General features: G+C 44.9%; 2 protein-coding genes across 2 annotated transcripts in view; one reads left to right on the top strand and one right to left on the bottom strand.

Annotated features, from left to right (window-relative positions):
* Positions 1-11,735, top strand: part of LOC139420348 (collagen alpha-6(VI) chain-like) — a 20,056-nt gene extending 8,321 nt beyond the window's left edge. Inside the window, exons 16-38 of the mRNA XM_071170350.1 lie at positions 475-501; positions 708-806; positions 1,779-1,841; positions 2,143-2,208; positions 2,433-2,486; positions 2,598-2,633; positions 2,782-2,844; positions 2,977-3,039; positions 3,162-3,224; positions 3,876-3,938; positions 4,070-4,120; positions 4,517-4,552; positions 4,683-4,745; positions 6,206-6,268; positions 6,449-6,484; positions 6,587-6,623; positions 6,776-6,787; positions 7,104-7,597; positions 7,707-7,806; positions 8,319-8,984; positions 9,146-9,403; positions 9,875-9,922; positions 10,781-11,735. Coding sequence (XP_071026451.1) covers positions 475-501; positions 708-806; positions 1,779-1,841; positions 2,143-2,208; positions 2,433-2,486; positions 2,598-2,633; positions 2,782-2,844; positions 2,977-3,039; positions 3,162-3,224; positions 3,876-3,938; positions 4,070-4,120; positions 4,517-4,552; positions 4,683-4,745; positions 6,206-6,268; positions 6,449-6,484; positions 6,587-6,623; positions 6,776-6,787; positions 7,104-7,597; positions 7,707-7,806; positions 8,319-8,984; positions 9,146-9,403; positions 9,875-9,922; positions 10,781-10,971 — 2,652 coding nt within the window. The 3' untranslated portion in view covers positions 10,972-11,735. The remainder of the gene's footprint in view (positions 1-474; positions 502-707; positions 807-1,778; positions 1,842-2,142; positions 2,209-2,432; positions 2,487-2,597; positions 2,634-2,781; positions 2,845-2,976; positions 3,040-3,161; positions 3,225-3,875; positions 3,939-4,069; positions 4,121-4,516; positions 4,553-4,682; positions 4,746-6,205; positions 6,269-6,448; positions 6,485-6,586; positions 6,624-6,775; positions 6,788-7,103; positions 7,598-7,706; positions 7,807-8,318; positions 8,985-9,145; positions 9,404-9,874; positions 9,923-10,780) is intronic.
* A 10,179-nt stretch (positions 11,736-21,914) lies between these two features.
* On the bottom strand, positions 21,915-60,872 carry LOC139420353 (collagen alpha-1(VI) chain-like). Its single transcript, XM_071170364.1, has 35 exons — positions 60,807-60,872; positions 60,070-60,213; positions 51,073-51,202; positions 48,316-48,522; positions 47,243-47,399; positions 45,481-45,594; positions 45,305-45,325; positions 45,118-45,138; positions 44,919-44,963; positions 41,499-41,552; positions 41,297-41,341; positions 40,954-40,980; positions 40,764-40,790; positions 40,575-40,619; positions 39,474-39,527; positions 38,364-38,426; positions 38,209-38,271; positions 38,019-38,072; positions 37,849-37,884; positions 36,790-36,915; positions 36,550-36,612; positions 36,383-36,445; positions 36,251-36,301; positions 36,065-36,100; positions 32,342-32,404; positions 32,141-32,206; positions 31,924-31,959; positions 31,237-31,273; positions 24,409-24,417; positions 23,740-23,873; positions 23,548-23,654; positions 23,259-23,445; positions 22,894-23,065; positions 22,707-22,736; positions 21,915-22,538 (listed from the first exon to the last, which is right to left on the bottom strand). Exons 2-35 carry the CDS (start codon positions 60,164-60,166, stop codon positions 21,931-21,933), a joined length of 3,048 nt encoding a protein of 1,015 aa, XP_071026465.1. The 5' UTR covers positions 60,167-60,213; positions 60,807-60,872; the 3' UTR covers positions 21,915-21,930.
* Positions 60,873-72,089: the final 11,217 nt, after the last annotated feature.

Below are 72,089 nucleotides of genomic sequence, written 5' to 3'. Positions count from 1 at the left end.
ATCTATGTTTATAGACCGTCTGGTCTGGAATGTTTCCCATTAGATGTCTTCCCGACATCTGCTTTTAGATCACCTTTTACCATGACCCTGGGGCAGTTACCTGTCCAAAAGAATCCCATCTAATCTGATCTCTGAACCATGACCCTGGGGCAGTTGCCTGTCCAAAATAATCCCATCTAATCTGACCTCTGAACCATGACCCTGGGGCAGTTACCTGTCCAAAATAATCCCATCTAATCTGACCTCTGAATCATGACCCTGTGGCAGTTACCTGTCCAAAATAATCCCATCTAATCTGACCTCTGAATCATGATGCGCTGGAGTTACCAGTCTAAAATAATCCCATCTGATCTCTGAACCATGATGCGCTGGAGTTACCGGTCTAAAATAATCCCATCTGATCTCTGAACCATGATGCGCTGGAGTTACCAGTCTAAAATAATCCCATCTAATCTGATCTCTGTTTTTTTACAGGGCTCAAGAGCCTACAGAGGGGACAGGGTAAGTGAATGAAGCTGTTGATACCACGTTCACACAGCTAAATGTAGTGTACAGTAGAAACCTTTCTATGTGCAGTATACTAGGTATTTTGTCTTAACCGATGGAAAACCAGATTTACCATGGTGCTTTCTTTTTTTCATTGTGTGGATGTAAACGTCTGCTGTTGTTGAGTGTGTTGTGAATCAGTGTGCACATTACCATGGCAGGGTAATGATGGAGACCATGGCCTTGATGGGGTTGACGGTGAACAGGGTCTGATTGGAACAGCTGGAGCTGCAGGAGAGAGAGGAAACCCAGGAAGACCAGTAAACACAATTTCTCATATTCTACATATATTTCGCCAATATACTACTCCTAGGTCACTGATATACTACTTCTATGTCATTAATATACTACTGCTATGTCATTAATACGCTACTCCTATGTCACCAATATCCTACTCCTGTCACCAATATCCTACTCCTGTCACCAATATCCTACTCCTGTCACCAATATACTACTTCCTTGTCACCAGTATAGTACTCCTATGTCACCAATATACTACTTCCTTGTCACCAGTATAGTACTCCTATGTCACCAATATACTACTTCCATGTCACCAGTATAGTACTCCTATGTCATTAATATCGTTCTCCTATGTCACCAATATACTACTCCTATGTCACCAATATACTACTCCTATGTCACCAATATGCTACTTCCATGTCACCAGTATACTACACCTATGTCATTAATGTCGTTCTCCTATGTCACCAATATACTACTCCTATGTCACCAATATGCTACTTCCATGTCACCAATGTACTACTCCTATGTCATTAATATCGTTCTCCTATGTCACCAATATACTACTCCTATGTCACCAATATGCTACTCCCATGTCACCAATATGCTACTTCCATGTCACCAATATGCTACTTCCATGTCACCAATATGCTACCTCCATGTCACCAGTATGCTACTTCCATGTCACCAGTATACTACTCCTATGTCACCAGTTTACTTCTCCTATATCACTAATATTGTTCTCATATGTCACCAGTATAGTACTCCTATGTCACCAGTATAGTACTCCTATGTCACCAGTTTACTTCTCCTATATCACTAATATTGTTCTCATATGTCACCAATATACTACTCCTACATCACCAGTATACTACTCCTATGTCACTAATGTCATTCTCTTGTCATCAATATACTTCTATGTCCCCAATATCCTACTCTTACTCGATTATCTTCTCTAATGTCTAACCTATTGATGGTGGGTTCTCTTGCAGGGCAACAGCGGCCTCATAGGAGAGCCAGGAGTGAAGGGGCAGCGTGGACTTAGAGGTGACCCTGTAAGTCACATAAACTATGGACGCCATTTAACAGTGCAAATGATTTACGATGGTTCAAGGACCAGTATCTGCTGGTTTTAGGTTTTCCTTTCAATCAAGATCTAGATAACCAGAGGAGGGCAGTTCCTCACTAATTAGTGACCTTAATTCATCAATCAGGTACATGGGAGGAACAAAAACCCACAGAGACTCGGAACGAGTTTGGAATGTGTTTGACAGTTGTGGTTTAGACTGTAACAAATGCTGTGTTTCTATATCTTATTTTCTAACTGCTACTAAAAGTTAGTTTCTGGTCTTTTAGGGAGACTCTGGAGTGGACAGCATTGTCGCGGGTCCCAAAGGAGGAAGGGGAAACCCAGGACTACCGGTATGTAGCTTGTAGTTGGCCACTGTCAATGTACTGATCTAAGAATCAGAATCGCTTATTCACCAAGTTCATTTGCAAGCACCAGATCATTTTGACTGGCTCTTTCTAGTGAGTAAAGCAGGATTCCCTTACCGTCCTGGAGGGTGACAACACTGCTGTTATTCTCATCCTCTCTCTCCCTCAAAAACACCTTTTATCTCTTGTCTCCCTTTCCACACCGACAGGGAGACCCAGGAGAAGAGGGCAGTCGAGCAGAAAGTGGAATCGTTGGAAACCCAGTGAGCGAAGTTTCATTTCTGCTAAGCTGTCCTTGTCCTGTTATACTGATGTTGTCTCACCTTTTTGGTCAATTGTCAAGTGATGATTATGTCCTGTGTCCTGCTTTGTAGGGTCCTCAAGGAAGAAGAGGTCTCCCTGGTCCAAATGTACAGTAGGCAGCATTATCAACAAAGCTACTTCATGAATAACAGTCCCTAGGATTACTATCTATATTTACTGTATGTACCCATTACTGTGTTCTTTGTGTGTGTATGTGTGTTTTGTGTGTATGTTTGCCTGCGTGTGTGTGTCTAGGGAACACCAGGGGATCCAGGAGTTGTAGGCCTACAAGGAATTCCTGGCCCTTCTGGACCACAGGTAAGTAATATATACCCATTCCCCTCATCCACAACTCCACAGTAATGCTACTACTGATGCACTTCTGTTGCATTTGGAACAGTCCCCCCAATACCTACTGTTGCTGAACATGTTTCTCTCCTGTGTGCACAGGGTATAAGAGGAGACTTGGGCCAGCCTGGACCCAGGGGCCTGCAGGGTTTACCTGGACCTCAGGTCACTTTTCTTACCTTTCTACTTCCATCCCATCTCACCACATTGAGGATGCCTGATACATAAATCCTACTGTTATGTGATGTTGACATGTAATGATGGCGTATGAATGGCTTTTCCCTCAGGGCACACCTGGAACTATGGGTGGCAAAGGTTCAACAGGAAGACGAGGGATGAATGGACAGAAGGTGCATTGCCTTTGTTAGCAATTTATGTTATTCTTCAATAACACAAACTACAAAGCAAATCAGGGGGAGAAAAATAGGTTTATTTGAGAAGGATAAATCAAGATGTTATGCTGGGAGGTAGATGTTCAGATGTTCAGTCTCCCCTGTCCTCAGCTTTTCCCCACTGAACAAAGGAACAAGATGCCATTTAATAACCCCCATCCTAGTTTAGGGTTGACCAATCAGAAGTCCTTGCAGTACAACTTGGCCAATGGCCAAATAAATAGTATCCTGCCCCAGACTCCATGTACAGAACGTAGCACACGTCACTCTGAGTTCAGGAATGACATTCGACAGATCCTAAACAGATGTTGAACTGAAACCCAACTCCTATTTATAATTCCCTATTGACCATTAGGACTTGTAGTACGCTCGTCCTCTCAAACCCTCAAACTCTGTATCTTCTAAATATTCCATTACCTTTGACCTACAGTTATGTAATACATTACAATACAAAACATTGGCCATCTTGGTAGGACAATTTGTTACCAGGCCTGCAGAGCAACTGAAACATATTACATATAGACACATAGAAAGTATACATAAAAAATGCCTGTAAAATAATGTTTTATAGCCCTTCTTCCAACCCAATACTGTGTGGTTTCCTCACAGGGCCAACCTGGGGACCTCGGAGTCAACGGAGCCCTTGGAACACTTGGGCCAAGAGGGATGCCGGTAAGGTGTTGCCTTGTCATTACACACTTTACCTGCATGCACACACACATGCTGTACACACACTGCAAGACTGTATGTGTTTGTAAGGTCATGTAAGAATGGGACGTGATGGTGTGTTTTCTTTAATACAGGGTCTTGATGGCAGTGACGGCCATGGGCCTCCCGGACCCCAGGGAATGAAGGTAAGGTACACTTACTCAGTACTCAGATCAACAGCTGCTGTCCATAGACATCCTAGTAGTTGATGAGGTTTTCTACTTTGGAAAATATTGTTCATGTACTTAGTAGATTATAAAATAAAATGTCTCTTTTCATCTAAATGATGGTTGACTGACCGAAAGCTCAGCTAAATGAAATAAATGTGCATCTGACTGGAAGTGTTCAGAGACTTTTTCCTTCTTCTCTAGTGTCGTTTTATTCCTCCAGCACCTTCACTAATCAGATCTGGTTGTGTGCTAGATTCTGCCTATTATCTTTTCATTCAAATGAAAGGATTTTAATATACAGTAGATTTGTATTCCAGACATGTTTGATGGACACTAATAAATGATTCCTTGTGTTTTGTGATTACTTTAAAGGGAGAGCCTGGTTTCCATGGTTACCCTGGATTACAGGTCAGTTATTGATATAAAATCTCCCCTTTCAGAATGGATAAGAGAACAAGGCTGGAATCCAATCATGGCACATTGCATTCTGAATCTCACGAAAAGTAAACAATCCCCTTTTCCTGTTTGTCATCTTCAGGGTGAAAGTGGTGATTTTGGAGTCAAAGGAGGTCCAGGCCCCAAAGGAAACCGAGGCAGAGGGGTGAGACTCACACACACTATCGTTAGAAGACCCCAGAGTGTCCTGTTGCACATGCATTGCTGTAATTGTTAAGTCAATACCGCTACATTTTTAGTGCCCAGAACGGTCACACTTTATTTGGATAATCCCAGTGTACAAAACATTGACGCTTGCTTTTTCCGTGACATAGACTGACCAGGTGAATCCAGGTGAAAGCTATGATCCCATATTGATGTCACTTGTTAAATCCACTTAAATCAGTGAAAATGAAGGGGAGGAGACAGGTTGAAGAAGGATTTTTAAGCCTTGAGACATGGATTGTGCATGTGTGCCATTCAGAGGGTGAATGGGCAAGACAAAATATGTAATTGCCTTTGGACAGGGTATGGTAGTATGTGCTAGGCGCACCGGTTTGTGTCAAGAACTGCAATGCTGCTGGGTTTTTCAAGCTCAACAGTTTTCTGGGTGTATCAAGAATGGTTCACTTCCCAAAGGACATCCAGCCTACTTGACACAACTGAGGGAAGCATTGGAGTCAGTATGGGCCAGCATCCCTGTGGAACGCTTTGGAGACCTTGTAGTGTCCATGCCCCAACGAATGGAGGCTGTTCTGAGGGAGAAAGGGGGTGCAACTAGTAGCAAGCTGTCCTTAATGTTTTGTACACTCAGTGTAGATGCTCTACAGACGGTCATACTATTTAACAAACTATCTGTTGATAAGCAACTGCTTGTTAAGGTTACAGTTAGGGATAGGGTTAGGTTTTGATTTAGGGTTAGTTTTAGAATAAGGGTTAGGGTTAGTTTTAGAATAAGGGTAAGGGTTAGTTTTAGAATAAGGGTAAGGGTTAGTTTTAGAATAAGGGTAAGGGTTAGTTTTAGAATAAGGGTAAGGGTTAGTTTTAGAATAAGGGTAAGGGTTAGTTTTAGAATAAGGGTAAGGGTTAGTTTTAGAATAAGGGTTAGGGTTAGTTTTAGAATAAGGGTTAGGGTTAGGGTTAGTTTTAGAATAAGGGTTAGGGTAAGGGTTAGTTTTAGAATAAGGGTAAGGGTTAGTTTTAGAATAAGGGTTAGGGTTAGTTTTAGAATAAGGGTAAGGGCTAGGGTTAGTTTTAGAATAAGGGTAAGGGCTAGGGTTAGTTTTAGAATAAGGGCTAGGGTTAGTTTTAGAATAAGGGTTAGGGTTAGTTTTAGAATAAGGGTAAGGGCTAGGGTTAGTGGATAGTTAGTTGATATGTTGTTGACAGTTATTGAACATCTACAAACTATCTTCGTGGGACTAAAGTGTCACCCTCCAGAACTGTATATACTCACACATAGAGTCTCTATGCTTGAGTCAAAGAGTGTCTAACACCACTGCTTATATTCTCAGGTGTTGTACTTCAAACCTTGTGATATTCGCTTGTGCCACAGGTACTAATATGTGTTGACATGTATAAAATCTTCTGTTAAAATGGCCATATGTTACGATGTGATTGAACCAGGGGAACTCGGGCAGATCGGGTGAGTCAGGAGATCCCGGATCCATTGGACCACCGGGACATACTGTTAGTATTTCATTTGCGTTTTTGGAACTTTTAAAGGAACTGTACAAATCTCATGTATTGGTTGTTTTATTATTGTTATTTGTTTCAAGTGAAAATAATAGTAGTTGTAGTTTTGGTTGTATTGGTAAGATATTCACTGTTTCCATGTGGATTTCTGACTAATTCTCTATTTCTATCTAGGGCTCTAGAGGCAGACCAGGAGAGAGAGCCATGTCTGTATGTGTATTTTGTCTGATTTTTGTTCCAATTTAACTCTAAAACATTTTATGTAGAGAATCTTGAGAGCTATTTAACATGTTATTTTATTTGTCTCCCTAGGAATGCCAGCTGACCACCTATATCCGTGATAACTGTGGTAAGCTCTTGGTATTCCTACTCTATATTTTTTGTAAGAAAAGATCTGCTGTGTCAATTGCTTTATTGCTGGTAAGGTCATGTTTTCATAAGCAAAGATGAATTCATTCCTAATTTTGTCTCTAAACTATGATATTTTTCTCCCCCAAACAGCATGCTCTCAAGGTATGTCTCCATTAACCCTTCATCGTCCAAATAAATGTATGTACTTGACTGAAGATTCTGGTGTAATCAAACCAGAACTCTTGGCAAAGTGATGTTATGAATGGGTGTCATTTAAAAATACCATTGCCCCCCTCACCCCCTCTCTCCCTCTCCCCTTCTCTCTCTCTCTGTACCTCTCTCCCTCTCTCTCCCTCTCTCTGTACCTCTCTCCCTCTCTCTGTACCTCTCTCCCTTCCTCTATCCTTCTCTCTCTCTGTCCCTCTCTCCCTTCCTCTCCCATTCTCTCTCTCTGTCCCTCTCTCACTCTATCCCCCAGGCCAGGCAGCGTGCCCAGCCTACCCCACAGAGCTGGTATTTGCTCTGGATATGTCACAGGATGTGGAGCCTGCCACATTTGAGAGGATGCGCTCCGCTCTCCTCTCCATATTGGATGACGTTGCCATCACCGAGAGCAACTGTCCGACGGGTGCACGTGTTGCCGTGGTATCCTATAGTGCCAACACCAAGTACCTGATCCGATTCCAGGACTACCAACGCAAGCCGGAGTTGTTGGAGGCCATCCAAAACATTGCACTGGAACGAACGTCCAACCAGCGCCATCTTGGGGAGGCCATGCGCTTTGTGGGGCGCCATGTCTTCAAGCGAACCCGTAAAGCATTGACGATGAGGAAGGTGGCAGTGTTCTTCACCAACGGGCCCTCTGTGGACAGCGCTGCCATCGTCACGGCCGCCATGGAGTTCAAGGCCCTGAACATCGTTCCTGCTGTCATCGCCATGAGGAACTCCCCCGATGTTCAACGGGCTTTTGAGGTAAAATTGCAAACAGATGCTTTCTGGTTATGGGATAGTGAACAGGGCAGCGGAAAGGCTGGTGAATTGAAATGCAGCCCATGTATGTTTTTGTTTTGTTGTGGCGCAGGCTGATGACACGGGCAGCTTCATCCTTGTTCGGCTGGTGGATAGGTCACAGGACCAAAATGCTGTGCTGACAAGAATCAAAAATTGCGTCATCTGCTACGGTAAGCACACAGAGACAAAATAAAATATAGTCTTATTTGGTATCAATGTATGTCTTCGTTTTTATGGTTAATTCTGCTGTAGAACCAATATTCCCCTTGGGCATAAATCATTTTCTACTACTACTACACTATTACTGAAGCTACTGTACTACTAATACTACTACACTACTAATGATGCTACTGTACTACACTACTACACTACTAATGATGCTACTGTACTACTACTACTACTATATTACTACTACTACTACTACTGATGTTACTGTACTACACTACTACTACTACTACTAATACACTATTACTGATGCTACTGTACTACTGCTACTGTACTACTACTGTACTACTACTACTGGTACTACTGCACTACTACTATACTACTACTACTGATGCTACTACACTACTACTGTACAACTATTGCTGAGGCTACTGTGCTACTGTACTACTACTGTACTACTACTACTGATGCTACTGCACTACTACTGTACTACTGCTACACTCTTTGTGTCCATCAGACCACTGTAAACCAGCCCAGGGGTGTGATTTTACTGACGCTCAGCGGCCCCTGGTGGTGGATATGGACCTGACCCTGGTTGTGGACGGTTCAAGGGAGATCCGGGCCGATCAGTACGCTGGCGTCCAGGAGCTTCTGGGCTCAGTGGTGAAGCAGGTAGCCTGGAGCCCCAAACCCAGCGTGGCTGACGGTCGGGCCAGAGTGGCCCTTCTCCAGACCAGTAGTTCTCTGCTCCCCCAGACTTCCCAGTCCGTCAAGGTAGAGTTTGACCTGCAGAAGTACCACAACCACATTGGTCTACAGACACACCTGAGGAGCATGCAGCAGCAGGGAGGAGTGTCGTCTCTGGGGCAGACCCTGGAGTACGCTCTGAGCAAGGTGTTCCTCAAGGCCACCAGGCCCAGGAAGAGTAGAGTGGTGCTGGCTGTGGTGGGGGCCGAGACAGCCCACTGGGACCAGGCCAAGCTGGCCTACATTTCCCAGAAGGCCAAGTGTCAGGGCGTTTCCCTGTTTGTGATCGCGGTGGGCGACCATTACAACAGCACCCAGGTGGAGGAGTTGGCGAGCACGCCGTCAGAGCAGCACCTGCTCCATCTGTGGCATGTGAAGGAGTGGGAGAGAGGCTACGCACAGCGCTTCTTCAGAGCTTTCCTCAGGGTCCTCAGTAGTAAGGAACACTAGCATGCTTCTTCATCTGGTTGTCTCTTGAGGGAGAGATAATTATGCCAGAACAAATCATACATTTTAACATTTGCATTTGTATTTATTTACTGCCAAGGCAGTGCTACTGTGTGTCCTAACTCTCTCACTTCTCCCTCACTATTTCAGAGGGAAGGAACAGCTACCCTCCTGCCCATCTCAAACTCAAGTGTGAGCTGATGCTGGGACAGGAACACGGACAGGGACAAGGACAGGCAGAGTGGGATGTGTGGAAAGAGGAAGAGGAGTACACTGATGAGGAGGAGTTCCTGGAGCACACTGGTGTATTTCTGACTCAGATTGCTCTTGATCAGGTTGACACTATACATGCCTTCTCCAGGGGAGATGGAGCCACTTCACCCCCCCGGCCACAGCCAAACTCTAATGGTAATCAGTAACCCATCATTTATAACAGAACTTCTATTTCCCTCTCTCCCTCACGTTCCCTCGTATCCCACTGCATGAGTAGTCTCAGTTTGCAACCTCATACTGCATGTCTTCCTCCCCGTTTACAAACCTGCTTGTTCTGCTTTTAGCCCACTGTAAGTTGGATGTGGACAGTGACACTAACTGCGGGGACTATGGCCACGCTCTGTGCATGCTTGCCTTTTGCATTCTCAAATCAGGAGGCTTTCAGTTGAGAGAATTCTAATGAGCTGAACCCCTAACATTAGTGACTGTAATATACCTTGTTTAAACAGTATGGCAATTACAGGATTGAAATGACAAAAGTTGTGATGCCATTTTTGTCAGTTGTCATGTTTCATGTTGTCGTGTTGTCATGTTGTCATGTCAGCTGCGAGATCATAATTCACAGCACTACGCCAGAGATTTTCTTCTAATGTTATGTGTTCACAGATCACACAACCCTCCTGAGGACAGAGGAAAGTACAGTTCTTAACCAGGGTAAGGACCACATCTCTCTCTAATTTTGTATGCAATAATACATGTGAAAAGACAGCAGGCTCGGGTCTGTACAATAGTGTAAAAGGCATGAGTCTCAACCTTTGGCTTTGTCCTCTCCCCTCTCTCTTTCCTCTCCCCTCTCTCTTTCCCCTCTCCTCTCTCTTTCCCCTCTCCTCTCTCTTTCCCCTCTCCTCTCTCTTTCCCCTCTCCTCTCTCTTTCCCCTCTCCTCTCTCTTTCCCCTCTCCTCTCTCTTTCCACTGTCATCTCTCTTTCCCCTCTCCTCTCTCTTTCCTCTCTCCTCTCTCTTTCCCCTCTCCTCTCTCTTTCCCCTCTCCTCTCTCTTTCCCCTCTCCTCTCTCTTTCCCCTCTCCTCTCTCTTTCCCCTCTCCTCTCTGTTTCCTCTCTCCTCTCTCTTTCCCCTCTCCTCTCTCTTTCCACTGTCCTCTCTCTTTCCCCTGTCCTCTCTCTTTCCCCTCTCCTCTCTTTCCCCTCTCCTCTCTCTTTCCTCTCTCCTCTCTCTTTCCCCTCTCCTCTCTCTTTCCCCTCTCCTCTCTCTTTCCCCTCTCCTCTCTCTTTCCCCTCTCCTCTCTCTTTCCCCTCTCCTCTCTGTTTCCTCTCTCCTCTCTCTCTTTCCTCTCCTCTCTCTTTCCCCTCTCCTCTCTCTGTCCCCTCTCCTCTCTCTTTCCCCTCTCCTCTCTGTCCCCTCTCCCTCTCTTTCCCCTCTCCTCTCTCTTTCCCCTCTCCTCTCTCTCTTTCTCTTTCCTCTCCACCTTTCTTTTGTTATCTCCTGAATCCTATCCCCTTTTTTCTATCTCCCATTTCTCCCCTTTGCCCCGTTTCCTCTCCCTCTTCCCCAGATGCATGTTTCTTCAAACAGGACAAGGGAGGTTGTGAGAACTACACTCTGAAGTGGTACTTTGACACGACACAGAGCGAGTGCTCCCGTTTCTGGTATGGCGGCTGTGGCGGCAACGCTAACCGTTTCGAGACGCAGGAGGCTTGTGAAGGCCTCTGTCTGAGGAGGAACTCCACACATGTAAAACCCTGATTAGAGTGAATTGAAGAAGATCACGCCAGAAACCAGCCAAACAAATGTCTCATTCAAGGTGTGAACATCAAAAACAACACTGTCTGTGTAAATAACTCTGGCCCTTATCTTTAGCATTTAGTTGTTCTTCTTTTGGGTAAAAATGGAAATTACTGAAACAGAAGTATGCATATTTCTCTATTTTATTCAAGTCTGTTCAAGCAGACCTAAGTAACGGATCTGACTCTCATGCAGTCGTGCAACAAACATGCATAAGGGCACTGATGCTTTTGTGAGAATGACTCTAAAGCAATGAAATAACCTGTTGTCTCTTGTGGCTATTTCCCATCATCACAGATCAACAGCTACCAAACCAAGTCAAGCACCAGGCAATGCACTGTTCACTTGGATGTTAACCGTACATGTAAATTCAGGCTGTATGTCATCCGCTCAGTGTTTGTAAATAGGATGTGTTGCACTGTGTGTCTGTTTCCTCTAACTTGACCATTTTGTTTACATACCCTACATCTCATATGTATATACTGTACTCAATACCATCTACTCCATCTTGCCTATGCCGTTCTGTACCATCACTCATTCATATATCTTTATCTACATATTCTTTATCTCTTTACACTTGTGTGTGTGTATAAGGTAGTAGTTTTGGAATTGTTAGGTTAGATTACTCGTTGGTTATTTCTGCATTGTCAGAACTAGAAGCAAAAGCATTTCGCTACACTCTCATTAACATCTGCTAACCATGTGTATGTGACAAATACATTTGATTTGATGCTAAGTGTTGAAAATAAAACTCCACAAATTCCTTAGCGGTCAGTGTATTTTTGATGTTTTATGACCTTATTCTACTGATATTGATTCTGAATGGATACTGGGCCGGATTAAGAAATCATAACAATAGCCCAGGCCAATGAAGAGACACAGATATGTCCAATAGTAGAAGGAAATACATGCGTATGTATACATACAGTAAGTTACTAAATACAATTTTCAGTGGAACACTGACTCACCTAATGATGATGAAGCCATGGGCTACTCACGGTGATGGCCGATGCACGCGTCGTCGTGGCGATAGCCTATCTCAAGATGAGCTACTTTTTAAAACCGTGCTGCTGTTCACAAAAAAAAATGGGAGTTTATTATTTATTTATATTGATTTTACAGGCTGATTAGTCTTCTTTCAGGTGTATGCATTTGCTTACACCTGTAAAAAAAAATACTAAATATATACAGTGGGGCAAAAAAGTATTTAGTCAGCCACCAATTGTGCAAGTTCTCCCACTTAAAAAGATGAGAGTAATTTTCATCATAGGTACACTTCAACTATGACAGACAAAATGAGAAAAAAAATCCAGAAAATCACATTGTAGGACTTTTTAATGATTTTCTTTGTAAATTATGGTGGAAAATAAGTATTTTCATACACACAACATGCACCACACATGACCCACATGCTCACACCAACACCCACGCACCCAGGCAGAGCCAGCACTGGTGCATGTCCACGGTGAAAGAGGTGATGAGGCCCAGGCGGAGGTCGTGGCGGAGGGTCCAGGCGTTGGAGCGCAGGTCCCAGCCCACCAGTGAGCCGTTCATCGTGGCGTAGGCCAGCACAGACTGGGCTCCAGAATTAAAATGGTGGACGTCCAACACGCAGCCGTCATCCTTCTGGTCCAGGAACCTGAGAGGACAGTCGATATAACAGTAAAATGTGGAGTAAGTCATTATTACATTGTGGCATCAAAATGATACTGCAGTATCTACTGCATGATAATGATAACTACATGACAGAAAAAAAACAGTTATGAGCTTAACATAATAGTATGCCAGTGGAAGGGAGGACAGTTGGCAGGTGACCCACAGTTGGTTTGTGACTACTATGAATTTCCATTGTAGCCAATTCAATTGCAGTCATTCCGTTAGGGCCCGATTCCGACCTGAAGTGTGCTTAAAAGGAATGCAATTCCTTATTTAATGCACTTTTTTCTATGAAAAAAATGACGTGAATGAAGGGCTACAGTAGCCTGAACAGCACTCTGGGGTAGTACCATGGTGTAGCCAGAGGACAGCTAGCTTCAATACAACACCTAGGAGGCTCATGGTTCTTGCACAGTAATTATGACAACTTCCGGAAGACGTCCTCCAACCCATCAGAGCGCTAGCAGCATGAACTGACAAGTTGTTCACCCAATCTAAGGATCAGAGAAAGAATTTAGAACTGAAAGCATAGCCTACAGCTAGCTAGCATAGCAGTGCATAAAATGGAGGTGAGCAGTTAACTCAAGTAGAGATTAAGACAGTAGTTTGACAGATTTGAACAAATGAATGTCTTCAAAAATGAAGGAGAAGCAAGAGAGAGTGTAATATTTTGTTGTATTTTCATTTTGTTAGCTAGCGAATGAGGCTAGCTAGTTTAGCCTACTCAAACAGCCGGCTCAAACAAACAAAGAAGGGAGCTATGTTAGCTAGCTGGCTATCCAACAATGGAACTCTTTCAAGGTCAGCTTTTGGTTTTATTAATCTAATGCCACTGGGGCCTGCCAGTTTAACTGCTGAATTGCACTGCATGATTGTAGTGGGTTTAATAACACGTTAGTTCTAGTAGTCATGTTTACTATGACGTTAGCTAATATGGTGATAACGATGTAGGCTGTGTGTAGCGGTTGTCGGTTATGGTATGAAGGTTTGGCTTGGAAAGGTTTTCGTCTGGTCACAGACAGCTGTTGTGTGACCAGTCCACAAGCAAAGGAAAAAGGTGAGAGGAGGAGAACGTGTAGATGCGAGAAGGAATTATACAACGAGAAAAGTGATAATGCTGTTTCTATGTGGCTGCTATGAAAGTGAACTGTTTGAAGGTGCTCATGTCGATTCTGTTGAGAATAATTTCTTAAAACAGAAGCAAACTGAACAGGAATGAACATTACTGAATTTGTCCAATAGAAACTCTTGTTTGTAACTAATGATTACACCGTAGATCTGGCAGATGTAGGCAAGAGTGTGCAAGGCATTTATTTTATTTAACTAGGCAAGTCCTTTAAGAACAAATTCTTATTTATAATGACGGCCTACCCCGGCCAAACCCAGACGTCGAGCAGAAGTAACGTTAGCTAGATGACTAAATACCGCAGAGGCTAACGTTCAGACCCCTTCCCTTTTCCCAATTTTGTTATGTCACAGCCTAATTCTAAAATGGATTACATTTATTTTTGTTCCATCCATCTACACACAATACCCCATAATGACAAAGTAAAAAACAGGTTTAGAATTTTTTGCAAATGTATATATATTTTTTAAAACTGAACAAAAACCTAAGTATTCAGACCTTTTACTCGGTACTTTGTTGAAGCACCTTTGGCAGTGATTACAGCTTAGTCTTCTTGGGTATGACGCTACAAGCTTGGCACACCTGTATTTGGGGAGTTTCTCCCATTGTTCTCTACAGATCCTCTCAAGCTCTATCAGGTTGGATGGGGAGTGTCGCTGCACAGCTATTTTCAGGTCTGTCCAGAGATGTTCGATCGGGTTCAAGTCCGGGCTCTGGCTGGGCCACTCAGGGACATTCAGAGACTTGTCCCGAAGCCACTCCTGTGTTGTCTTGGCTGTGTGCTTGGGGTCATTGTCCTGTTGGAAGGTGAACCTTCACCCCAGTCCGAGGTCATCATCAAGGAGCTCTCTGTTTCCCTCGATCCTAACTAGTTTCCCAGTCCCTGCCGCAGAAGTCCCTGTCGTTACCCGGACTATTTGCATTGTGTGCCTCCCCCCAGCCCCTCTTTTACGCTGCTGCTACTCTCTGTTTATCTTATATGCAGTCACTTTAACTATACATTCATGTACATACTACCTAATTGGCCCAACCAACCAGTGCTCCCGCACATTGGCTAACCGGGCTATCTGCATTGTGTCCCACCACCCGCCAACCCCTCTTTTTACGCTTCTGCTACTCTGTTCATCATATATGCATAGTAACTTTAACAATACCTACATGTACATACTACCTCAATAAGCCTGACTAGTAGGTGTCTGTTTGATTTGAAAAACAGCCCCACAGCATGATGCTGCCACTACACTTCACCGCAGGTGATGAAGGGTGCCTGGTTTCCTCCAGATTGAACTCTTTGGCCTGAATGCCAAGCGTCACATCTTGATTTCATCAGACCAGAGAATCTTGTTTCGCATGGTCAGAGTCCTTTAAGTGACTTTTGGCAAATTCTAGGCAGGCTTTTATGTGCCTTTTACTGAAGAGTGGCTTCCGTCTGGCCACTCTACCATAAAGTCCTGATTGGTGGAGTGCTGCAGAGATGGTTGTCCTTCTGGAACGTTCTCTTATCCCCACAGAGTAACTCTAGAGCTCCTTCAGAGTGACCATCGGGTTCGTGGTCACCTCCCCAACCAAGGCCCTTCTCCCCAGATTGCTCAATTTGGCTGAACGGCCAGCTCTAGGAAGAGTCTTGGTGGTTCCAAACTTCTTCCATTTAAGAATGATGGAGGCCACTGTGTTCTTGGGGACCTTCAATGCTGCAGAAATGTTTTGGTACCCTTCCTCAGATCTATGCCTCGATACAATTCTGACTCGGAGGTCTGCAGACAATTCCGTCAACCTCATTGCTTAGTTTATGCTTTGACATGCGCTGTCATCTGTGGGACGTGTGTGCGCGCCGTTCCAAATCATGTCCAAACAATTGAATTTACCACAGGTGGACTCCAATGAAGTTGTAGAAACATCTCAAGGATGATCAATGGAAACAGGATGCACCCGAGCTCAATTTTGAGTCACATAGCAAAGGGTCTAAATACTTATGTAAATAAGGTATCCTATTTTTAATACATTTGCAAACATTTCTAAAAACCTGTTTTCACTTTGTTATTATAGGGCATTGTGTATAGACTGAGGAATTAAAAAAAATATTTAAACCAGCTTCTACCCCCAAGCCATAAGACTCCTGAACAGCTAATCAAATGGCTACCCAGACTATTTGCATTGACCCCCCTATTTTTACACTGCTGCTACCCTCTATTTATTATCACTTTACCTCTACCTACATGTACATATTACCTCAATTACCTCCACTAACCTGTGGCCCCGCACATTGACTCTGTACCTGTACATAGCCTCCACATTGACTCTGTACCGGTACCCCCTGTATATAGCCTCCACATTGACTCTGTACCAGTACCCCCTGTATATAGCCTCCACATTGACTCTGTACCAGTACCCCCTGTATATAGCCTCCACATTGACTCTGTACCGGTACCCCCTGTATATAGCCTCCACATTGACTCTGTACCAGTACCCCCTGTATATAGCCTCCACATTGACTCTGTACCAGTACCCCCTGTATATAGCCTCGTTACTGTTTTGTTGTTGCTCTTTAATTATTTGATATCTTTCTATTCAATTTTGTTTTACTATTTAGTAAATACTTACTTAAGACTTATTTTTGTTAGAACTGCATTTTTGGTTAAGGGCTTATAAGTAAGCATTTCACTGTTGTGTTCGGTGTGTGTGACAAATATCATTTGATTTGATTTAGGTTGAGCCAAATCAATGTTTTAGCGTCTATCCTATGGCTCTCCGTCCTGTCTGAATAGATTCAGTAATAATTTGAAACAAAACGTGAAACATTTAAAAACATATTTTTACCCAAATAGCATTTAAGCTTTTATTAGATTCGTTTCTGTATATTATTTCTAAACAAGCGAGTATATTATACTGCTGTACATGTTTATAACATTGCATTAAACATTTGACAACAATAATACAGTCATTAAGCTCACACTTGATCCAATACAATTTACTGTTAAACAGGATATGCAATGGCTTGGCCTGAGCTGGAGGCAACAATATCATATGACTCTACAGACTTTCAATTATATTTCAAAAACCTAATCACATTAAAAGTTGATACTGATACAAGTGCTGTACCATGTGACTAAATTAAATAGTATGTCTGATTTTGCACATCATACCTCAGAACAATAAATATGTAGAAAGCTCAAAAGTGTTGCAAAAATATTGCCTTGCATTCCACCCAGAACCATCTCACCCACATGGCTACTGGTCGCCATAGAGACTCCTGCCAAAGGTATAGGCCTGCAGTCACCATTCTTCAATCTCTCAGGTGAGGGAGGTCTGAGTACCTGCATGTCTTAGCCTTGACAAGTGAGCATCTTCCTGCTGACTCCTCTATCACTGATTCTTCCTACTGAATTACTGGAGCGCCACCTTGTGGATCATCAAGCCCATTGATGTTTACCATCAAATGATATTTGCAATACTTCAGGAGAAATGTTTCAGGCCACTCTTTCTGCGCCTCTGGGTGTCACCCAATGAAAAGAGCTTCCTTAGGTGGACAAATACAAAATGTTTCACACCGGCCAGCTTGGAGGAAGATATGGCAATGAACTCTGGAGGATTGGGCCTGTGAAGAGAGAGTTTAAAGGTTTGATGTCATTTTAATGGCGGACAAAAAAATGGTGATATTAAAGATACACTGTAAATGAGTTCTATTACATTCAACAATTCAAAATATGCGCCATTAACTCCAAACATCTGTATATTACTAGGTAATAGAGTAAGATGTTTACCTTGGAGCTCTAGGCCGATTCTTGGCCTCTCCGACAGGCCTTTGGGTGATGAGTCTTCCCCTAGCTCGCAGTGGCAGGGTTCTAGCCTGTGAACTATGCCTCCTGGTGTAACTGGGAGCCATGACGTTCCTGGATAGAGCTGCCATGGACTCCCTGTAGACAAGGCCATGTCTGGAAGATATGCTGCAGTGGTGACACGTGGCCAACTGAGAAAGAGGTAAAATAAGGGCAGAGGTCAATGTAAAAGACACTGCCATAGGGGTTAGCTATTCAACGTTACAGACATGCTGAGACAATTCCCAAAGAGATTCAAAGAAGGACGTTGAGGAAAGTAAGTGAGTAAGGATGATAAACAAATCATTCAAACCAGGCCACGCTACTCCCTGTAATAATGAAAGTCATGTAGACCTGGTTAAAAGAAAACCAAGAGGCCTCTCTCCATAAAGAACACAAGGCTAAATTCAGATGTGATAACACACATGTTGGCCCTAGCCCACTGTCAATTACTTCCCTCCAATAGGATATCAGGACAGCTCTCTAGAGTCTGGAGAGCATCAAGCGCATCATAGCCCCACTTCTAAACCAGAACTATTTATTTATTTTACAAGTTAATAATTTAGCAGACTGTCATCCAGAGTGACTTACAGATAGTACATTCATCTTAAGATAGCTAGGTGGGACAACATAGTAAGTACATTGAATCTATTGTATGGTGCACACTGGATTAAAGGCTATCATCACATTATGTTGCCCACAAATTTTCTTATGACATTTCTATGGAGAACAGTGTTTCACTCTTTCTCTGCTTAGTTTATAAAAAATAGTAGCGACAATAACTTATGTTTTTATAATAACTATGTTTTGGTTCTATGCATAGTATTTGTGTCACACATAAATTAAGCAAGGATAAGCATGATACATTCAGAAACTGTTACAGTAGCCTACAGTAATATGTTGTCTCTGGAAAGAGAAAGACATCGCTAAATTATAAGACTAGCCCTAAATGATTCCCCTCTCTATCAGACATTCCTTAAATTTACCATGGAAACGATAAAACAAAGTATACATTCTTTACCTAGCACAATTCAACAATCTGCTACCACACTCCCAAATGATCAACTCACAAACAATGTTGTATCAAAGCATTGAGTCAACAAAGTTGTGTAAATGCCTGGAAGAGAGGAACTCACCGAGACAAAGGCTGCCATGCTGTGCTGTTTCTGTTCTTCTTCACAAGAGTCACAATGTGTGACAGTCCCTCTAACACAAAACGCTCTGTCATCCTACATATGGGTGGAGCCAGGGGGGCGATTAAATAAATGACATCTCAGCCCACTGCTTCTTAAGGATGTCACCAGTACATGATTCCTGCCTACAGCCATAATCTATACTCTAGACTGTGGATTAGGGTCTGAAACAACCCCCACACCAAACCAATAGGGTTGTGAACAGGCTGTCCTATTTTAACCTGAATAATCTTGGAAAGTAAACCAAGCTGTCAGTGTTACATCAACAACAATTGATTTGATGTTCTGTTCTGTGTTTCTGGGTTAGATAACGGAATATATCCTTTTGTGTGACTCCATCAGGTTCTCTTCCAGAATGGTCCTGTATTTGGCTCCATCCATCTTCCCATCAATTTTAACCATCTTCCCTGTCCCTGCTGAAGAAAATTTGTGCAATATACGACTGATTGTTGTCCTATGGACAGAGTCTCCTACCTCAGCTGTAGATCTCTGCAGTTCATCCAGAATGATCATGGGCCTCTTGGCTGCATCTCTGATCAGTCTTCTCCTTGTATGAGCTGAAAGTTCAGGGACGGCCAGGTCTTGGTAGATTTGCAGTGGTCTGATACTCCTTCCATTTCAATATTATCGCTTGCACAGTGCTCATTGGGATGTTTAAAGCTTGGGAAATCTTTTTGTATCCAAATCCGGCTTTAAACTTCTTCACAACAGTATCTCGGACCTGCCTGGTGTGTTCCTTGTTCTTCATGATGCTCTCTGCGCTTTTAACGGACCTCTGAGACTATCACAGTGCAGGTGCATTTATACGGAGACTTGATTACACACAGGTGGATTGTATTTATCATCATTAGTCATTTAGGTCAACATTGGATCATTCAGAGATCCTCACTGAACTTCTGGAGAGAGTTTGCTGCACTGAAAGTAAAGGGGCTGAATAATTTTGCACACCCAATTTTTTCAGTTTTTGATTTGTTAAAAAAGTTTGAAATATCCAATAAATGTCGTTCCACTTCATGATTGTGTCCCACTTGTTGTTGATTCTTCACAAAAAAATACAGTTTTATATCTTTATGTTTGAAGCCTGAAATGTGGCAAAAGGTCGCAAAGTTCAAGGGGGCCGAATACTTTCGCAAGGCACTGTACATCCCATTTGATTTACAGTAAATATGAATGAGGATTGCCATAGCGTGACAGCAGGACCCTATTCTTTCTCTAACACCAGGTACCCAGTGGAGTCCTTTTCATGCTCAGGCATTAAGAGCAGCAGAACCCCCTAGTATACTTGGCTCCAAAACACCTTACACTCTCTGCCCTCCCCTGAAGCCAGCAGACATCTCCTACAGACACACGGCGAGGAAGGGAGGCAGTAGGTCAGTGGAGCCCAAGGAGCCGTCGTACACAGACCGCCTGGACTTCTGCTTCCTCAGAGCCTCCTCTGCCCTGGAGAAGTTCAATGGGGAACTGCTGTATAAGTGTGCCAGCTGCTTGTGGTACTACCCCAGCCTGTCCTCTCTGCAGACACACATCACCCTGGGCTTTATGGAGGGCTTCAGCTGCAGGGTCTACTACAGGAAGCTGAAGGAGCTGCGCTGCAGGAACGACATGAAGAGGATACAGGTGATCTCTCTGGAGACCACAGCCAAGAGAGTCAATCGCTTCTCAGCAGGAAATAGGGTGGCAGAGGAGCTGAGGAACAAGAGCAGTGAGGAGACAGAGAAGAAGAGCAGTGAGGAGCTGAGGAACAAGAGCAGTGAGGAGACAGAGAAGAAGAGCAGTGAGATTCAGAAGTGGCTTTCTGAGATAGAGGAACCCACTGATCATTACAGTCACTGAGATCATTATCCCTTTTTTCATTACAGATTCATTTTCACAGTAACAAAACATAGCTATATAAAATAAAACGTTTTCATGATCCCTGCTTCTTATTATTCTCAGAGTACAGTTGGAGCCAGATATACTAAATACATGCTATTTCATAAGGGAATGAATGAGTACACTGATTGGCATCTGGGATTTCAAACAGCTGAATTTCTAACTCTGTCCATGGTGCTGAAGTTGGGTACATCCAGAGGCCAGTAGCCCAACACCCTCAGATAAGTACGGAGTACAAGGGGAAGCCTAGTGTCTTTTTGGACCGATCTGTAAAAGGTCCTTCTACAACAACTATGTCCTGCCCTGACCTGAGATATCTCTGTTTTGTTTATATTTTGGTTAGGTCAGGGTGTGACTAGGGAGGGTACGCTAGTTTTTGTATGTCTAGGGTTTTTGTAGGTCTAGGTGATTTGTATGTCTATGGTGGCCTGATATGGTTCCCAATCAGCGGCAGCTGTTTATCATTGTCTCTGATTGAGGATCATATTTAGGTAGCCATTTCCCTTTGGTGTTTGTGGGATCTTGTCTACAATTAGGTGCCTGTGTGCACACTAGTAGCGGTTCGGTTGGTTATTTGTTGTTTTGTTTCGGTGAGTTTCAGTTGATTACATATATGTGGAACTCTATTCACGCTGCGCCTTGGTCCGATCCTTATAACGAACGTTGCAAACTATCACTAATCACTATGTAGAACAGAATAGCAGTATTTTCTAAGTGTGTGTTAGAGCTCCTCTACTCAGCCCTCTTTTCTCAACACTCCAACACTGCCCTCTAGTGCATTTTATTGGCATGTCTGGGTAATTCTTTAACTAAATGGCCCTGCATATATTTGAAAATAATAGATTGTATTGTATTCAGAATTAGCTAGTTAGTTTGTCCAATATTTTATTTGTCAAGACCTCCAGAAAATTTGAGCAAAAGAAAACTGTTCATCTTATCATCAAACTTACAGCGTAACGTTTATTCATCTACCCAAGTGCTTCTTATGACAAACATATTCATTTTATTTCACATGAAAAGCAGGAGGCCCTCAAAGGCATAAGGAAAACACAAAAGTATAAAATGTGCACCATATCTATCTAATTTCTTAATGGCCTAATACATGGCACAACATGACAATTCATAGACAGTTCAGTAGTAGGGAGGTCTTTAAGAGCTTTTTAGCAGGGCTTAGAGAACAGAGAGAGCTTTACAGAGCTTCAGAAGAGCTGGAGAGCTTCAGAGAGCTTTAGAGAACTTCTGAGAGCTTTGGAGAGCTTCAGAGAGCTTTAGAGAGCTTTCTAGCCAGGCTCTGCATGACCACCCGTCTGGCCAGGTCACTGTACAGCGCCACTCGGTGGACACGACTATCCACGACGCGGTAATCAAACCCGTTCGCCTGTCCCGTCACCAGCTGGCACACGCCCGCCTCGTCAAAGCCCTCGCCCACAGTGACGGCCAGCAGCTGTGTGTTCTCTGCCAGAGCGGCGGCGGCGGCTCTGGGGATAGCAGCCCGGGCAGAGGCCACAGACCTGCCGTCCGTGAATACCACCACTTTCCTGGGGACAGCAGAGCGGCCCTCCCTCTGGAGGGTGGAGGTCAGGAAGGCCAGGGCAGCCGGTAAGTCGGTGGCCCCGTCCATGTAGAGCGTAGCTGCTAGCCCCGTTAGCACATCCTCAACCCTAGCAGTGAAGGGCACCTCCACTCTCTGCTGCTGCCCATCGCTGTACTGCATGACGGACAGGCGGAGCAGCCCTCCCCGGTCCTGTGACAGCAGTCTGGCGGCCATGTTCTCAACAAACTCTCTGGCTCTGTAGAAGTTGGCCTGGCCCACACTGGAGGAGCCGTCCAACATGAAGACTATGTCTGTAGCTTCCTGGAAGTTGGCTGGAGGAAGAGTAGACTATTTTAGAACAGCAGTTGGGGTTCAGATACATTTACATACATTCCACTAAATCTTTAAATTGCAGTACTAGGCTGAATGCTAAAAAAATTAATGTATTGTAATGTATAGGAAACTGTGACCATAAAAACAAGGGAGAGGAGCAGTCTTACCTGGACAGGTGTAATCAGGACATTTCTTATCTGTAAACACAACCCAGACCTTAGTTGAGAGCATAGGAACATAGCATGTAGCTAGCTCCTGATATTGTAAATTAGGGCTAGCCTGTACATAGACTACCTTAGCAGATGTAGCTAGCTCCAGATATTGTAAATTAGAGCTAGCCTGTACACAGTCTACCTTGGCAGATATAGCCAGTAACGTTGTTGAAGAAGGAGTCCTCCAGCAGTTGCACGTGGTCTGTAATCTTCAGGTAGAGTCCAGGTGAGGCTGTGCCCAGACAGGTGATCTCCTCCAGCATGGTGGCGTAGGACGCCCGTCTGAAGATGTCACCTATGCCAATGCCCACCACCTGAGGAGCCAAGATGGAGGACATACTGAGGCTTTGCCACAAAATGGCAGACTTGGAGGAGAGAGAGATGGTTCTCTTTATGTCTAATGAAATGAACCCTTGGTCCTGACATCATCTCTTCACCCCCAACCTATACATGTCCTTCAGCCCACTCTCCCCCATCCCATTGCCCAGTCCCATTGACATCCCTCACCCTTATATTGGGCACAGAGCAGAGGGAGGACAGCGGTTTGGCGTCCCGGCGGGTGTCCGACCGTCCGTCTGTCAAGACTATGGCCACCTTTCGGTCCAGCTGGGAGCTGCCGAATGCCTGCCGGGCGAAATCCAGCGCCTCTCCCGTGTACGTACCACCGGCAATCCAGCGCATGTTTCTCACCGAGCTGCAAGTATGGGACATCAAACACAACAGTTAGTCAGTCAGTCAGTCAACTGATATCAGGTAACTGCTGTACTTTGGACTTTTGACTCTTATCTGGTCGGACCTTTTGAGCTGTGCTACTGTGGTGATCTTGGGGTCCTCCATAGATACCAGCTCCTGGGTGCCGTCATGGCTGTACTGAACTACACCCACTCGTGATCCTAGCTCCTTCTGCAAACAGAAACACACACAGAGAAACAACATTTAGTTAAGGCCCCTCTCTCACCCAGGGAAGTCAGGACAAATGTTCACCCACCTTGTCTTTGCTGAACTTGGTAATCTTGTTGATGATTCGAATTATAAACTCTTTTTCCAGGGTGAAGTTCTGCAGCCCAACACTCTCTGAACTGTCCAGTACAAAGAGTAGCTTCACCGGACCACACTCACACACTGTGAATGCCAGTTACATTGTCATTATAATAATATCATGATATATTCTGAGCATCATACACCATATGAATAGTACAGATGAAGGATCTTTATTTGATCACTCTTTTGTTGCTGAAAAATGTCCTGCACAGCAGGAAATGCAAACTTGTAGTGTGTCCGAGGTTTAAAAAAGCTTCTAAAGTTTGTAATTTACACTTTAGAATGTCAGACTTGATTTGCCCTAATGAAAAATGTATCAACTCCTACAAAAAAATCCCAGTTAACTATAATCCACATATTAATTCACATTCCCTGTTGCTGCAGGATTATTTCCTTGCTGTAGCAAACTGTCTCAAATTAAAATCGTACATCTGTATATCTATGTGACTATTTACAATACATGCTGTGGATGTAATTTGGTGCCTCTCAGAGTCTCTCACTGGCATACAGAGTGAAATTGAATCTTGAAAATTGAAACTGAAGGTCATGCAAGGATGTAAAATAATGCCATGTGTAACTGTTAAGCGCTAAAACTTTGTATGGTCCAGGAACTTACCACAGCATGCTACAAGAGAAAAACAAAGACATTACATCAAGATCCACCCTGATTCATATCTTAATCACAGCCCCATCATTTATAGTTTTTTTTTTTTTACTATCACTAAAATCCTTTTGTCCAATCTGTAGTCACATTTTCAAAACTCTAAACACGATTAGCACAACATCTGTCTGTTGTGGACCATACCAATAACACAATTCATGTTGTTTTCACAGAATATTCAGTCAATTAACACATTTCTAAAATGCTTACACTTTCTTTACATACAAGCTTACCCAATACCATAATGAGGGATCTTTCTTGTCTTATTTATAAATGCTTGCACACTATATGCCAGAAATGAACGTAATTTATGTAGACGAGGCAGGGTTTAACCTGGGAAAAACACGTCTGTGGGGAAGAAAGGTCATCGGGAAAAGGGCCACCGTTGATGTCCCGGGTCAGAGAGGAGCAAATATCACAATGTGTCCTGCAATCTCTCTGGTTCGGTCCTGCAGAAATGCCATATTGGTCCCTACAACACTGAGCTCCTTCTTCTGTTTTTAGATGACCTCCACAAACAACTGGTGCCAGAAGCAGAAAGGGAACAGGAGGGAGGAAACACTGAGAAATTATTTTCTGCCTGGAGGTGGAAAGTGTATGATCAATGGCCACATGACCGTGATCTTGCAGAGTTACTCCACCTCAAGAATTGCATTTGGTGAAAGGCTCGGAACACACATACTCATTCAAGCAAATGAGAAATAAGTGCACTCAGGCTATCCGGAAGGCCAACGTTAGTTACTTTAAGGAGCAGTTCTCTCTCTGTGGGTCTAGCCCCAAAAAGTTCTGGAAAACGGTTAAAGACCTGGAGAATAAACCCTCCTCCTCACAACTGCCCATGTTCCTTAAAGTTTATGATATGGTTGTTACTGACAAGAAGCACATGGCTGAGCTCTTTAATCACCACTTCGTTAGGTCGGGATTCCTATTTGACTCAGCCACGCCTCCTTGCCCGTCCAACATTTCCTCATCTCCCACCCCTTCTAATGTGGCTATCCCCGATGCTTCGCCCTCTTTTTCCTCTGCCCTGCAACAAAGTTTCTCCCTGCAGGCAGTCACTGAGTCAAAGGTGCTAAAGAAGCTCCTGAAACTTGACCTAAAAAAAACACCTAGGTCAGATGGTTTAGACCCTTTCTTATTTTAAGTTGCTACCTCTATCATCGCCAAGCCTATCTCCAACCTTTTTAACCTTTCTGGGGAGGATCCCCTTGCTTGGAAGGCAGCTATGGTTTGTTCTTTATTTAAAGGGGAGATCAAGCTGATCCTAACTGTTATAGGCATATTTCTATTTTGCCCTGTTTATCAAAAGTGTTGGAAAAACTTGTCAATAATCAACTGACTGACTTTCTTGATGTCTATATTATTCTCTCAGGTATGCAATCTGGTTTCTGCTCAGGTTATGGATGTATCACTGTAACATTAAAGGTCCTCAATGATGCCACCATTGCCCTTGATTCTAAGCAATGTTGTAATGCTATTTTTATTGACTAGGCCAAAGCTTTGATATGGTAGACCATTCCATTCTTGGGAGTATTGGTGTCTCTGAGGGGTCTTTGGCCTGGTTTACTAACTATCTCTCTCAAAGAGTGCAGTGTATAAAGTCAGAAAATCTGCTGTCTCAGCCACTGTCTGTCACCAAGGAAGTACCCCAAGGCTCAATCCTAGGCCCCACGCTCTTCTCAATTTACATCAACAACATAGCTCAGGCAGTAGGAAGCTCTCTCATCCATTTCTATGCAGATGATACAGTCTTATACTCAGCTGGCCCCTCCCCAGATTTTGTGTTAAATGCTCTACAACAAAGCTTTCTTAGTGTCCAACAAGATTTCTCCAACATTAACCTGGTTCTGAACACCTCCAAACAAAGGGCATGTGGTTTGGTAAGAAGAATGCCCGTCTCCCCACAGGTGTGATTACTACCTCTGAGGGTTTAGAGCTTGAGGTAGTTACCTCATACAAGTACTTGGGAGTATGGCTAGACGGTACATTGTCCTTCTCTCAGCACATATCAAAGCTGCAGACTAAAGTTCAATCTAGACTTGGTTTCCTCTATCGTAATCACTCATCTTTCACCCAAACTAACCCTGACTCAGATGACCATCCAACCCATGCTAGATTACGGAGACATCATTTATAGATCGGCAGGTAAGGGTGCTCTCGAGTGGCTAGATGTGCTTTACCATTCGGCCATCAGATTTGCCACCAATGCTCCTTATAGGACACATCACTGCACTCTATACTCCTCTGTAAACTGGTCATCTCTGTATACCCGTCGCAAGACCCACTGGTTGATGCTTGTTCATAAAACCCTCTTGGACCTCACTCCCTCCTATCTGAAATATCTACTGCAGCCCTCATCCTCCACATACAACCCCCGTTCTGACAGTCACATTATGTTAAAGGTCCCCAAAGCACACACATCCCTGGGTCCCTCGTCTTTTCAGTTCGCTGCAACTAGCGACTGGAACGAGCTGCAACAAACACTCAAACGGGACAGTATCTTCATTCAAAGACTCAGTCATGGACACTCTTACTGACAGTTGTGGCTGCTTTGCGTGATGTATTGTTGTCTCTACCTCCTTGCCCTTTGTGCTGTTGTCTGTGCCCAATAGCATTTTTGTTGCTGCCTTGCTATGTTGTTGTCTTAGGGCTCTCTTTATGTAGTGTTGTCTCGTCGTGATGTGTTTGTTAATCCCAGCCCCCGTCCCCGCAGGAGGCCTTTTGCCTTTTGGTTGGCCGTCATTGTAAATAAGAATTTGTTCTTAACTGACTTGCCTAGTTAAATAAAGGTTAAATAAAAAAATTACAAATTGAAGTGACCAAATGTCCCTCCTGGATGCAATGGATGCTGGCTGCAGAGACTTCTCAGCTGAAGACTGCCAGGGGTGGATGAGGCATGACAAGCGTTTCTATCCAAGGTACAGAGACTTCTCAGCTGAAGACTGCCAGGGGTGGATAAGGCAGGCCAAGCGTTACTATCCAAGGTGCATAGCGAGAGATGACATAAGATGTGATGTGGACGAGAACATGTGTCTAAATGCTGAAGATGGTATAGATTAGAACAGAACGGGGCATTGTATGTTGAATGTGTTGTTGAACCAAAGGCCATGTATGTTGGATGTGTTGTTGAACCAAAGGCCATGTATGTTGGATGTGTTGTTGAACCAAAGGCCATGTATGTTGGATGTGTTGTTGAACCAAAGGCCATGTATGTTGGATGTGTTGTTGAACCAAAGGCCATGTATGTTGGATGTGTTGTTGAACCAAAGGCCATGTATGTTGGATGTGTTGTTGAACCAAAGGCCATGTATGTTGGATGTGTTGTTGAACCAAAGGCCATGTATGTTGGATGTGTTGTTGAACCAAAGGCCATGTATGTTGGATGTGTTGTTGAACCAAAGGCCATGTATGTTGGATGTGTTGTTGAACCAAAGGCCATGTATGTTGGATGTGTTGTTGAACCAAAGGCCATGTATGTTGGATGTGTTGTTGAACCAAAGGCCATGTATGTTGGATGTGTTGTTGAACCAAAGGCCATGTATGTTGGATGTGTTGTTGAACCAAAGGCCATGTATGTTGGATGTGTTGTTGAACCAAAGGCCATGTATGTTGGATGTGTTGTTGAACCAAAGGCCATGTATGTTGGATGTGTTGTTGAACCAAAGGCCATGTATGTTGGATGTGTTGTTGAACCAAAGGCCATGTATGTTGGAGGTGTTGTTGAACCAAAGGCCATGTATGTTGGATGTGTTGTTGAACCAAAGGCCATGTATGTTGGATGTGTTGTTGAACCAAAGGCCATGTGTGTTGGAAGTGTTGTTGATCCAAAGGTCATGTATGTTGGATGTGTTGTTGAACCAAAGGCCATGTATGTTGGATGTGTTGTTGAACCAAAGGCCATGTATGTTGGATGTGTTGTTGAACCAAAGGTCATGTATGTTGGATGTGTTGTTGATCACTGGTAGTAATTTCATGTTGCTAATAAAGCTTTTACTGCAGCAATTCTGTCACTTACTATTTTTTTCTACTTTACATTCTATGAAGTAAAGATAACTCATTCACTTTTAGATAGTATGTTGCCAAAAATGCACACAATCGACACTCAACCAAAACATGTAGAGTGGTTTACAGTAAGAGGAAACTGAATGATAAAAACAATGGATTTCATATTGTCTAATGTCTGCAGGTAGAACTGAAACATGAAAAGTAATACAGTTTTTGTAATGCCATTAACTGTTAGTATTTTGAAAGTCATTGTGTTCTGATTGACTATACGTTCCTCTTGGATAGAAAACATGTGTTTTGACAGAATGATTAGATACTGTATTGAGTCGGGTTTGCCGTGCTTTGATAGAGTTAGTGTATGTACAGTAGAGAAAGGTTTTTTTGCATTTTGAAATGTAGAGTTGGTATTTAATGAACAAAATGTTGTTTTGAGCAGAAAATGTACTATTTGGCTAATTGTGTGATGTAGGTGTGTTGCTGTCTTAAGAGTTAATAATCTTAAGTATAAGTAAATGCTTTTTAGCAATTGTAAAAAACTTTAAAAACACTTGCATTCCAAACATACACAACAAGCACTGAACTACAGAGTTCTTATAGCTACATTACATCCACAGCTGCCGCCACAATTCGTGTGTCCCTGAGTCTGTGTGTGTGCCTGCATATGTGTGTGTAAGTGAGTGTGTTCGAGTGTGCGTGCCTGCCTGCCTGCTCGTGTGTGTTTAAGTGATTGCATATGTGTGTGTAAGTGAGTGTGTTCGAGTGTGTGTGCGTGCCTGCGTGTGTGTGTTTAAGTGATTGCGTGTGTTTGTGTAAGTGAGTGTGTTCGAGTGTGTGTGCGTGCCTGCCTGCCTGCCTGCCTGCCTGCGTGTGTGTTTAAATGATTGCGTGTGTGTGTGTAAGTGAGTGTGTTCGAGTGTGTGTGCGTGCCTGCCTGCCTGCGCGTGTGTGTTTAAGTGATTGCATATGTGTGTGTAAGTGAGTGTGTTAGAGTGTGTGTACGTGCCTGCGTGTGTGTGTTTAAGTGATTGCGCGTGTGTGTTTAAGTGATTGCATTTGTGTGAGTAAGTGAGTGTGTTCGAGTGTGTGTGCGCTCCTGCCTGCCTGCGTGTGTGTGTTTAAGTGATTGCGTGTGTGTGTTTAAGTGATTGCATTTGTGTGAGTAAGTGAGTGTGTTCGTGTGTGTGTGCGTGCGTGCCATCCTGCCTGCATGTGTGTGTTTAAGTGATTGCGTGTGTGTGTTTAAGTGATTGCATATGTGTATGTAGGTGAGTGTGTTCGAGTGTGTGTGTGTGCCTTCCTGCCTGCGTGTGTGTGTTTAAGTGATTGCCTGTGTGTGTGTGAGTGTGTTCGAGAGTGTGTGTGTGCCTTCCTGCGTGTGTGTGTTTAAGTGATTGCGTGTGTGTGTGTAGGTGAGTGTGTTCGAGAGTGTGTGTGCCTTCCTGCCTGCGTGTGTGTGTTTAAGTGATTGCCTGTGTGTGTGTAGGTGAGTGTGTTCGAGTGTGTGTGCGTGCCTGCGTGTGTGTGTTTAAGTGTTTGCGTGTGTGTGTGTAGGTGAGTGTGTTCGAGAGTGTGTGTGTGCCTTCCTGCCTGCGTGTGTGTGTTTAAGTGATTGCCTGTGTGTGTGTAGGTGAGTGTGTTCGAGTGTGTGTGCGTGCCTGCGTGTGTGTGTTTAAGTGTTTGCGTGTGTTTGTGTAAGTGAGTGTGTTCGAGTGTGTGTGCGTGCCTGCCTGCCTGCGTGTGTGTGTTTAAGTGATTGCGTGTGTGTGTGTAAGTGAGTGTGTTCGAGTGTGTGTGCGTGCCTGCCTGCATGTGTGTGTTTAAGTGATTGCGTGTGTGTGTTTAAGTGATTGCATTTGTGTGAGTAAGTGAGTGTGTTCGAGTGTGTGTGCGTGCCTGCCTGCCTGCGCGTGTGTGTTTAAGTGATTGCATATGTGTGTGTAAGTGAGTGTGTTAGAGTGTGTGTGCGTGCCTGCGTGTGTGTGTTTAAGTGATTGCATGTGTGTGTGTAAGTGAGTGTGTTCGAGTGTGTGTGCGCTCCTGCCTGCCTGCGTGTGTGTGTTTAAGTGATTGCGTGTGTGTGTTTAAGTGATTGCATTTGTGTGAGTAAGTGAGTGTGTTCGTGTGTGTGTGCGTGCCTTCCTGCCTGCGTGTGTGTGTTTAAGTGATTGCCTGTGTGTATGTAGGTGAGTGTGTTCGAGAGTGTGTGTGTGCCTTCCTGCCTGCGTGTGTGTGTTTAAGTGATTGCCTGTGTGTATGTAGGTGAGTGTGTTCGAGAGTGTGTGTGTGCCTTCCTGCCTGCGTGTGTGTGTTTAAGTGATTGCCTGTGTGTGTGTAGGTGAGTGTGTTCGAGTGTGTGTGTGCCTTCCTGCGTGTGTGTGTTTAAGTGATTGCGTGTGTGTGTGTAGGTGAGTGTGTTCGAGTGTGTGTGTGCCTTCCTGCCTGCGTGTGTGTGTTTAAGTGATTGCGTGTGTGTTCGTTTGCATCTCTTTCACAAAGTTTGTCCCAAACTCAACCCAGGATAAATGATGCTTCAAATGAACTGTTTAGCTAGGAAGATAAACTGTGTATTAGTCATCTTTAAAGGAGACATGTTTAGATGACTAGTGCAGGGTACATTTCTAACAGTAGAGGTTGGGACTGTGTTCAGGCTCACTGATACGTCTTCTAAATCTATGTTGAGTAAACTTATGTTTCACTAAAGGAACATGTTCGGCACAGCACAATGTTCATCTGGAAAATAACCAGTATGACTGAATTTTGAGCACTCGATATACTTACAGCAGAGTTTCTGAATGACCTCCAGGATCTCACATTCCTGAGACAGGAAGATAAATGCATTACAGGGAGATTTAGGAGAATCTTGTGACTGTCCATTTCCATATATATATATATATATAATATGTGTGTGTGTGTGTGTGTGTGTGTGTGTGTGTGTGCGTGCGTGCGTGCGTGCGAACATGTGTGTGTGTGCGTGCGTGCGTACGTACATGCGTGCGCGTGTGTGTGCGTGCGTGCGTGCGTGCATGCGTGCATGTGTGTGTGTGTGTGCGTGCGTGCATACGTGTGTGTGTGTGTGTGCATACGTACGCACGTACATGTGTGTGTGTGTGTGCGTGCATACATGTGTGTGTGTGTCTGTGACTGTTATGTACGTGAGTGAAATATACACAGTTGTCATTCAGTGTAACCAGTGTTGACTGCTGACCTGTTTGACACAAAACACGATGACAAAGTTTAATACACTGTGACTGAGGAACAGAGGTCACTTTTTTACCTCTGACCAACCTCATCAAACCAGCCCACCCTACACTCGCCCATCCCTACGAGCTCCAAGTCCCAACCCAATCCAAGTCTCAACTCTTATTCCTGCACTCCCCCATTACACACACACAGTGATGAAAAGTGTGTTGGACTTTGGCTCCTTCCCATCACCCACAATTGCTCCATTATTTAAGAGTTACTCACGTCTGCCCCAGGATGGCCCACTGGGCCTGGTGATCCCTGTAGGGAAGGACATGAAGCCATGAGTCAGATAGCAGATTTTCGTTGGTACTTAGTAGGTACTACTTAACATATTCATACAGCACAGGTCATGATAAAAGTCGAAAAATATGTTAACTATGTATTCAGAGCTGTGGTTCTGTAATATTTACTGTGAACTCAATGTTGTTGTGGAACTTACATTCTCTCCTGTGAGACCAGGGTATCCTTTTGGCCCCTGGGGTCCTCCCCGACCTGGCTGGTCGTTCTGTGGAATCAATAAGGAAGGAGTATGAATGAGCAAACAGGTATTAGCTATGCTAGGCTAGGCAACTTATACCATACGGAGATGGCAGAGGTGGCAGTGGACAGTGCTGAACTCTTTAATCTAAGGTCAACTTACATCATCACCGCGATCACCTGGCAGGCCGACATCACCCTTCAGCCCTGTGAATCCCCTGATGCCCTATGAGAGATAGAGAGAAAGAAAGAGAGAGAGAGAGAGAGAGAGAGACAGAGAGACAGAGAGACAGAGACGGTTAGTGGCTTGTGCTTCTAGTTCCGACCGTGCAGTAATATCTAACAAGTAATCCAACAATTTCACAATAACTACCTTATGCACACAAGTGTAAGGGAATGAATAAGAATATGTCATATAAACATATGGATGGGCGATGGCCAAACGGCATAGGCAAGATGCAGTAGATATAGAGTACAGTATATACATTTGAGATGAGTAATGTAGGGTATGTAAACATTATATAAAGTGGCATTGTTTAAAGTGACTAGTGATACATTTATTACATCTAATTTTTAATTATTAAAGTGGCTATAGATTTGAGTCAGTATGTTGGCAGCAGCCACGCTGTTGCGCCTTCTTCACCACGCTGTCTGTGTGGGTGGACCAATTCAGTTTGTCTGTGATGTGTACGCAGAGGAACTTAAAACTTTCCACCTTCTCCACTACTGTCCCGTCGATGTGGATAGGGGGGTGCTCCCTCTGCTGTTTCCTAAAGTCCACAATCATCTCCTTTGTTTTGTGGACGTTGAGTGTGAGGTTATTTTCCTGACACCACAATCCGAGGGCCCTCACCTCCTCCCTGTAGGCCGTCTCATCGTTGTTGGTAATCAAGCCTACCACTGTCGTCTGCAAACTTGATGATTGAGTCAGAGGTGTGTATGGCCACGCAGTCATGGGTGAACAGGGAGTACAGGAGAGGGCTGAGAACGCACCGTTGTGGTTACCAAGTGTTGAGGATCAGCGGGGTGGAGATGTTGTTTCCTACCCTAACCCCCTGGGGGAGGCCCGTCAGAAAGTCCAGGACCCAGTTGCACAGGGCGGGGTCGAGACCCTGGGTGAACAGCATTCTTACATAGGTATTCCTCTTGTCCAGATGGGTTAGGGCAGTGTGCAGTGTGATTGCGTCGTCTGTGGATCTATTGGGGTGGTAAGCAAATTGAAGTAGGTCTAGGGTGTCAGGTAGGGTGGAGGTGATATGATTCTTGACTAGTCTCTCAAAGCACTTCATGATGACGGAAGTGAGTGCTACGGGGCGATAGTAATTTAGCTCAGTTACCTTCACTTTCTTGGGAACAGGAATAATGGTGGCCCTCTTGAAGCATATGGGAACAGCAGATTGGGATAAGGATTGATTGAATATGTCTGTAAACACACCAGCCAGCTGGTCTGCGCATGCTCTGAGGACACGGCTAGGGATGCCATCTGGGCCAGCAGCCTTGCAGGGGTTAACACGTTTAAATGCTTTACTCACATTGGCTGCGGTGAAGGAGAGCAATCAGATTTTGGTAGCGGGCCTTGTCAGTGGCACTGTATTTTCCTCAAAGCGAGCAAAGAAGTTGTTTAGTTTGTCTGGGAGCAAGACGTCGGTGTCCGGGGCTGGTTTTATTTTTGTCATCCATGATTGACTGTAGACCCTGCCACATATGTCTCATGTCTAAGCCATTGAATTGCGACTCCACTTTGTCTCTATACTGGCGCTTAGCTTGTTTGATTGCCTTGCGGAGGGAATAGCTACACTGTTTGTATTTGGTCATGTTTCCGGTCGCCTTGCCATGATTAAAAGCAGTGGTTTGCGCTTTCAGTTTTGCGTGAATGCTGCCATCAATCCATGGTTTCTGGTTGGGGAAGGTTTTAATAGTGGGTACATCATCACCGATGCACTTGCTAATAAACTCGCTCACCGAATCAGACAGACAGACAGACAGACAGACAGACAGACAGACAGACAGACAGACAGACAGACAGACAGACAGACAGATAGACAGACAGACAGACCTTTAAACCTGCATGTCACACCCTGACCATAGTTTGCTTTGTATGTTTCTATGTTTTGGTTGGTCAGGGTGTGATCTGAGTGGGCATTGTATGTTACATGTCTAGTTTGTCTATTTCTATGTTTGGCCTGATATGGTTCTCAATCAGAGGCAGGTGTTAGTCATTGTCTCTGATTGGGAACCATATTTAGGTAGCCTGTTTGGTGTTGGGTTTTTGTGGGTGATTGTTCCTGTCTCTGTGTTTGCACCAGATAGGGCTGTTTTAGGTTTTTTCACATTTCTTGTTTTGTTAGTTTATTCATGTATAGTGTCTATATTAAAGAACCATGAATAACCACCATGCTGCGTTTTGGTCCGCCTCTCCTTCACCTCAAGAAAATCGTTACACTGCAGGTCCTCTCAGACCAGGGTATCCAGACAGACAGACATTTAAACCTGCAGGTCCTCTCAGACCTGGGTAGATAGACAGACAGACAGACCTTTAAACCTGCAGGTCCTCTCACACCAGGGTATCCAGACAGACAGACAGACAGACCTTTAAACCTGCAGGTCCTCTCAGACCAGGGTATCCAGACAGACAGACAGACCTTTAAACCTGCAGGTCCTCTCAGATCAGGGTATCCAGACAGACAGACAGACCATTAAACATGCAGGTCCTCTCAGACCAGGGTATATAGATAGAGACAGACAGACAGACCTTTGAACCTGCAGGTCCTCTCAGACCAGGGTATCCAGACAGACAGACAGACCTTTAAACCTGCAGGTCCTCTCAGACCTAGGTATATAGATAGAGAGAGATATAGAGACAGACAGACAGACCTTTAAACCTGCAGGTCCTCACAGACCAGGGTATCCAGACAGACTGACAGACAGACCTTTAAACCTGCAGGTCGTCTCAGACCAGGGTATCCAGAGAGACAGACAGACAGACAGACAGACAGACCTTTAAACCTGCAGGTCCTCTCAGACCAGGGTATCCAGACAGACAGACAGACAGACAGACCTTTAAACCTGCAGGTCCTCTCAGACCAGGGTATCCAGACAGACAGACAGACAGACAGACAGACCTTTAAACCTGCAGGTCCTCTCAGACCTGGGTATATAGATAGATAGACAGACAGACAGACAGACAGACCTTTAAACCTGCAGGTCCTCTCAGACCAGGGTATCCAGACAGACAGACAGACAGACAGACCTTTAAAACTGCAGGTCCTCTCAGACCAGGGTATCCAGACAGACAGACAGACCTATAAACCTGCAGGTCCTCTCAGACCAGGGTATCCAGACAGACAGACAGACAGACAGACCTTTAAACCTGCAGGTCCTCTCAGACCAGGGTATCCAGACAGACATACAGACAGATAGACAGACAGAACTTTAAACCTGCAGGTCCTCTCAGACCAGGGTATACAGACAGACAGAAAGACAGACAGAAAGACAGACAGACAGACCTTTAAACCTGCAGGTCCTCTCAGACCTGGGTACATAGATAGAGAGAGACAGACAGACAGACAGACGTTTAAACCTGCAGGTCCTCTCAGACCAGGGTATCCAGACAGACAGACAGACAGACCTTTAAACCTGCAGGTCCTCTCAGACCAGGGTATATAGATAGAGAGAGACAGAAAGAGAGACAGACAGACAGACCTTTAAACCTGCAGGTCCTCTCAGACCAGGGTATCCAGACAGACAGACCTTTAAACCTGCAGGTCCTCTCAGACCAGGGTATCCAGACAGACAGACAGACAGACAGACAGACAGACCTTTAAACCTGCAGGTCCTCTCAGACCAGGGTATCCAGACAGACAGATAGACAGACAGACAGACAGACCTTTAAACCTGCAGGTCCTCTCAGACCAGGGTATCCCTGTAAGAAGATGAAAGAAAAATCTGAAATAGGCAAATGAGGTCCATGGACATTTGTCCAGACAATGTTGATAAATCATACTTGTAACTAAGAATCAAAACATGAATGCCTACTTATTGCTCAGAAATTCACTGCTGAAGAAATACAGACCTGGAACCCTGGATATCCAGGTTGGCCTTCTCCCTGTGTTCCAGCATCACCCTGAAGAGAGAATCAATATAATATTGTGTATTCAGAATATTAGCCTCATGATAAATCAGATAAGCTCTTCAATACACTCACCCTTTTCCCAATGGGCCCTGCATCTCCTGGTGCTCCTGGAGGCCCCCTGGGGCCCTTAACACCCTGGGGGGAGAGACCCTGGTCAAAACATGCATTGTAGTTTGCATGTGTTACCACGTGGTACAGCTGTGTCATCATCGAAATCATTAAATGACTGGCCATCGTACCGCAGGCCCGTAAGGTCCCGGCTCTCCTCTGTACCCTTTGAGCCCAGACACTCCACTCAGACCCTTTCAGGGGGAAGAAATTAAGAGAGGGGGTGCGACAATGACTGGAGGTAAAACATCAACCTATATTTAGCAATAGCCCATGAGAGAGCTAGCCTGTTCCCCAAGAAGATGTTGGTGGAACCATATAAGAAAGAACAAGTGATCACACAGAGTAATAGAGGACCGAGGGACACTCACCTGTGAACCCACGTCTCCAGCCTGACCTTCATGACCCTGTGCTCCAGCAGAGCCTGTGTCCCCCGTCTCCCCTTGACCACCTCTTATTCCTGGAGCACCTCTCAGTCCCCTCTCTCCCCCTACACCCTTAAGAGAGACAAATAGGAAGAGAGAGGGAGAGAGAGTGTCATGTGTGCTCCCGCCTCTAGGTCACCAGGCTGCTCGTTAAGGCGCACACCTGTCACCATTATGCGCACCTGCGCATCGTCAGACTCACCTGGACTCCATCACTTCCTTTATTACCTGCCCTATATATGTCACTCCCTTTGGTTCCTTCCCCGGGCATCATTGTTTCTATTTCATGTCTGTGTGCTGTTTGTGTTTCTTGTTTTGTTTTTAGTTGTATGTATTTATTAAACAACAAACTCCCTGAACTTGCTTCCTGACTCTCAGCACACGTCGTTACAGAGAGAGAGAGGTCACCAGCTTGGATGTGAACAGCATTGTTCAGCTAAACAGCAACTTCCCATCGGTCAACAAGGCCATTTTACCATAATGTAAACATCAAATAAAGGGTTTACAAAAGCTAAACCAACTTTTTTGATTCATTATATACTAATGTGTTTTCTTTTACATTGATACAACTATTTAATTCAGCCATTTAGTCAATGTAGAGCAGGGATCATTAACTAGATTTCTTGAGCAGATTGTCGGGTGGACCGGAGCATAGTTACAAATAGAAAGCAAATTGACCTCAAGAAGCCCTGCTTACATTTGTATTCAATCACGTTTCTCTCTATTATGCGTGTGAATACTTGGGAACAGATTTCTTAAATTCCCTTGGAGCTGATTTCCTGTTGTCCAACAATAAAACATAATCAGATGTCACTTATGTTTTAGAAAACTTGGGGGGTCAAATAAAACCACCCCCGGGCCAAATTCGGCCCATGCGCCATCAGTTGGGGTACCCTGATGTTCAGTGATCTAGTAAGATATGTGTCTTCCTGTGTCAGATTATGTGGACAGTGTTCGTCCTGGTCCGGGTGTTGTATTGATTCTAGAACTAGCTGAGTTCCAAACCTCTGTGCCTGGCGCTCCAGACGGTCCAAAGTCCCCCTGTAAAACACAGAAAGGTGGACAGGTGCCTGAGGTCATGTCCAAATGTTATTGGTTATGGCATCATTTTTCCATTCAACTATAAAAAATACACTTATACATTTGGGCGTTTATCACAACTGGCACAACTTTACTTCGTCTCCTTGGTCACCCTTATTTCCAGGTCCTCCGATTGGTCCAGGCTCCCCCTACAGACACAGATGAAACAATACAGCCACACAGAAAAGCTATCCTGTGTGATAGATGGATGGATGATTGAATGATCAAATTATTGATTAATTGATTGATTTGATTAGTTGATAAAGCAATAAATTGATTGATTACCTTGGCTCCGTTGGCTCCAGACACTCCAGGAACCCCTGGCTCCCCAGGTGTTCCCATCTCTCCCTGTGGACAGGAAGGACAAATAGAAACTTAAGTCACTCACACATTAAATAATGCAGAACAGACAATTAAGGTGCTGGGTATGACAGAGTTACCTTTTGTCCAGGTAATCCATAAGATCCTTCATCTCCTTTCTGCCCCAGAGGACCTGGCTCCCCCTATCAGAGGAAACAGTCATTACCAACATCAACCAGTCTGAACTTAAATATGAATACTTTAGATCAGAGGAAACAGTCATTACCAACATCAACCAGTCTGAACTTAAACATGAATACTTCAGATATAACTAACAGCATGAATCTACTATTTATCTAGTATTATTCTATCCAAGTGGGTGACTGGTAAAGACTCCCAAACAAATAAACTCCCACTCATACCCCAATCAGATATAAACAAACAAAAGGATTGTTCTTATCCGCCTGGCTAATTACCCCAACCATGGCAGAAAAAACACACTCAAAATAACCCTGTCTCATCTTCTGATTTTGTTTGAACTGAATTGCTTTCAACCGCAGAATGAAGCACACCTGCTTTAACAGCAAAAAGGGAATGACTATGAAGTCTGCTGAGGACAGAGTTATGGGAATAATGTGTAGTATCGTAACTCCCTGTTTGCAGTACATGTCAGTCTACTGACTAACTCTGGCTCCTAGAGCGCTATTGGCTACCAAGTGGTTCTTGGCTGTGGGGAGAAAATTCTGGGAAATGATGAACGCTTGGTGTAACGCTCCCAGAGTTTCACTGTAACTAGTCTAGGAGGTCATGAATACAGTAAGCCGTGGTGTGTGCTTGTGTGTGTGGTGCGTGTAGTGTGTGTGTTGGTGTGTGTGGTGCGTGTAGTGTGTGTGTGTGGATGTGTGTGGTGCGTGTAGTGTGTGTGTGGGTTCGTGTGGTGAGTGTGGTGTGTGTGTGTGGGTTCGTGTGGTGCGTGTGTGGGTTCGTGTGGTGAGTGTGGTGAGTGTGTGGGTTTGTGTGGTGAGTGTGGTGAGTGTGGTGTGTGTGTGGGTGAGTGTGGTGCGTGTGTGGGTTCGTGTGGTGAGTGTAGTGTGTGTGTGGGTTTGAGTGGTGAGTGTGTGTGGGTGAGTGTGGTGCGTGTGTGGGTTTGTGTGGTGAGTGTGGTGTGTGTGTGTGGATGAGTGTGGTGCGTGTGTGGGTTTGTGTGGTGACTCTGGCTACGTGACCTTGCATCACTCCTATAGACTTACCTCTGCCCCCTCGTCTCCTTTACAACCAGGCAGGCCCATAACCCCAGAGTCTCCCTACAGAGAGAGAAAGAGAGAGGGCGACGTGGGAGTTTACTGCACATTTCATGGAATAACACAAACATGTGTGGCCTCACTGAAGGTTTCCAGAGAAACAGAACTCTCTAATGTACTTTGTAGTCTGGAACTACTACACAGTTTTTTTGCTCTGAAAAACATCTGCTCTGGTCTGAGAAACATGTCAAGGGATTCAGGACCCGGGGTGGAGTTGGAGGTGGGGGTGGGGACTGTCTTTACACTAAATCTTCAATTTGAATAAATTTTGGGGTAAATATTTTTTTATTATTTGACTTTTATTTATTTACATATATATTTTAAATATATATTTTTTTATTTCAGAAAAAACAGTGTACAGACAAAAAGTATCGAAACAGACAATGATAACATATGCTTATTAGTGATAACATAGTTTTATTAGTGAATTTACATAGATGAATATGACATTTTTCCATTAGCGCAATTCGATTTATGAAGTAAAATAGTTTTTCTTTATCCTTTTCATAGTTAAGGAACTTCCTGTCAAATCTCCCAGGGGGGGGGTCTAACGGGATGTGACCATGAGGCTTTAGTGCTGAACATTTAGTCTATAAAACACCTATATGAATCATCTGGCTCATATCCACCATACAGCACCTGGATCGGTTTTAAGCTAATTTTTTTGCCACCCTGTTATGCTCCATATAGTGCCTCACGGGGATGGACAAAAGTATTGCTCTGTACTGTATAATAGGTCCAGAGCCTATGGAAGAAGGTACAGGTGTTACATAATACTAACAGCCTTCAGCATGGGCTGAGACATCCTTCGTCTGTATTTCATTCTCATCTTGTTTTCGTCTCAACCCCTCTAATAATTCTGGAATATGGGTGTATATAAAGGGAGACCTGTGAGGGCGAAGCCTGCATCCCTGTTTAATTGGTCACTCACACTTTACGAGGCCTTGATAGCCTTGTTTTTCTGTTTGTAAGTTTACAGAGTGATACTCTTGTTAAACATTTAATAATGCAGGGGCTGTGTGTTGAGTAAGAGGTAGAAAACAAACAAACCACAAGGCCATCCTTCCCGTCCACTCCATCCGCTCCTTTCTCACCCTAGAAACACATGGGTCACATGACTTCATTCCCACCACTGCAACTGGTTGAATTGGTGAGTATGTGACAATGTGCATGACTGAATGGATGGATGGACACATAAATGAATGAATGAATGAATGATGCATAAGATCAACAACATACCTTTTGTCCAGATGGTCCTCTTGGACCCTGTAGGGCAAAATAACGTTTGAACATTTTGACAGCTGAACCTATGGCTGTTGGATGATTTGATGTGATGTATTCTTTGTTTACATTATATACGTATGTACTACAAGGTTTATAAACACTATTATAATCACTATTACTCTCCACAAAATCGATGAGAGCTTACTCTGTCACCAGTAGGACCACGGTCACCCTGTAGAGAAAGAGTGTGACGAATATCAGAGTTTAGCTTCTAAGCACTTAATACGGATCGGGACAGTTAAAATTCCTGGTGTTGGAAACACTGGGAACATATGGCATATTTCAATACAGTTAAGTGAATGCTCATGGAACACTGCATTAGCTAACCTCATACAGCCAGACAAGTATGTCTCTAAATATTGCATTTACGCCATAGCTCTAAATTCTACCAGGCAATGTTACATTTTAGCTAACCAGCATGTGTTATGAATAATCTAAAAACATTCAAGTGGTACATATTTTTATTTTAGATAAATAATCACTCTGACCTTCTCTCCACTGTGTCCTTGGGGCCCCTGGTCACCTGCATTCCCCTAGGTGACAAAGATATGATCCACATGTGATCCACATATGATTCACATTGCCTGTAGCCATAATCTGTAGCATCAAACAGGCTACAAAGCATAATGTCTCCACAGTCTACAGTCAGCAGACAGACAAGCCCATGTTCTGTAATGTGTCATATACTACCTTTGCTCCCAAACTTCCCGGTCTCCCGGCAACCCCCTGACGTCCTGGAGTTCCCTGAAAAAAAGAATCATATCTATTTCTCATTGTCATCAGTCAACCTCTTCCAGTGTTAGTCATTCTGAAGCAGAGTCTGAATGAAGCCGTTTGTATAAACTGTGTTAAGCTACAGGAAGCTTCTATCCCCAAGCAATACGACTGATAAATAGATGACAAAATAGCTACATGGACTATCTGAGTTTTAACCTTGTATCTTTACTGAGCTTTTATTTTTATTTGTGTACTGTCTCTGTTCACACGCACAGGGCCACACACACACACACACACACACACACACACACACACACACACACACACACACACACACACACATACACACACACAAATACACACACACAAATACACACACACACACACACACACACACACACACACACACACACACACACACACACACACACACACACACACACACACACACACACACACACACACTGTCTCTGTTCACACGCACAGGGCCCTACACACACACACACACACACACACACACACACACACACACACACACACACACACACACACACACACACAGTCTCTGTTCACACGCACAGGGCCCTACACACACACTGTCACTCCATCATCTGCTCACTCAGACATAATATGCACATTCATATTGACTCTACACACAAGCACAGCCACTCACATACAAGCTGATGCTACTCTGTTTATCTTATATCCTGTTGCCTAGTCACCTTACCCTCAAAACCTAACAATAAGTAAGTAAGTAAGCATACTATATACAGGGTCAGTTCCAATACCATATCTACAATGTGCAGGAACATTGGAGTGTTGGAGGTAGATACATATACAGTGCCTTGCGAAAGTATTCGGCCCCCTTGAACTTTGCGACCTTTTGCCACATTTCAGGCTTCAAACATAAAGATATAAAAGTGTATTTTTTTGTGAAGAATCAACAACAAGTGGGACACAATCATGAAGTGGAACGACATTTATTGGATATTTCAAACTTTTTTAACAAATCAAAAACGGAAAAATTGGGCGTGCAAAATTATTCAGACCCTTTACTTTCAGTGCAGCAAACTCTCACCAGAAGTTCAGTGAGGATCTCTGAATGATCCAATGTTGACCTAAATGACTAATGATGATAAATACAATCCACCTGTGTGTAATCAAGTCTCCGTATAAATGCACCTGCACTGTGATAGTCTCAGAGGTCCGTTAAAAGCGCAGAGAGCATCATGAAGAACAAGGAACACACCAGGCAGGTCCGAGATACTGTTTTGTTTAAAGCCGGATTTGGGTACAAAAAGATTTCCCAAGCTTTAAACATCCCAAGGAGCACTGTGCAAGCGATAATATTGAAATGGAAGGAGTATCAGACCACTGCAAATCTACCAAGACCTGGCCGTCCCTCTAAACTTTCAGCTCATACAAGGAGAAGACTGATCAGAGATGCAGCCAAGAGGCCCATGATCACTCTGGATGAACTGCAGAGATCTACAGCTGAGGTGGGAGACTCTGTCCATAGGACAACAATCAGTCGTATATTGCACAAATCTGGCCTTTATGGAAGAGTGGCAAGAAGAAAGCCATTTCTTAAAGATATCCATAAAAAGTGTTGTTTAAAGTTTGCCACAAGCCACCTGGGAGACACACCAAACATGTGGAAGAAGGTGCTCTGGTCAGATGAAACCAAAATTGAACTTTTTGGCAACAATGCAAAACGTTATGTTTGGCGTAAAAGCAACACAAAGAACACACCATCCCCACTGTCAAACATGGTGGTGGCAGCATCATGGTTTGGGCCTGCTTTTCTTCAGCAGGGACAGGGAAGATGGTTAAAATTGATGGGAAGATGGATGGAGCCAAATACAGGACCATTCTGGAAGAAAACCTGATGGAGTCTGCAAAAGACCTGAGACTGGGACGGAGATTTGTCTTCCAACAAGACAATGATCCAAAACATAAAGCAAAATCTACAATGGAATGGCTCAAAAATAAACATATCCAGGTGTTAGAATGGCCAAGTCAAAGTCCAGACCTGAATCCAATCGAGAATCTGTGGAAATAACTGAAAACTGCTGTTCACAAATGCTCTCCATCCAACCTCACTGAGCTCGAGCTGTTTTGCAAGGAGGAATGGGAAAAAATGTCAGTCTCTCGATGTGCAAAACTGATAGAGACATACCCCAAGCGACTTACAGCTGTAATCGCAGCAAAAGGTGGCGCTTCAAAGTATTAACTTAAGGGGGCTGAATAATTTTGCACGCCCAATTTTTCAGTTTTTGATTTGTTAAAAAAGTTTGAAATATCCAATAAATGTCGTTCCACTTCATGATTGTGTCCCACTTGTTGTTGATTCTTCACAAAAAAATACAGTTTTATATCTTTATGTTTGAAGCCTGAAATGTGGCAAAAGGTCGCAAAGTTCAAGGGGGCCGAATACTTTCGCAAGGCACTGTATATATATTTACCTCCAACACTCCAATGTTCCTGCACATTGTAAATATGGTATTGGAACTGACCCTGTATATAGTATGCTTACTTACTTATTGTTAGGTTTTGAGTTTGCAAGAAAGGCATTTCACTGTACTTGTGCATGTGACATTACACCCTTTGGCCCAAAATTCCCATTGAGACAGAGAAGAAAGTGTTGGACTTGCCAGACTGCCAGAAGTTGTGCACAGAACACGGTACTGTACAATAGAATCAATCAAACTAAGCCTTTTTCAGTTCCACTACCTCCTCGTCTCCTTAATGCATTTCTTAGCTGGAACACACAAGAGCTCTGTTGACTAGCAGTGGGCTAGGCAGGCCATCTGGACGCCATGATTAGATCAGACACAGAGAAGGCCAGAGTCATTTGTCCCCATCAGGTAAACATGGGCCTGGGGGCACGCTCAGATCACACATAGAAATGTATGTTATAGAGTGGACATGATTCCCTATTCCACATGACATAGAAGCATGGCTTTTCTATGTAATATATTTCTATATATTTCTATCTCAATGTTCCATAACCCTGCACCCCATGGAATACGGTCCAGGTAAAGCCCCTTCTCCACCCCCCAACGCTTACTAATCCCTTACTTAGTCACTGAGAGTTGGAGCTAAGCAAACCATCAGTAATTCGAGGTAAGTATAAGGTAAGGTAAGTATATCTAAGAACGCAGCGATGGGCATTCTCAACATTTTCCCCAATAGCTAAGGTGGGCGAAAGATAGCCTAGCGGTTAAGAGCGTTGGGCTAGTGACTGAAAGGTTGCGGGTTTGAATCTGTCGATGTGCCCTTGAGCAAGGCACTCTAATAACCCTAATTGCCCCAGTAAGCTGCTCTGGATATGAGCGTCTGGTAAATCTAAATGTGGTGTTTTAACTAAAAGGAAAACAGAGAGCACCCTACCGCGCCCCCTCCTGCACCAGCAGGGCCTTGAGATCCCAGGGGAGCCTGTGAAACAAAGAACACGGATGAGAAAGACTTCTGACTCCACTGGACCCCATATTAAGACTATACTGAGATCAGATTAATCAAGACAAACAATCTGTAAGGAAGTTTTCTGCGAGATCATGTTGAAAAGGTACGACAATGTGATCAGGCTTACCTTGCACTCGAACGAACAGCACTGAAAAAGAACAATAAACATAAATCAACCCCAGTCATAATCACTGTTCATAAATAAGATCACAAACAACAATCATCTCACTGTATTGGTCGGGAACTATCAAATCAAATCAAATTGTATTGGTAACATACACATATTTAGCAGATGTTGTAGCGAAAAAACTCACCACAGATTCAGAATCCTTGTACTACAGATCCATAAAAGAAGAGACAGACATTTGGTTAGAATAGTCTGTTTGGGCAACAAAAACAATGCCCTACAGTAAATTACATTTAGGTACAGGGCCTTGGTTTAAAAATGGCCGCTTGTATGATGGTAACTATGTGACGATGGTGTACTCACCATGGTAGACACTATGGAGCTGATGGTGTTCCTAACAACCTGCAGGTCCTCACTAGTAGCAGACATGTTATGTGTGTGTTGTACATCTGTTGCTATGGAACCAAGTCTGTTGTCCTGCAGAGAGAGAGAGAGAGAGAGAGAGAGAGGTGGAGGGGGGAGAGAGAGAGAGAGAGAGAGAGAGAGAGAGAGAGAGAGAGAGGTGGAGGGGGAGAGAGAGAGAGAGTGAGAGCGAGCCTTAGAGACAGAGCAGAGACTGAAACACTGAAAAACTACCTCAAACTAGAAAAACTACCGTAAAAAAGGCTATTTTAATTGTTTTAATTATTTTGTATTTTTTATTTAAAAACCTCTTACTTCTACCCCCTCCTTTTTCGAAAATTCTGTTAAAAATCGCGCAACTTTTCAGCGTCCTGCTACTCATGCCAGGAATATAGTATATGCATATGATTAGTATGTGTGGATAGAAAACACTCTGAAGTTTATAAAACTGGTTAAATCACGGCTGTGACTATAACAGATCGTGTGTTTCATTGAAAAACGCAAGAAAAACTGCTCTCTGAAAGCTAAAAATAATTTCCATAAGTCACTTCCACCAGTTGTTAAAAGAGAACAGAATTTAATATCGATCTGCCTGAAATTCATACAAATCCCGCACGATGGCGCCATTGTCCTCATTTTCAATTGAATTAATTGTTGGAAAATCCATCTATCTGACCTCCATTTTCCCAGTCTTCACCCGGATGTAGTTGAAGAAGATATTAGAAGCCATTGTTTTGCAAGTGAAGACCTATTGAAAAGACATCGCCCTGTAATCATTTTGATAGATTATAAACGTTTACTAATACCTAAAGTTGGATTACAAAAGGATTTCGAAGTGTTTTGTGAAAGTTTATCGTCGACTTTTTTAATTTTAAAAAATTACGCAGCGTTTAAAAACGATGATTTTTTCTGAATGACACAGCTTCCATACAAAGCTATTTTGGGTATATATGGACCGATTTAAACGAAAAAAAGACCCAATAGTGATGTTTATGGGGCATATAGGAGTGCCAAGAAAGAAGCTCGTCAAAGGTAATGAATGTTTTATATTTTATTTCTGCGTTTTGGGTAGCGCCGGCTACCGCAAAATCTGTTGTTTACGTGTCGTGCTGGCATTTTGGGGGGTGCATGCTATCAGATAATAGCTTCTGATGCTTTCGCCGAAAAGCATTTTAAAAATCTGACTTGCTGGCTAGGTTCACAACGAGTGTAGCTTTAATTCAATACCCTGCTTGTGAATTTTGATCAAAGATTGAGTTGTAACGAGTACATTTAGCATTTAGCGTAGCGCATTTGCATTTCCAGGGGCATACTTGAGACGTCTGCGTCTCAAGTATGGTCAAGAAGTTTTAACTAGGAAAGTCAGTTAAGAACAAATTCTTATTTACAATGACGGCCTACCCCGGCCAAACCCGGACGACGCTGGGCCAATTGTGCGCCGCCCTATGGGACTCCCAATCACGGCCGTATGTGATAAAGCCTGTATTTTGGCATACCCACACATTCTGAGGTGCAAGAGAAGAATGAAAAGACTACATATAAATATATCATATATCAAATACAGTGGGATCCTTGAGTTAAAAAACTCAAGGATGTCAGACTACAGCCAATCCAGTTTGTTTGAGCAGTATTAGTTATTGTGTTTCCATGACCACTACAGAGGGCAAAGTTCTCTGTCTACAACCTGGACCTTCTAGCCAGAGCTCTATTCCCTCTTGATTACCAGGTGATGTGGAGTGATAGCCACGCTGAAGATGTTAATGTTCATGGCTCTGGCCTCAGACACGGTGTGTGCCACCCCGCCACACGGCTCCTTATAGCCGTCCAGCGGGTGGCCATCTGTCACCACCACCATGTACTTGTTGCCATGGAGAGGAGAGCTGTGGGTTGAAGAAAGAGATACAACGAAGCAGAACGTGTGAGTCAAACGGGATCCTTTCTGTATAATTGTGGAGCAGACTTTATTTTGTCAGAAGCTTTGTGGAAGAACTCCATCTCCTAGGAGAGGTTTGAATGTCTATCTGTTTACCCCTGCAAAGATGCAGGAAATGTGTTTTAACTTGCCAAAGTATTTTCCTAAGGGCACTATAGAAGTGAAGGAGGAACGTATTACACAATATCAAAGTATCATGCACGGTATATTGGGATGAAGCGCATGTGTTTTAAGACACTCTCTCACACATGTCACATTTGAGATGGATACATGCAGGCAGGCAGACAGACACAGACAGACAGACAGACAGACAGACAGACAGACAGACAGACAGACAGACAGACAGACAGACAGACAGGCAGACAGACAGACAGACAGACAGACAGACAGACAGACAGACAGACAAGACTGACTAACTAACTAACTGACTGGTACTAACTACTCAATCAACCAATCTGTCACACCCTGATCTGTTTCACCTGTCGTTGTGATTGTCTCCACCCCTTCCAGGTGTCGCTTATTTTCCACAGTGTATTTATCCCTGTGTTTCCTGTGTCTCTGAGCCAGTTTGTCTTGTATGTTTCCAAGTCAACCAGTGTGTTTCTCCCCGTGCTCCTGCTTTTGCTAGTCCTCCCGGTTTTGACCCCATGCCTGTTTTCTGGACTCCGTACCCGCCTGCCTGTCCAGTCTGCCTGCCCTGACCTCGAGCCTGCCTGCCACTCTGTACCTCCTGGACTCTGATCTGGTTTTGACCTTTTGCCTGTCCACGACCATTCTCTCTCTACCCTTTTTAACTAATAAATATCAAATACTCAAACCATCTGCATCTGGGCCCTGAGCCCTTATACAATCAATGGACTCACCCTGTCATCAGCTGCCCTGTTGCTACGGAGATGGCACAGTCGGTGTGGGTTCCCTTGCCGATGTAGCGAATGTCCTGTATAGCTCTCTTCAGCTGAGCTCTTCCTTGGGCCTCCTTGGTGCTGGTCAGCTCCCTCATCACCTTTACCTCATCACTGTAGTGCAGCACTCCCACACTCCACGTCAGGTTACGCTCACAGCGGTAGTATCTAGATGAGTACAGGCAGAGCTATGTCACAATGGCACACAAAGAGTGACACCAAGCAAGTTACCTCTGATCTACATGCACTTCAGGGACAATTCCCCTAAATCAGCAGTATTTAATTTACTGTCTACAGATTAGAAGGCAGGGAGTTCGCTCATGGGAATGATGTATTGATTCCCAGAGGGGAGAAAGTGGTACTAAAACCTGATAGATCAAATCTATTACAAGTTTGCCGTCTTGTCAAGCCCCGAGCACATTTACACCCATCGTCCTCCTGCTATTTTCTCCAGTACCCAATCAAACCATCAGGCAGTTGCTATTCTGATGAAGTCAATGAAAGATACATAAATACTCAACCAACCGTGTCAAGAACCAGGAGCTGTCAATAACTAGGTGTTCTTTAGCTCTTTAAACTTTAGGCCAGTAGCATTTTGCATACTTCAGTAGGATCACATCACTAATGAATCACATCACAAAAAAAAAAATCTACTATTTTGGCTGTTTTGCAAAGAAGTTGTGCTGAGTCAGACACATTAGTGGATACACCATGATCTTTGGCAAATGGCATACTTGGACTTTTATCCTTCCTTTATAAACATTGAGCTGATGATATTTTATTGTACAACAATGTCTTGAATCACAGGGCTTCTCCAAAACATGGGCCCCAATTCAATAAATGTCAGATAATGACAAAGCTCACTGTGTGCCTGCATGACTGAAAGTGTTGTTCTCTTATATGTGTATTTCTGATCACGTGAAGACGTCATTCATCAGGTCCTCTGAACTTCAGGAGGACAACTCCTTAGCTGTAAGGTGAGACTTCGTTAGATGGAGAAAACATATCAACCTTTCTCTCAGTCAGGAATGCAGCTCAGTGCCCCAAAGGTAAACCCCAAACCTTTTCTGGGCGAATGATTTGGAATGGCTGCACTGAACAAACACACACAGTCACTCATTACACTTGCTGCCTGTCTGAGCATGTTAGTGAGTAACACGCACACACACACACACACACACACACACACTGACGTACACACACACAGGCAATCAGTGATGAAGCGTATCGGTATGGGCCACAGAAAACACATATTTTAACCGTAATAGTTGCACTGTTTCTGAACAGTGGGATGGCAAAAGCAAATCTATTACGATTATAATAGATAAGTTGCAGCATCTGTATAAATGCCGCTGGTCTTAGCAAAAGCCCAATGCGTTTTGTAGTTCAACAAGATGAGCTGTCTTGGCCTCCGTAGACCGCTTTCCTTCAGTCAAATGACCAAATCGCCCCTCTAGTGGCCTCATGGATGGAATGTTATTCATATTTGTCATCATTTCATAATGAATAAACGTTTCTTTATTTTACTCCCAAACTCCGGTGTTTTAATGTCAAACGATTTTGTTATATTTTTCTGTGATGTATATAAAGTGTAATAGTGGGATGCAAACTTAAAATGTAATAAATTTGAACTCTATATCTGTCACACCCGGATCTGTTTCACCTGTCTTTGTGATTGTCTCCACCCCCCTCCAGGTGTTGCCCATCTCCCCCATTATCCCCTGTGTATTTATACCTGTGTTCTCTGTTTGTCTGTTGCCAGTTTGTCAAGTCAACCAGTGTTTTTGTTCTCAGCTCCTGCTTTTCCCAGTCTCTATTTTTCTCCCCCTCCTGGTTTTGACCCTTGGCTGACCTGACTTTGAACCCGGCTGCCTGACCACTCTGCCTGACCCTGCCTGCCGTCCGGTACCGTTGCCTCATTTCTGGTTTACTGACCCCTGCCTACCTTGATCCTGAGCCTGCCTGCCGTCCGGTACCGTTGCCCCACCTCTGGTTTACTGACCCCTGCCTACCTTGACCTGTCTATTGCCTGCCCTGTTGGATTATTAAACCATTGTTAATTTGATGTGTCTGCACCTGGGTTTTACCTTACCTGCATCATATTAACGCAACCCTGAGCACCATGTAAGGAGAGAAGCTGCTCTCATACACTACCTCTCAGCCCCGATTCATCACTGTAGAACCACAGTTCACACAGAGGTCAACACACAACCGTGTTTATAAGACTGCATGTAGTGAGGCAGACCTCCTGAGATGATCATCAACAACACATTGTCAGGAGAACACTACTGCCCAGAGCAGCTATCAATGGTCATTCTGCATGTCGCTTATCAGGGTGGGTCTGAGTGTGTGGTGAATAATACTGGTACAATATGACTGTATTTTTTAATAATGATCACAGAGGGGAGTTTAAGAAATTAAACAGGAGGTATGCCGATGGAGGCCTCTATAGGAGGATTGATATTGTTTGGTCTGCGCTAGTCTGTGGGGTGAATAAACGGTCAGGCGCGAGTTTCCCAGAAGCCTTGTCGCTAACATGACACTTAATTTCTCTTGGCAAGCTCGCCATAATCATTACTACGTAGCATTAATTACCGTTTAGTTGCCAAATGTCATGAATTGAAGTAAGGGACCTGAAAGCACGAATTGTTAACCATATAATTTCTTAATGAATACCAGTCATGTAGCTGAAACTGTCAGTATGGAGGTGATACACACCTAGTATTGAGCTGGTCCACAAAGTCCAGGGCAAACTTCTTGATCTGATCAACAAAGGAGCCGTAGGGCTTGGCCCTCAGTGCCACACTCTCTGAGGTGTCCAGAACAATGTACACATCCGCTGGGCAGTCTGGGGAAACAAGAAGGGGAGGATAATGTTAGATTTGACATGGCATAAAATAAATGTACAAGATATGGTGATACTGTGTTCAATATATATATATTTTTAAATGTATTCTGGATACTGAACCAGGCTTATTTTTTATTAAACTGACTGTTCTGGTTAAATTCAACTTCAGGACAGTTTTCAACACATATGATGAAATTGTACTCTGTTTTAGTCATTTACAAAAAGAAAGGAACTATGAAAAAAATCCATGAACAGACATTATGTGGAATTCCCACTGGTGAGCTCAATTCCCAAGAATTTCTGAAGAACTGCTTCTTTATAGCCAACTCAGCCAAGGATCATTTTCAAATGGGATGACATCTCCTTACAGAATATTTGATAGAAAATGATTCAAATAAAAGTGAAAGTCCCCCAGTAAAATATTACTTGAGTAAAAGTCTAAAAGTATCTGGTTTTAAATGTACTTAAGTACAGTGGTGGAAAACCTACTAATTGTCATACTTGAGTAAAATTACAAAGTAAATGATATACATCAAATTACTTATATTAAACAAACCAGACTGTATTTTTTAAATGTATGGCTAGTCAGGGGCACACTCCAACACTCAGACATAAATGACAAAGGCAGTATTTGTGTTAAGTGAGTCCACCAGATCAGAGGCCGTAGGGATGACAACACATAATATTGATACAGTATGTGCGTGAATTGGATATTGCTGTCCTGGCTGAGCATTTGTTTTGTTCACCGTTATTTTACCAGGTAAGTTGACTGAGAACACGTTCTCATTTACAGAAACGACTTGGGGAATAGTTACAGGGGAGAGGAAGGGGATGAATGAGCCAATTGTAAACTGGGGATTATTAGGTGACCGCGATGGTTTGAAGGCCAGATTGGGAATGCAGGACACCGGGGTTAACACTCCTACTCTTACAATAAGTGCCATGGGATCTTTAATGACCTCAGAGAGTCAGGACACCGGGGTTAACACCCCTACTCTTACAATAAGTGCCATGGGATCCTTAATGACCTCAGAGAGTCAGGACACCGGGGTTAACACTCCTACTCTTACAATAAGTGCCATGGGATCTTTAATGACTGCAGAGAGTCAGGACACCGGGGTTAACACTCCTACCCTTACAATAAGTGCCATGGGATCTTTAATGACCTCAGAGAGTCAGGACACCGGGGTTAACACTCCTACTCTTACAATAAGTGTCATGGGATCTTTAATGACCTCAGAGAGTCAGGACACCGGGGTTAACACTCCTACTCTTACAATAAGTGTCATGGGATCTTTAATGACCTCAGAGAGTCAGGACACCGGGGTTAACACTCCTAATCTTACAATAAGTGTCATGGGATCTTTAATGACCTCAGAGAGTCAGGACACCGGGGTTAACACTCCTACTCTTACAATAAGTGCCATGGGATCTTTAATGACCTCAGAGAGTCAGGACACCGGGGTTAACACCCCTACTCTTACAATAAGTGCCATGGGATCTTTAATGACCTCAGAGAGTCAGGACACCGGGGTTAACACCCCTACTCTTACAATAAGTGCCATGGGATCTTTAATGACCTCAGAGAGTCAGGACACCGGGGTTAACACTCCTACTCTTACAATAAGTGTCATGGGATCTTTAATGACAGAGAGAGTCAGGACACCGGGGTTAACACTCCTACTCTTAGTGTCAATAAGTGTTAACACTCCTACTCTTACAATAAGTGTCATGGGATCTTTAATGACCTCAGAGAGTCAGGACACCGGGGTTAACACCCCTACTCTTACAATAAGTGTCATGGGATCTTTAATGACCTCTGAGAGTCAGGACACCGGGGTTAACACCCCTACTCTTACAATAAGTGTCATGGGATCTTTAATGACCTCAGAGATCTTTAACACCACTACTCTTACAATAAGTGTCATGGGATCTTTAATGACCTCAGGACACCGGGGTTAACACCCCTACTCTTACAATAAGTGTCATGGGATCTTTAATGACCGCAGAGAGTCAGGACACCGGGGTTAACACCCCTACTCTTACAATAAGTGTCATGGGATCTTTAATAAGTGGGGTTCTTTAATGAGAGAGTCAGGACACCGGGGTTAACACCCCTACTCTTACAATAAGTGTCATGGGATCTTTAATGACCTTTAATCAGAGAGTCAGGACACCGGGGTTAACACCCCTACTCTTACAATAAGTGTCATGGGATCTTTAATGACCGCAGAGAGTCAGGACACCGGGGTTAACACCCCTACTCTTACAATAAGTGTCATGGGATCTTTAATGACCTCAGAGAGTCACCGGGGTTAACACCCCTACTCTTACAATAAGTGTCGGGGTTAACACCCCTACTCTTACAATAAGTGTCATGGGATCTTTAATGACCTCAGAGAGTCAGGACACCGGGGTTAACACCCCTACTCTTACAATAAGTGTCATGGGATCTTTAATGACCTCAGAGAGTCAGGACACCGGGGTTAACACCACTACTCTTACAATAAGTGTCATGGGATCTTTAATGACCTCAGAGAGTCAGGACACCGGGGTTAACACCCCTACTCTTACAATAAGTGTCATGGGATCTTTAATGACCGCAGAGAGTCAGGACACCGGGGTTAACACCCCTACTCTTACAATAAGTGCCATGGGATCTTTAATGACCTCAGAGAGTCAGGACACCGGGGTTAACACCCCTACTCTTACAATAAGTGTCATGGGATCTTTAATGACCTCAGAGAGTCAGGACACCGGTGTTAACACCCCTACTCTTACAATAAGTGTCATGGGATCTTTAATGACCTCAGAGAGTCAGGACACCGGGGTTAACACCCCTACTCTTACAATAAGTGTCATGGGATCTTTAATGACCTCAGAGAGTCAGGACACCGGGGTTAACACCACTACTCTTACAATAAGTGTCATGGGATCTTTAATGACCTCAGAGAGTCAGGACACCGGGGTTAACACTCCTACTCTTACAATAAGTGCCATGGGATCTTTAATGACCTCAGAGAGTCAGGACACCGGGGTTAACACTCCTACTCTTACAATAAGTGCCATGGGATCTTTAATGACCTCAGAGAGTCAGGACACCGGGGTTAACACTCCTACTCTTACAATAAGTGCCATGGGATCTTTAATGACCTCAGAGAGTCAGGACACCGGGGTTAACACCCCTACTCTTACAATAAGTGCCATGGGATCCTTAATGACCTCAGAGAGTCAGGACACCGGGGTTAACACTCCTACTCTTACAATAAGTGCCATGGGATCTTTAATGACCTCAGAGAGTCAGGACTCCTACTTACAATAAGTGCCATGGGATCTTTAATGACCTCGGGTTAACACCCCTACTCTTACAATAAGTGCCATGGGATCCTTAATGACCTCAGAGAGTCAGGACACCGGGGTTAACACTCCTACTCTTACAATAAGTGCCATGGGATCTTTAATGACCTCAGAGAGTCAGGACACCGGGGTTAACACTCCTACTCTTACAATAAGTGTCATGGGATCTTTAATGACCTCAGAGAGTCAGGACACCGGGGTCATAAGTGTCATGGGATCTTTAATGACCTCAGAGAGTCAGGACACCGGGGTTAACACTCCTACTCTTACAATAAGTGCCATGGGATCTTTAATGACTGCAGAGAGTCAGGACACCGGGGTTAACACTCCTACCCTTACAATAAGTGCCATGGGATCTTTAATGACCTCAGAGAGTCAGGACACCGGGGTTAACACTCCTACTCTTACAATAAGTGTCATGGGATCTTTAATGACCTCAGAGAGTCAGGACACCGGGGTTAACACTCCTACTCTTACAATAAGTGTCATGGGATCTTTAATGACCTCAGAGAGTCAGGACACCGGGGTTAACACTCCTACTCTTACAATAAGTGTCATGGGATCTTTAATGACCTCAGAGAGTCAGGACACCGGGGTTAACACTCCTACTCTTACAATAAGTGCCATGGGATCTTTAATGACCTCAGAGAGTCAGGACACCGGGGTTAACACCCCTACTCTTACAATAAGTGCCATGGGATCTTTAATGACCTCAGAGAGTCAGGACACCGGGGTTAACACCCCTACTCTTACAATAAGTGCCATGGGATCTTTAATGACCTCAGAGAGTCAGGACACCGGGGTTAACACCCCTACTCTTACAATAAGTGCCATGGGATCTTTAATGACCTCAGAGAGTCAGGACACCGGGGTTAACACTCCTACTCTTACAATAAGTGTCATGGGATCTTTAATGACAGAGAGAGTCAGGACACCGGGGTTAACACTCCTACTCTTACAATAAGTGTCATGGGATCTTTAATGACCTCAGAGAGTCAGGACACCGGGGTTAACACCCCTACTCTTACAATAAGTGTCATGGGATCTTTAATGACCTCAGAGAGTCAGGACACCGGGGTTAACACACCTACTCTTACAATAAGTGTCATGGGATCTTTAATGACCTCAGAGAGTCAGGACACCGGGGTTAACACCACTACTCTTACAATAAGTGTCATGGGATCTTTAATGACCTCAGAGAGTCAGGACACCGGGGTTAACACCCCTACTCTTACAATAAGTGTCATGGGATCTTTAATGACCGCAGAGAGTCAGGACACCGGGGTTAACACCCCTACTCTTACAATAAGTGTCATGGGATCTTTAATGACCTCAGAGAGTCAGGACACCGGGGTTAACACCCCTACTCTTACAATAAGTGTCATGGGATCTTTAATGACCTCAGAGAGTCAGGACACCGGGGTTAACACCCCTACTCTTACAATAAGTGTCATGGGATCTTTAATGACCTCAGAGAGTCAGGACACCGGGGTTAACACCCCTACTCTTACAATAAGTGTCATGGGATCTTTAATGACCTCAGAGAGTCAGGACACCGGGGTTAACACCACTACTCTTACAATAAGTGTCATGGGATCTTTAATGACCTCAGAGAGTCAGGACACCGGGGTTAACACCCCTACTCTTACAATAAGTGTCATGGGATCTTTAATGACCGCAGAGAGTCAGGACACCGGGGTTAACACCCCTACTCTTACAATAAGTGTCATGGGATCTTTAATGACCTCAGAGAGTCAGGACACCGGGGTTAACACCCCTACTCTTACAATAAGTGCCATGGGATCTTTAATGACCTCAGAGAGTCAGGACACCGGGGTTAACACCCCTACTCTTACAATAAGTGCCATGGGATCTTTAATGGCCGCAGAGAGTCAGGACACCGGGGTTAACACTCCTACTCTTACAATAAGTGCCATGGGATCTTTAATGACCTCAGAGAGTCAGGACACCGGGGTTAACACTCCTACTCTTACAATAAGTGCCATGGGATCTTTAATGACCTCAGAGAGTCAGGACACCGGGGTTAACACTCCTACTCTTACAATAAGTGCCATGGGATCTTTAATGACCTCAGAGAGTCAGGACACCGGGGTTAACACTCCTACTCTTACAATAAGTGCCATGGGATCTTTAATGACCTCAGAGAGTCAGGACACCGGGTTTAAAACCCCTACTCTTACAATAAGTGCCATGGGATCTTTAATGACCTCAGAGAGTCAGGACGCCGGGGTTAACACCCCTACTCTTACAATAAGTGCCATGGGATCTTTAATGACCTCAGAGAGTCAGGACACGGGGTTAAGACCCCTACTCTTACAATAAGTGCCATGGGATCTTTAATGACCTCAGAGAGTCAGGACACCGGGGTTAACACCCCTACTCTTACAATAAGTGCCATAGGTTCTTTAATGACTGCAGAGAGTCAGGACACCGGGGTTAACACCCCTACTCTTACAATAAGTGCCATGGGTTCTTTAATGACCGCAGAGAGTCAGGACACCGGGGTTAACACCCCTACTCTTACAATAAGTGCCATGGGATCTTTAATGACTGCAGAGAGTCATGACACCAGTTTAACGTCCCATCCAAAAGATGGCACCCTACAAAGGGCAGTGTCCCCAATCACTGGCATTGGGATATTCTTTAGACCAGAGGAAAGAGTGCTCCCTACTGGCCCTCCAACAACACTTACAGGTAGCATCTGGTCTCCCATCCAGGGAATGACCAGGACCAACCCTGCTTAGCTTCAGAAGCAAGCCAGCAGTGGTATGCAGGGTGGTATGCTGCTGGCAGCATTTGAAATGTAATAAGTAACAAATGAAATAAGTACATTTGGGTGTCAGGGATAATTATTGGGAGTAGAATTTACATATTTTCTTTAGGAATGTAGTAGAGTAAAAGTAAAAGTAGTCAACAAAAAAATATATAGATACTGAAGGAAAAAAACGACTTAAGTAGGACTTTAAAGTATTTTTTACATAATTACTTTACACCACTGGCCGTTGCTATAACAACTAGCATAGAATGCTTTCTGAACACAAATCCAATTTGTTCACAGCGTTTGGAGAGTCAGTTTTCCAGAATGGATTTGAAAAGAAATTTGAGCATTAAGGCCTGCAGTGTGAACAAAGCTTTAGCCCTATACAGACACATAGAGAAATGGCTGGTTCAATCCAAAGATCTTAGGCCAAAGGTCTTATTACACAGGTACTCCATATATCAACATGTTGTAGTAGAGAGATTACATGCAACCTCATATTTAACGACTGCTCAGAGGATATTGACTGACAACAAGATTTACTGACCTCCCTCTGTTTTCTATTACAGGGGTTGAGCACATTTGGGTTTGGTTAATGTCAGGTGCGTGAATGAGGACCCAAAAGCGAATTAACAAAACAGAGTTTCTTTAATGACGAAACACACGTAGGCTCAGATGGACAGGCAGATTCCGACAGGACAGGACAAGGTTAGATGAACAGGCAGATTCCGACAGGACAGGACAAGGTTGCAGCAAACACGACGATAGTCTGGTTCAGGCATGAGAAACACAAACGAGAATCCGACAAAGACAGAAGCAGGAACAGAGAGAGATATAGAGACCTAATCAGAGGGAAAAAGGGAACAGGTGGGAAAAGGGGTGAACGAGGTAGTTAGAGAAGACAAGGAACAGCTGGGGGAAAGAGGGGAAGAAAAGGTAACCTAATACGACCAGCAGAGGGAGACAGGGTGAAGAGAAAGAACAGGAACAAGACACAACATGACAATACATGACAGTTAATCAATTTGGCCACTTTCCAAAATCATATACTGTATCATCTCCAGCATGAAACAACTGTCATTCAGACAGTACTCAGACCCCTTGAATTTGTTATGTTACAGCCTTATTCTAAAATGTATTAAATTATTTTGTTCCCGCAACAATCTACACACAGTACTATAGTGAAAATAAAATTTAAGTAATTTTGCAAATGTATAAAATATATTTTTTAAACGAAATACCTTATTTACATACGTATTCAGACCCTTTACTATATGACTTGCAAAAATGGGGAGAAGGGCCTTGGTCAGGGAGGTGACAAAGAACCCGATGGTCAATCTGAAAGAGCTCCAGATTTCCTCAGTGGAGATGGAAGAACCTTCCAGAAGGACAACCAACTCTGCAGCACTCTACCAAGGCCTTTATGGTAGAGTGGCCAGACAGCCCGCTTGGAGTTTGCCAAAAGGAACCCAAAGACTCTCAGACCATGAGAAACAAGATTCTCTGGTCTAATGAATCCAAGATTGAACTCTTTGGCCTGAATACCAAGCGTTACGTCTGGAGGAAACCTGGCACCATCCCTATGGTGAAGCATGGTGGTGGCAGCATCATACTGTGGGGATGTTTTTCAGCGGCAGGGACTGTGAGACTAGTCAGGATTGAGGGAAAGATGAACGGAGCAAAGTACAGAGACCTCCTTGGTGAAAACCTGCTCCAGAGCACTCAGGGCCACAGCCTGGGGCGAAGGTTCATGTCCTTGAGTGGTCCAGCCAGAGCCCGGACTTGAACCCGATCGACATCACTGGAGAGTCCTGAAAATAGCTGTGCAGCAACACTCCCCATCCAACCTGACAGAGCTTGAGAAGATCTGCAGAGAACAATGAGAGAAACTCCCCAAATACAGGTGTGCCAAGCTTGTAGTGTCATACCCAAGAAGACTCGAGGCTGTTATCGCTGCCAAAGGTGCTTCAACAAAGTACTGAGTAAAGGGTCTGAAAACTTATGTAAATGTGATATTTCAGTTATTTTTATTTGCAAACATTTCTAAAAACCTGTTTTTGCTTTGTCATTATGGGCTATTGTGTGTAGATTGGTGAGTTAAAAAATAATTTAATAGATTTTAGTATAAGGCTGTAACGTAACAAAATTGAGAAAAAATAAAGGGGTCTGAATACTTTACGAATGCACTGTATGTGAAAATTGCACATTTATATGATCTGTGGTTAACAAGATAAGAGGAAAGAAATCCAAAGAAGTCCTTCTCTGACATCACAGGAAGGATACATTTATTTTTTTTACGGTGATTATCAAAACCTTCAACGAGTTTCTAGCCAGAGGGAGGCTATTTTTCTTGATCCCCACGTCACCGCCAATCTCATAGTGTTCTAAAATCACTGTTTTTAAAATGTTTAAACTTTCGATGATGTCATCAGGTAGGATGTTTTCACTTTTTTTTTTTATTATACAAAAACGTGTTGACTATGTGTTGACTATGGTACGGTGCTGGAGATGATGAAAATGAGGTTGATATGTGATGGAGTTGCCCTTTAAAGTGCATCTAAATTAATATTTACTACCATTTCACTGGGCAACATTAAGGATTCTTGTGTTTAATGCTTTGCTTTGGCAAATGTTCAACAGATATTAAGCATTGGCATAACATCTTGCTAAGTAAAAAAAGAGTGGGCAGGAGAGTAAGGCTACTCAGCTACAGCTTGGCTTGATAGCCTACCATAGAGGTCTCCTCTGTTCCTCCCATTGAGAGAGCAGGCACCGTGGACTAGCGACACCAACGAGAGAAGTAGAATAGCACCGGTCAGCTTCATCATGGTAGAGGCCCTCTGGAGACGCAGGGGAGAAGGGACTTCAGGAGAACCTAGAGGCCAAAGAAAAATATCCACTAAAAAGAGAATGTTTAAGCACATCCAGCTTGAGTGGTCAAAGCCTGAAACCCCTCTTCACACCCAGCCTCCATACATCCTGTTGTAGGTCTTTATAATCATCATCCAAAGATAAATGCATCAGAATTTTTCTCAGTCAACATCGGTATCTACTACCTACCTTCAACAAGCCAACATCGGTATCTACTACCTACCTTCAACAAGTCAACATCGGTATCTACTACCTAACTTCAACAAGTCAACATCGGTATCTACTACCTACCTTCAACAAGTCAACAAGAGTAAATGCTTTTCAAAAATAAAGTACAGTGTTTTTAAAAAAAATGTATTGACAAATTATTTTCCAATACTGGTATTTCCAAATGCTTTGGTGTATAATGCTTATGACTTAACTTCAGATCCCATTGAATCCACACTTGACAACGGAGAGGTTTCCTTACCATTCTAAAGACAAGTGGCATGGTTCTAAACTGACAAATGGATTTGTTCCAAACTCTTCTAAAGTGACCAGTGGTAGGTTCTAAGCACTTTAGAATACCTATGTGTTTAATAAAGTGGCATTTCTTACCTTTCTCTTTTTTGCATATGTGTTCAAATGTGAATATCCCACAGGTTTGTGTTGTCCAGGTGTGTTTGCTGCTCTCTCTGCTAGCAGTCTGTGCAACAGGAGAGGGTGGGGCTCACCTGCAAAGTGTCCTCCCATCTCATACAGTTTACACCCCACACAATCCTTACTGCTACCTTACAGCAGCTTCTACTGAGGCCGATAGAGTAAATTACAGGGGATTTAATAAAGTAGGCTGCACAAATACATAGCACACAGTGCAATCTTTGCTGTTTTCTAAACTAATTTTGGATGAAGTATCGATGTGTGTGGCCTAAAAATATTGCCAGTAGTGAAGATTCAAGGCCCTCTGAAGGTTCCATGTCCACTTAGAGAAGTTTCTACAGGATGCACTTCCTCACATTATAACAGTTTCACAGTCTTCACCTCAGAATGACATGGAGGTTTGACTCAGTCAACTGAACAAGACTGTGCGAAGAATGAGAACACAGTTCTTGGCTAAAGTTGTTTGATTCAAGTGTCTGCAAAGTCCAATCTAAACAATGTAATGGATCTCAAATAGCATTTGGCTCTCCCCAGATCAGACCTGAAGGAGTCCTTTCATTGCTATAAACTTGGCCTTAAGAATAAGTTCACATGCAGATAAGTATCTGCAGCAAGCAATTCAAATCTGATATGGACTGGTCTTTGTCTCAGCTGGGCCTGTTTTGCCCTCAGGCTAACATAATGGAAGTCAGGAACTGCGAAGGCCAAACATGCAATTACATGCATCCCGCATGCAACCTGGCTGCCACCACTGACAGACCATCGTGCTCCTAAGTATGGATGGAAATATTCAGCATGGTAGACAGGGGCAAAGATTTCCACAATCTCTCAAAGTAAATTGCACACTGGTTTTCTTGTTCAACATTTATTTGATCAATAGATGATTGTATCTCCTAACTTGGTATAGGCTCTGAGATGAAATAGGCTATGAAGTCACTCTCCTATCTCACAGCAATAGGCTACTATAATAGATCCATTACTATACTATATATTTTAAATAGGCTACTGGTCTATTTACTTTCGATGCTTATTGAATGAGAGACAGATCAAGGGTAGCTTAACATTTGTTGTGTAGCGGTAATAAACCAGTCATGTAAGACAATAAGAGACATGTCCAAAGGGAGTGACATATATAGGGAAGGAACCAAAGGGAGTGACATATATAGGGAAGGACCCGAAGGGAGTGACATATATAGGGGAGGAAATATGATATGATCAGGCTATGATTTAGGCCTATATACTGTGATAGAAGTCAAATAAATATTATACGACATACTATGTGAGATAGTATACGACAATTTGTGCATAACCATGGTCTGAGCTGATTGTGGAAATATGCACACTTTCCAACTGACAAATATATAATCTACCAAGATTTTAAAATAACTGAAATTTGCACAAGATGGAGGTAATGTTGGAACAGCACTAACAAAATTACAGTTAACTAAAATGTACAGTTAATCCAGTATAAACTAATGTATATAATTTAATACACAAGAGACAACATTCACAAATTCTACAGCACCAGGCAGAGTAATGTCTTAAATGTCAAATTAACAATTACTCAGTAATCCATGCATTCTGGGAATGCTATAAAATCCCAAAGTTATGGGCGGAGTTAGGAAGTTGGCTGTCAGAAGTATTACAATGTAAATGTACTTTTAATCCTCCTGTCTTAATATTTCAAGACAGATACAACATAGATTGGACAAAATTTTACTTGTCAATCATCTTGAAAAAAAAACATATACTTAAAAACTGGAAATCGACCAATCTTCCAGCAGTAACACAATGGAAAGGTTGTTATTATCTAAATGTTGAAAGCGCGTGGGCGGTGACGGAGAGAAACAAAATGGTGCCGTTTGAGGTAATGTGGCGGAGAGTGACACAGACGCTGGAGATGGGGGTGTGAGCAGGTGGGTCTGGGCAGGGGTGATTTAGTCAATGTTACTGTGCGTCTGTATGTTCTAGTTTGTATTTGGATGTTTTATACTGTAAAAAAAAGAAATTGTTCAAAAAATGTAAGAAAATCACTTTACCATCAAGTTCCAAATGGATAAATACCAATCTTTGAGGAAAACAGGCTATGCATAAGCACGACTTCTAGTGGTTAAAGGATTGTATTGCAAGCAAAGATGAAAACATCTTTAGAGGGTTGAAGTTGAGGAATTTTTCGATAAGAAGAGCATGGCTACAGTATGTCGCTGTCAAAATGAGGGTTACTTCAAGAGAGGTGTATTTAGATGCCCTTAAACTTCTGTACACACGTCATGCCATCAGAACGTACTGTACTGTCTCTGAGGCTGCTGTAAGGGCTGGCTGTCTCTGAGGATGTTGTGAGGGTCTGGCTGTCTCTCAGTATGCTGTGAGGGTCTGGCTGTCTCTCAGTATGCTGTGAGGGTCTGTCTCTGAGGATGCTGTGAAAGGCTGGCTGTCTCTGAGGATGGTTTGAGAGGCTGGCTGTCTCTGAGGATGCTGTAAGGGCTGGCTGTCTCTGAGGATGCTGTGAGGGTCTGGCTGTCTCTCAGTATGCTGTGAGGGTCTGTCTCTGAGGATGCTGTGAAAGGCTGGCTGTCTCTGAGGATGGTTTGAGAGGCTGGCTGTCTCTGAGGATGCTGTAAGGGCTGTCTCTGAGGATGCTGTGAGGGTCTGTCTGTCACGCACAGAATGAGCAGTATGGCTGGTGGCATTGTCATGCTGGAGGGTCGTGTCAGGATGAGCCTGCAGGAAGGGTACCACATGAGGGAGGAGGATGTCAGTTCCCAACTCCTCCGTACTCTTAGTTCCTGCGGCTATGCTCACACACATTTATATATATATATATATATATATTTTGGTATAGGAGTACTGAGGAGTAGGAGTACTGAGGAGTTGGGAACTGCTGGGCTAGGCACCCCTAGGCCAGCTATATATATATATATATATAGGCACCCCTAGCCCAGCAGTTCCCAACTCCTCAGTACTCCTACTCCTCAGTACTCCTACTTCAGACATGTGTGAGCATAGCCACGGGAAGTAGGAGTACTGAGGAGTTGGGAACTGCTGGGCTAGGCACCCCTAGCCCAGCTATATATATACACTGCTCAAAAAAATAAAGGGAACACTTAAACAACACAATGTAACTCCAAGTCAATCACACTTCTGTGAAATCAAACTGTGCACTTAGGAAGCAACACTGATTGACAATAAATTTCACATGCTGTTGTGCAAATGGAATAGACAACAGGTGGAAATTATTGGCAATTAGCAAGACACCCCCAATAAAGGAGTAGTTCTGCAGGTAGTGACCAGACCACTTCTCAGTTCCTATGCTTCCTGGCTGATGTTTTGGTCACTTTTGAATGCTGGCGGTGCTTTCACTCTAGTGGTAGCATGAGACGGAGTCTACAACCCACACAAGTGGCTCAGGTAGTGCAGCTCATCCAGGATGGCACATCAATGCGAGCTGTGGCAAGAAGGTTTGCTGTGTTTGTCAGCGTAGTGTCCAGAGCATGGAGGCGTTACCAGGAGACAGGCCAGTACATCAGGAGACGTGGAGGAGGCCGTAGGAGGGCAACAACCCAGCAGCAGGACCGCTACCTCTGCCTTTGTGCAAGGAGGAGCAGGAGGAGCACTGCCAGAGCCCTGCAAAATGACCTCCAGCAGGCCACAAATGTGCATGTGTCTGCTCAAACGGTCAAAAACAGACTCCATGAGGGTGGTATGAGTGCCCGATGTCCACAGGTGGGGGTTGTGCTTACAGCCCAACACCGTGCAGGACGTTTGGCATTTGCCAGAGAACACCAAGATTGGCAAATTCGCCACTGGCGCCCTGTGCTCTTCACAGATGAAAGCAGGTTCACACTGAGCACATTTGACAGACGTGACAGTCTGGAGACGCCGTGGAGAACGTTCTGCTGCCTGCAACATCCTCCAGCATGACCGGTTTGGCGGTGGGTCAGTCATGGTGTGGGGGGCCGCACAGCCCTCCGTGTGCTCGCCAGAGGTAGCCTGACTGCCATTAGGTACCGAGATGAGATCCTCAGACCCCTTGTGAGACCATATGCTGGTGCGGTTGGCCCTGGGTTCCTCCTAATGCAAGACAATGCTAGACCTCATGTGGCTGGAGTGTGTCAGCAGTTCCTGCAAGAGAAAGGCATTGATGCTATGGACTGGCCCGCCCGTTCCACAGACCTGAATCCAATTGAGCACATCTGGGACATCATGTCTCGCTCCATCCACCAACGCCACGTTGCACCACAGGCTGTCCAGGAGTTGACGGATGCTTTAGTCCAGGTCTGGGAGGAGATCCCTCAGGAGACCATCCGCCACCTCATCAGGAGCATGCCCAGGCGTTATAGGGAGGTCATACAGGCACGTGGAGGCCACACACACTACTCAGCCTCATTTTGACTTATTTTAAGGACATTACATCAAAGTTGGATCAGCCTGTAGTGTGGTTTTCCACGTTGATTTTGAGTGTGACTCCAAATCCAGACCTCCATGGGTTGATAAATTTGATTTCCCAACTCCTCAGTACTCCTACTTCCCGCGGCTATGCTCGCACATGTCTGAACAAACTAAGAAAAGCCCACCGCAAAGTATTCATCAGCCCATTATCCCGTCACATCTATGACATCTAAACATGAGTTGCCAAATACAAGTACACTGGCAGTACATTTTTTATGTTGAGAAATAAGTCCTGTCATGTTTATTAAAAAGATGCAGGGTTGAGCTCAATTCCTAACTCACTCAGCTATTACATTCAGGGAGTGTAGACCAAAAAGCAATGATCTGGAAACGAATGTATTTCATTGTTCAGGAGGCAGAGTGGCGTGGGAGGCAACTCATTGAATATAAAACAGACTTATGTAAAAAGGCTTGTGTTTGCTGCAGTTCTGTGGTGAGTTTATAGCATGCTAAATGAGGCCATAAATGTAACAGTTCCCAACTCCAGTCCTCCAGTACCCCCACAGCACACGTGTTGTAGCCCAGACAAACATACCTGATTCAACTCATTGAGGGCCTGATGATTAGTTGACAAGTTGAAGTGTGCTTGTCCGGGGCTACAATAAAACTGTGTACTGTTGGGGATACTGGAGGACCGGAGCTGGGAACCACTGGCCTAGGCTACTATATGCCAGTGTGGGGTTAGCATGGTAACTGGGCTGAGTTTAAACCTTGACAAGTGTTGCCCAAGGATAAATGTCTGCTGAGTGAAAAAGGTGTCAGAGTCAGACCTCTTGGCATCACAACTTTTTTTTATTTAACTAGGCAAGTCAGTTAAGAACAAATTCTTATTTACAATGACGGCCTACACCGGCCAAACCCAGATGATGCTGAGCCAATTGTGCGCTGCCCTATGGGACTCAAAATCAAAGCCAGTTGTGATACAGCTTGGATTTGAACCAGGGTGTTTGTAGTGATGCCTCAAGCACTGAGATGCAGTGCCTTAGACTACTGCACCACTCGGGAGCCCCAACTTCTTCTGCACTGGTGTCAGAAATGGGATGGAGTTCACTGAAAGTGTGTTTTCGAGTGGGGTGTCCTAGAGCAGAGAGGTGCAGTTATATTTCACCTATCCTGCTAGGTCTGGAAAAGGTAACAGCAAAATGATCAAAGGTGTTAGTAATTGTCACTGAAAATTACAGAAAAGCAAGACAAGGTTGTGAGGTTTTCAAGGTTGTTGTAAGGTACTGGGTGTCATGAGTGTGAAGTCAGGCGCGGGAAAACAGAGAGTTCAATATAGTGCTCTTTTAATGCACACACGGTGAACCACGGCCACCCCACTAAACACTTGGTGCTCAAAACAAAATGCCCCAGACACGGGGAACGATACCATAAACCAACACGTTCGTCTGTATCAAACACCAGGGTTACAATAATCAATCCCGCACAAAGAAACGGGCGGGCCGGCTGACTAATAAAGCCCAAATAATTACAACAAACTCAAAACAGGTGTAATCAATAAACACATAAGGAGGGGTAGAAGAGAATCAGTGGCAGGTAGTAGGCCGGTGACGATGACCGCTGAGCGCCACCCGAACGGGAAGGGGAGCCACCTTCGGTCTGAGTCGTGACAGTTGTGAGGTTTGTAAATCTCATTATACGTTGAAGAGCATATAGCACTTGGAGGCACATTCGCGTTCCTCTTGCAAAACACAATCGTAGAAAACCAACGGTCCTCAATCAGCCGTTTGAATTTCCCCAGAGGCACCAATTCATCCAAATTGAGAGAGCCTTGCATAACCGATAAAGACCAACAACACAAGGCCTATATTGTAAAGGCTAATATTATAACACCAATATGTAATGGTGTTAGTCTCCTGGTACAAATAACCACTCCTGTTACGTCACTTTACTATTTCTATCTGCTTCAGAATTTCCTTAGAATTCCTTCCCGCTGCTCCGAACATCAAGTTTCCCGGTAGAACTAATTCAGGGGGATTGTAAGGGCGTTCGTCTGTAGGAGGAAGAGAAGCGGACCAAAGCGCAGCGTGGTGGTTATTCATGTTTTAATAAATCACTACACATGAACAAACTAACAAAAACAAGAAATGTGAAAACGCAAAACAGTCCTATCCTATGACAACAAACACAGTGACAGGAACAATCACCCACAAACACACAGTGAAACCCAGGCTACCTAAGTATGATTCTCAATCAGAGACAACTAATGACACCTGCCTCTGATTGAGAACCATACTAGGCCGAAAACATAGAAATGCCCCAAAACATAGAAAAACAAACATAGACTGCCCACCCAACTCACGCCCTGACCATACTAAATAAATACAAAACAACAGAAATAGAGGTCAGAACGTGACAGTACCCCCCCCCAAAGGTGCGGACTCCGGCCGCAAAACCTTGACCTATAGGGGAGGGTCTGGGTGGGCGTCTGTCCGCGGTGGCGGCTCTGGCGCGGGACGCGGACCCCACTTCACCATTGTCTTAGTCCGCCTTATTGTCCGCCTCCCTGGCTTACTCACCATGGCCACCCCTCTCAATGACCCCACTGGACAGAGGGGCTGCTCGGGACAGAGGGGCAGCTCGGGACAGAGGTGAAGCAGCTGCTCGGGACAGAGGGACAACTGCTCGGGACAGAGGGGCAGCTGCTCGGGACAGAGGGGCGATAGCAGCTCGGGACAGAGGGGCGATAGCAGCTCGGGACAGAGGGGCGATAGCAGCTCGGGACAGAGGGGCGATAGCAGCTCGGGACAGAGGGGCGGCAGCTGCTCGGGACAGAGGGACAGCTGCTCGGGACAGAGGGACAGCTGCTCGGGACAGAGGGGCGGCAGCAGCTTGGGACAGAGGGGCGACAGCTGCTCTGGACAGAGGGGCAGCTGCTCGGGCGGCCCCTGGCTGACTGACGGCACTGGCGGCCCCTGGCTTGCTGGCGGCCCCTGGCTTACTGGCGGCGCTGGCGGCCCCTGGCTGACTGGCGGCGCTGGCGGCCCCTGGCTGACTGGCGGCACTGGCGGCCCCTGGCTGACTGGCGGCCCCTGGCTGACTGGCGGCACTGGCGGCCCCTGGCTGACTGGCGGCACTGGCGGCCCCTGGCTGACTGGCGGCACTGGCGGCCCCTGGCTGACTGGCGGCACTGGCGGCCCCTGGCTGACGGGCGGCACTGGCGGCCCCTGGCTGACGGGCGGCACTGGCGGCCCCTGGCTGACGGGCGGCACTGGCGGCCCCTGGCTGACGGGCGGCACTGGCGGCCCCTGGCTGACGGGCGGCACTGGCGGCTCCTGGCAGACGGGCGGCACTGGCGGCTCCTGGCAGACGGGCGGCACTGGCGGCTCCTGGCAGACGGGCGGCACTGGCGGCTCCTGGCAGACGGGCGGCACTGGCGGCCCCTGGCTGACGGGCGGCACTGGCGGCTCCTGGCAGACGGGCGGCACTGGCGGCTCCTGGCAGACGGGCGGCACTGGCGGCTCCTGGCAGACGGGCGGCGCTGGGCAGACGGGCGGCACTGGCGGCGCTGGGCAGACGGGCGGCACTGGCGGCGCTGGGCAGACGGGCGGCACTGGCGGCGCTGGGCAGACGGGCGGCACTGGCGGCGCTGGGCAGACGGGCGGCACTGGCGGCGCTGGGCAGACGGGCGGCACTGGCGGCGCTGGGCAGACGGGCGGCACTGGCGGCGCTGGGCAGACGGGCGGCACTGGCGGCGCTGGGCAGACGGGCGGCACTGGCGGCGCTGGGCAGACGGGCGGCACTGGCGGCGCTGGGGAGACGGGCGGCACTGGCGGCGCTGGGCAGACGGGCGGCACTGGCGGCGCTGGGCAGACGGGCGGCACTGGCGGCGCTGGGCAGACGGGCGGCACTGGCGGCGCTGGGCAGACGGGCGGCACTGGGCAGACGGGCGGCGCTGGGCAGACGGGCGGCACTGGGCAGACGGGCAGCACTGGCGGCGCTGGGCAGACGGGCGGCGCTGGGCAGACGGGCAGCACTGGCGGCGCTGGGCAGACGGGCGGCACTGGCGGCGCTGGGCAGACGGGCGGCACTGGCGGCGCTGGGCAGACGGGCGGCACTGGCGGCGCTGGGCAGACGGGCGGCACTGGCGGCGCTGGGCAGACGGGCGGCACTGGCGGCGCTGGGCAGACGGGCGGCACTGGCGGCGCTGGGCAGACGGGCGGCACTGGCGGCGCTGGGCAGACGGGCGGCACTGGCGGCGCTGGGCAGACGGGCGGCGCTGGGCAGACGGGCGGCACTGGCGGCGCTGGGCAGACGGGCGGCGTTGGCGGCGCTGGGCTGACGAGCGGCACTGGCGGCGCTGGAGAGGAGGAAGACTCTGGAAGCGCCGGACTGAGTAGCTCTCGTAGCCCCGAACAGGCGGGAGACTCCGGCAGCGCTGGAGAGGAGGAAGGCTCTGGTAGCGCCGGAGAGGCGGGAGACTCCGGCAGCGCTGGAGAGGAGAGAGCCCCTGCAAGGATGGGCCGGAGAGACAGCCTGGTACGGGGAGCTGCCACCGGAGGGCTGGTGCGTGGAGGTGGTGACGGATAGACCGGGCCGTGCAGGCGCACTGGAGCTCTTGAGCACCGAGCCTGCCCAACCTTACCCAGTTGAATGGTCCCGGTCGCCCTGCCAGTGCGGCGAGGTGGAATAGCCCGCACTGGGCTATGCAGGCGAACCGGGGACACCGTGCGCAAGGCTGGTGCCATGTAAGCCGGCCCAAGGAGACGCACTGGAGACCAGATGCGTAGAGCCGGCTTCATGGCACTTGGCTCGATGCCCACTCTAGCCCTGCCGATACGCGGAGCTGGAATGTACCGCACCGGGCTGTGCACCCGCACTGGGGACACCGTGCGCTCCACAGCATAACACGGTGCCTGCCCGGTCTCTCTAGCCCCCCGGTAACCACAGGAAGTTGGCTCAGGTCTCCTACCTGGCGTAGCCATACTCCCTGTTAGCCCCCCCCCAATAAATTTTTGGGGCTGACTCCCGGGCTTCCTTGCCAACCGTGTTCCCTCATATCGCCGGCTCCTCTCTCCGGCTGCCTCTGCTCTCCTCGCTGCCTCCACCTGTTCCCATGGAAGGCGATCCTTTCCCGCCAGGATCTCCTCCCATGTGTAGCAACCCTTGCCGTCCAACACATCATCCCAAGTCCATTCCTCCTTGTGCCGCTGTTGCCCGTTACCACGCCGCTTGGTCCTGTTGCGGTGGGTGATTCTGTAAGGGCGTTCGTCTGTAGGAGGAAGAGAAGCGGACCAAAGCGCAGCGTGGTGGTTATTCATGTTTAATTAAATCACTACACATGAACAAACTAACAAAAACAAGAAATGTGAAAACGCAAAACAGTCCTATCCTATGACAACAAACACAGTGACAGGAACAATCACCCACAAACACACAGTGAAACCCAGGCTACCTAAGTATGATTCTCAATCAGAGACAACTAATGACACCTGCCTCTGATTGAGAACCATACTAGGCCGAAAACATAGAAATGCCCCAAAACATAGAAAAACAAACATAGACTGCCCACCCAACTCACGCCCTGACCATACTAAATAAATACAAAACAACAGAAATAGAGGTCAGAACGTGACAGGGATGTAGGGGTGTGTATGACGCACAGGTCGTGTAGACTATACCGAATAGTAGCGGGATGAATACTGTAGGCTATTCTTTGCCTAACCATTCGATGATTCGGGGCGGGGTGTGAGGAGTGGCCGGCCGCACCAATTTCTGCAGAACAAGATTGGGCTTTGGGTTCTATAAGGGAATGGGATTCCTGCCTGCGCGCACCAGATAGTGCTTCAGCCACATTGTAAGTTTATACATTTTCCATACGCTTTTTTTGTTTGTTGTGCATGCAAACCTAGTCTACATATAAATAATACAAACATGTTGTGATTTAACGAATTTGCTGACAATGTCTCAGTGTATATGCCTAATTATCCTTTTGAGGGACATACTTGGAAACATAATGTAGGTTTTAATAGACAAACTTTTGAATTCAATGGGTGGTTTTGAGGATGTTATTCTAAGTGCAAAGTTGTTAAGTACATTTTTTTTAATGTAAAATAATTGTGTAGGCTAATAAAATAATTAGGCTGAAGTGAATTGATCACAAATCCCTCTAATGATGGTGTCCATTGGATAGGCCTACCTGTCGTCGCAGTTTGCGTTCATTTAAGTTCAGCAAGTGAATAGTCTACTCTGAAATGTTAAACAATTAGGGCTACAAAGATAATAATAATAATGCCTTGTTGATTATAGTTAGGCTATAGACAGCATGCGCAACTTGTATGTTCAACATGTTTGAAGAGTGTATTGAACAAATTAATTCAGTTCAAATTATTAAGGAAAATATATCTCTTTGCCGTGGATAAACCGGATCAAAAATAAACAGTAGAATGGTATGTGTGCGTAAGTGCATGTGTTCTTGAAATTAATTGTAAGAAATTCTTGTCCATTTGCCAAAATCATGTTCTGAGAACATTTGGATAACTTTCTCAAACATTCTGTGACAGTCTTTGTTCCCAAAATGGGTGTGTTGGTTGTAGATAAATGGTGTTCACTGGTAGTGGAGCCTCCTGCCAGCTGGATGCTGTAACAGTATTTCACAGACACTCCAGACGACTGCAGACCATGCTTATCATACTACCCACCATTAATCACCATGCTGTACAGTTGCATAATAGACCATTCCCCTGTTAAAGTACGTTTGTTCACTAATGAAGTTTGTCAATGGATGACGCGTTATGGGGTGTTAGTACCTTATGATGCTGGGGTGTTAGTACCTTATGATGCTGGGGTGTT

This window comes from Oncorhynchus clarkii, chromosome 2 (genome assembly GCF_045791955.1).
Source record: "Oncorhynchus clarkii lewisi isolate Uvic-CL-2024 chromosome 2, UVic_Ocla_1.0, whole genome shotgun sequence".
In the NCBI taxonomy this organism is placed as follows: Eukaryota; Metazoa; Chordata; class Actinopteri; order Salmoniformes; family Salmonidae; genus Oncorhynchus; species Oncorhynchus clarkii.
This window is presented reverse-complemented; position numbering and strand designations above follow the sequence as displayed.

What these genes read in the sequence shown, in the direction of transcription:
- LOC139420353 (XM_071170364.1), bottom strand. Translation starts at nt 60,166, where the DNA reads ATGATGAAGCTGACCGGTGCTATTCTACTTCTCTCGTTGGTGTCGCTA. An exon ending in GAGGACCATCTGGACAAAAG is followed by an intron (nt 40,620 to 40,763) that starts GTATGTTGTTGA and finishes ATGTGTTTCTAG; the next exon opens with GGTGAGAAAGGAGCGGATGG. An exon ending in TGGGCCATCCTGGGGCAGAC is followed by an intron (nt 31,274 to 31,923) that starts GTGAGTAACTCT and finishes TTCCTGTCTCAG; the next exon opens with GAATGTGAGATCCTGGAGGT.